This window comes from Manihot esculenta, chromosome 8 (genome assembly GCF_001659605.2).
Source record: "Manihot esculenta cultivar AM560-2 chromosome 8, M.esculenta_v8, whole genome shotgun sequence".
NCBI classification, from domain to species: domain Eukaryota; kingdom Viridiplantae; phylum Streptophyta; class Magnoliopsida; order Malpighiales; family Euphorbiaceae; genus Manihot; species Manihot esculenta.
The window spans coordinates 5,305,351-5,377,439 of record NC_035168.2 but is presented as its reverse complement, the minus strand read 5'-3'; the positions used below and the strand labels follow the sequence as shown (position 1 = coordinate 5,377,439).

Below are 72,089 nucleotides of genomic sequence, written 5' to 3'. Positions count from 1 at the left end.
TTAATGAGTAACACTAAAAATATAAAAGTTGAAAAAAAACATTTTTAATGAAAAAAATTTTAAAGTGGCAATTAATTTCCTTCCTGAGTTTGTCATCAAAGCTTTAAACCATCTTAAATTAATTTGACACCAAATTAAAATTTTTATATTTTATTGCACAAAATAAAAGTTACGAGCTGATTTACTAAGTAAAATCAATTTCCAAGTAATTTATTCCTTGATAACAAGTTTAAATGACAAATTCCTACTTTACCCTTTATTCCATAAAAACTACTAATATTTTGTTTTATTTTTTAAATATTTATTTTATTTAATATAATAAAAATAAAAATTTTTTTCTCACTCTATTTTTTAAAAAACTTACTCATAAAAGCTTATTTACAAAATATACAAAATTTGTTACTTTCTAAAATTAGAAATTTACAAATAGATTTTATAAAAATTAATATAAATAAAAATTTACGTAATATTAACATTTTGTATTAATATCATCAACTGTTATATCTCAATTGACATATGAGATTTAATCATAAAATATTTAAAAGTAAATTGTATTATAGATAGAATAGCTAATCCCGCAGTAATGTCAACTTTTTAGTGAATTAAAATAATTTTTAAATTCATTTAATGCAAAATTAGTAAAATTAATATCGACTAAATTGTATAGAGTATTTCTTAATGTATTCGAATTACTATAGTTTAAAGGTGGTCCATTCTATGTATAAAAAACAAATGATATATTTAAGTTAATATTAATCAATTAGCTATAATTAAATCAATTTTATAAAATTATATTATAATTGACAAAAATTGAACTCATTTGATTTTTAATTATTAGATTTTAAGACAAAACCATAATTAAAATATTAATATAGTACATATGTCAAACTCCACGTCAATAACCCCAATTCTGATTTTAAATTTGCCTATGGATTATAATTAATACAAATATTTTAAATTACACTAAAATTGATAAAATTATAAAGGTGATAAAATTAATATAAATTTTATTTTTTCTATTAAATTTCTGTCTTTTTTTAAGTAAAACTACTAATTGTATTAATAAAATTTTATCAAACAAAAAATGATATCATTCCAAACAGAGGGACAATTATACATAATAAATTCTCTAATTAAAATATGAGCAGTTAAAATAGTATTATGACGAATCCATCTAACAGAAATATCAATTTTAGAGTCTAACAAAAATTTATAATCATTCAAAATCAAATTCCTGTATAAGATAATTTGATAAAAATACTTCTCAAGTGCCCGTCTAAACTCTTGTAAGATAATTTGACAAAGATATTTCTCTTTCTTTTTTATCTCTTGAGTATAAATCATTAAAGTATTCCGAATAAAGCCACGAAAGAGCTTCTACGATATAAAGTTCGAATAAAATTCCAAGATTGACGTCGTCGTTACGATTCTGGAAACCCATAATAACTAGCAAACCTCCATTGAACATTACTTTCCGAAATAACCAAGTCAATAAAATTTTAAAAAAAAGCTAACCACAAAAACAGACACATGACTCTTCCACATTCACGAAAGACCTCCTCCCAATCCTTATCTATTGACTAGAAGCAACTATCAAAATGTAAAAAGTTAAGAAAAAATTTCATACGAGACTAAAAACTTTTATTTTCATCAAAATAAAATGTCCGACTTGTAACTAGTAACCAAGTCTTCAATACATTAACTGTCCGAGAATTGCCAAGTTCTCGACAGTTCTAACACAGGCCGATCATCCCGATCTTTGACGGGATGAACCGCTTCACTGTTACCTATCAAATTAACATTTGCAGAGGTGTTGTTAGAGGCATTCTATTTACGGGAAGGAAAACCCGTAACAACGTTATATTTAGTGTTTCTTGACATTTTTTTTAGTATCATCATTTATTCGGCCTGCAATCTCCTCATCAAGCTTACAAGGGACAACAACATCCCCTCTAAATGATGCCAAAAAACTGTAAAAAAGGTCTGCATATTCTGAAAATTGATTGGATTGTATGTGAGAAATATCCTCACCATACATAAATAATAAGTGACGATCGGAATATATCTGGAACTCTTAATAGGGAGAATAACATTCTCTTTTTCATCGATAGTCAATTGACGTATATCGTTTTTAATGGAAAGAGAAAAGAAAAACTTAGGTTTAAAAAGAACAAAAGGCAATAGTATCAAGTTATAAAGGGACCACAGACGAAAACTTATTCATAAAATATTAAATTTTTTTTTATATTTTTATTTTTATTATATAAAAATTATAAAAAAATAATAAAATTTATAAATTAAATTATAAAAAAAATAGTTAAATCACTGAGCATCTAAAATAACAGCTATCGAATTACAAATTGTTTCTCTGCAAAATTTTATTATTTTTTATTTCTTGTAGTATTTTATAAAGGATTCAACAAATAAAATTATTTAATTAAATAAATATAGACATGTCTATATAATATTAAATAGTACAATAATTATTTAATTATAAAATATGTTGTGTTGTTTATCTTAATTATTTGAAGTTTCCCACTTTTCATTTGTGGTTTGAAAAATATTTTTCATATTTTTAAGAGGTTTAGAAAATTCTAAAAAATAGCTTAATATTTTCAAAAAATAAAAGCTTAATAAAAAAATTTTAACTAGTAAAACAAAAAAATCCAGTTATTTATGAACTTTTTTTTTCAAAAATAAGAAGTATATATCTAAACTTTTGATGAAGTCTCACTCTAAAATTAAGAGGACGAAAATTTAACAGAAGGCTGAAACCTGTTGTGTATATACCTTTCTTTTTATCGGTAAAATTAAATATCATTTAATTCTTATTTTGAATAATTATTGTGTTTTTTATTATTATAATTATAATTTATATTTAATTAAAATTATTTTAAAAAACTAATTAAGAAGATATATTGAGTTGATTTTAATAAAATTATTATTAACAAATAATTTTTAATAATTATTACAGTCTAGTTATATTATAAATTGCAAGTAAAAAAATTATCTGAATATAATAAGAATTTATTATTTAGTAGTTTTTTATTTTTATTTTACTTAAAATTATGAATTTTTCGTGATAAACTATATTTGGTTATTTATAATTTGAAAAAAATATAACTATTTTTTCAGCATATATAATTTTTATGTAAATTATTTTATTTATAATTTTATTTTAATATAAGAAAAATTACTATTTACAAAGCTTTACTTTCATTAGAAAATTTTTCATTTTGATATTTTTATTCCAAAAGTATTAGAATTTTAATAATATTATAAATTAATATATTAAAATTATTTTAAAATAATAAAATTTAAAATGTTTAAATTAACTAAATATATCTTTGCACTTTCAATTTTAATTTGTTTAAATTAAATAAATAAAATTTTAATATTTTCTGTTTTAAATAATAATTTTATTAACAAATTTTAATTAAATTAAATTCTTATAAAATTTTTAATTTCAAAAAAAAAAACAAATTTATTTATAAACACACTCAACGACTCAGTTTGTTAACCTATTTATAAATTTAAAAATAAATCCAACCCATAAATTTTAATAAAGCGAATACTTCAGAGTTCATATTAAGTTTATTTATTTAATAAATCTAAAAATTAATTAAAATTTTTATCTAAAAATATATTTGGTATAACAATAATTAAGCAGGTAATATAATGGAAGTAAAGGTGGCCCACGCCAGGCTGAGCCAGTGCGAACAGGTGGAGACTAACAATTCCCTCTCAGCTCATTTGTGGGGCCCAAAGGTCCGATGTAGTTTGTACTAAAAGTGTGAAGCCAAGTGGCAGTTGTAGCTAAATCAACATCTTCTTATTTTATTTCTTTACTTTTTTTAAAAAATAAATGTATTATTTAATCATACCGTATTTAAAATTTATTAATTTTCATTTCAAAAAAAATTTATTAATTCATTTATCAAATTTAAAAATATATTAAAATATTTTTAGTATTTTAAAAATTATTAATAAATATACTAATCAATTTTAACATTAAGTGTTTATTATTTAATTAATATTATACAGAAAAAATTATTAAATAATTCTTTAATTTTATTAAAAATTTATTAATTAAATTTTTTGAGCATTTTATATTTTATATTAGTAGAGTAGACCTTTTAAAATTTTTAAAAAATTTAAAATATATTTTAAAAATTAAAAAATTAATTAATAACTTTCTTAATATCTCAAAATCAGATAATAATTTTTCAAAAAAATTGCATGTTTTCGCTTTTTGATATGTAATAGTTTTGAAATCAAAATTCAAAATTTACTTAAATTTAATTTATTTCATAAAAAATAATTTTTTATATTTTTTAATGTTTGAAATATTTAAAAAAATTTAATATAAAAAAGAATATCATAATAAAAAAATTAAATTATTTTTAACACATTAAAAAATTTATTAAAATCTCTTTATATATATAAATTTGTTAACATATTTTAATTTTTAAATTAAATTAAATTATATTATTAAAAATATTTTATATAAAAAATATTTCACATCATAAAATATTTTTTATGAAAAATATTTTTTAAATATAATTTATTTTTCGTAAATAAGCCTTAATTTTATAATTATATATTCAAAATTTTAAAATAACCATACACTAAATTGTAATAACAATATAATTATATTCTATGAAAAATATTTTTCAATAGAATGATTTATTTTTTATTATTTAGTATTTCAATTTAAAAAATAAAATATATTAATAAATTTATATGTATAGAAAATGCATGAAATTATTTTTTTTATAAAGTTATTTTTTAAAAATGATTTAATTTTTTTTATTGATATAAAAATATTTTTTGTTCACTAATTTTATTAAGTATTTCATACGTTAAAAAATATAAAAATATTTTTTATAAAATAAATAAATTTAAATCTAAATCTAAATATTATATTTAAAATAAAAATATTTTCTTAAAATAAATTTATTATATTAACTATTTAAATTTATTATATTAAAATTCGATTGGATTATATAGTCAAGTACCCTACCTGTTACCGTTCTAATAGCGAACGCATTCCTCTGTCAGGCTGAGCATTCGATTGGTTTGATTTAAAATTAAACCGAACCGAATAAATCAAAAATTGAAATTTTAATATTTATAAAAATCAAATTGAATTGATTTTAGTCAGAAATAAAATCAAACCAAATCGATCTGATTTGATTTAATTCGATTCGATTCGGTTTGATCAATTTTAATTTTTAATAAATTTTTTATTTTTTAAACTTTATTTTTAGTTTTAATATAATTTAATTTTTCTATATTATTAAAAATAACATATTATTATCACTAATTGAGTTCAGTTTAATTTTTTTAATTTTTTCTGATCAAAACTGAACTGAACCGAAATAACCGAAATTTTTAAAATTAAAAATTAATCAAATTAAATTTTAAAATTAATTTAATTTAATTAATTTTTTTAATTTAAACCGAATAGTACTTGCTTTGTTGGTCTGCACTTGATCTAAGTTCCCTATCGTTTTATTAGCTTTTAACATGTGTAGCTAGGGATGGAAAAATTTGAATTTCTATGGCCATTTATTGTAGAATAAAATGCATTTGCTTAATAAATTAAAATTTAAAGAAATATATATTTTTATTATAAATTTACTTAAAGAGATGCATATCTTTACAAAATAATAATTTCATAAAAAAATAAATTAATGAAAATTGATATTTTAAATATATATATATATTTTTATACAAATCAATACAATACAATAAAATTAATAATATTGTTATTAATTAGAAAAAATATTTTACTATTTATAAAAATATATTATTATCTTTATCTTTTGAAATATTATTATTATTTCTTTAAAAAGGAGTCTAACTCAATTTTTATATTTTTTCTTAAGAGTTAAATAAGTCCAATTTAATTTTTTTTACTAAATAAATTCTTGTATTTTTGCTAAAAGTTAAATAAATTTTAATTTAATATAATATTTTTTAATAATAAATATTATTTTTTAAATATTTTATAATAAAATTTCATTTTTATAATATAAAAAATTATTTACTACTTCTATGAAATGCTAAATTTTTTATATTTCAAATTATAAAAAATAATATTATATTAAACCATAACTTATTTAAATTTGAGCAAAACTACATGAATTCTTTTATTATTATTTTATAAAATATATATTATTAATATAAATCTATAAAATTTTTAATTTTTTTTTAAAAATATCATGTTTATATATTTTTTAAATTATTATCATTTTCGTTTAATATTATATACTTTGTATAATATTATTGACTATAAAAAAAATCATATAAAAGTAAAAAATACTAATAGGGTTTGGCTTGATGATCTGAGATCCAATAGAATAGGGTTTTCTCAGGGTTTTGTGTTACAGAATAAGGCTTAAAACTTTCTGAGGAGGGGACTCCTCTTTTATACATTGTCTTGCTTGCTGGTGACGTGTAAAGGTCTCTCCAGGATTGGGCCACGCGTCTCTGCCATACAGATTCGGGTGTACTAGGGTATCAGCTGCCTGTTACATGCGTAACGGCCTCTGATTCTCCTCATGCGTACGTTCGAGCGGATCTGCCAAGCTGTCTGGCGAGTACTGTTCTGGACCCCGGGCTGGGCCGAGAGTTGGGTTGGACGTTGGGCCTGAGTGGGGTCTGCTGGTCAGGGATCAGGCTGGACTGAGTGAGGAGGCTTGGTTGAGCCCGGCCCGGAAGCTGGAATGAGCCAGGCTTGTTGGGGGGTATCAAGTACGTGGGCCTCTGTGTCATGGGCCTTTGGCTGTGGTCAAGCCCCTGTTCTGGGGTGAAGAAATCCAGCGGTCATCAATTGCCCCTTCACCTTCTCGGGAGTTATTGCTCCAACTGCCGAGGGGGTGAATATCAAGAACCATCATGGCCGCGCCTGTTCGTGTCCAGGTGTCTTTATAATACTCTTTCATTTTTTTATCTTTGCGCAGTTTCTGAATCCTATCTGCTCTTTCCTCTTTCGGACTTTGCTTTATTCTCCGCGTTCCCGGTTATTTTTGCTTTCCTGTCATTGTTATCTGGACATGTCTTTCCTTTCCTTTCTCATGAATATCTTTGAAGGATTCTGACAGCATTAATTGAGAATTCGGCTCTACCTTGTCCTGCAAAACATAAACTTTTGGATATATATATCAACCTCGCCTCTTTATTATTCCCAGGCACTTTGTTGGAACAGAGAGATTTTCTTGTTTTATCTGTGAAGGATCCATTTGGTGCCTTCTTCAAGCGGGCGAAGGCGAGCTTGATATTACATTGCTGTGTTGCCCCAGGAATTTGTCTTAATCTTACTTTTATCATCCCGACGGAGAATTGCGCTAACTTATCTCTGTTTTGGGACTCTTTCGTGGTACCTGAGACGAAGATGAGTCAATTCAAAATTTCAGAGGAGTGGGTATTACCTCTAAGGAGTTTGAGTGTTGCTTTGGGGATCCGTCTGGTAGGGCGGTTGATGGGTGGGACCATTCGGCAAGTTGCTGAAATTATTTTGCCCAGATCTTCTGGCCGACCTCCCCCGTTGTTGCCTTCTTTGGATATAAATGGAAGGGGCTCAAGTGCTCGGCTTGTTGTTTTCTTTGATGTGAAGCTCCAGTATTATTAGTCTCTTTGATGTGAAGTACCAGTATTACGCGAAACTGAGATCTGCTACACTCAGCCAAGCTTCTGCTGGTACCTTCACATGTTAGCCCGGCGATCCTTCTGAGGTCGTAATCTGAAGCCCATGTTTTTTTATGCGTGATATACACACAGCATATGACATGTGAGTTTGTCACGCGTATCACACTTGGGCAACCGAATGCCGACCTACAGAGGATCCATGGGAAACGCTTATGAGGATTAACTTCTTGGCTTTCTGCAGCTCTTTCTGCCAAACTCACATATCGAGCTGCGAGAGTTTCTCCGAACCGAAGGCCGAAGTAGTAGGATAGGTGATAACGATGTAATTGTTGATGATGATGCATGTGGCTATGTAAATCCTTTAAGGATAGTCTTTCGTCCCGTAGTGTAGGCCTTTGTAACGTGCTGTAATGTGCTTTTCTTTTAATGAAGTTCTCGTTTTCGTTCATACTTGAGTTGTTCTTTCTCTACCATGGATGGAGTACTGAAACTGCTTTTCTTCGTAGCTTTAACTGAAATTTGTTTTTTCCGAGCTGAACTAACTGTACTCGTGAGCCGGACTTCGGATCCATTTAGCCAACTGGGCTCTCGTATTTCCAAACTGGGTTGCCTGACCGATCTATGAGCTTGGTCTCTACTTAGATGAATTGAGCTTTGAGTCTCCTTCATCCGGGCTCTCAGGTGCGTTGTCCGAGCTAGACTAGCCGACCTGAGAGCTCTGTCTTTCGCTTAGTAAAATGAGCTCTGGGTTTCCTTTAGCTGGCCGGGCTCTCAGGTCATGTTGTCCGAGCTGGACTGTTCCGACCTATGAGCTCGGCTTCTGATGAGTTGAACTCTAAGCTCTCAGCTCAGCATAGATCCGAGGTACCCTTGTTTTAACAAGTCAAATCTTATATATTCTATGTGATGAGTAGGTCTAACCTTGGTGAAGTGATGAATCTTGTGGGTTAAGTTGTCTCGGCTGGAGATCAGGTCTGAACAAGTTGGGCTTGCCTGGGCCTTTAAGTGATGGGCTATCATTGTGGACCTGGCCCTTGATAGATGTAGACAAGCCCAATCGATCATTCTTTTGCCCCTTTACCTTCTCTCCGGTTATTGCTTAACCGTTGAGAGGGTAAACTTCGAGAGCAATTAATGATCGCGCCGCTCCAAGACAAAACTGTTCAGATCAACGTTCCGTCTCATCATTGCCTTTCATTTCGAATTCCTTCTGTCTTCTGAAGAAATTAGCTCTCTTCTGCTCTCTGCCTTCCTGCGACTCCCTTTGCGTTTTTCACCTTATTGTGTTCTCAGGTACGCTCCCTTGTTCTCCAATGGCAAGTTCAAAGCTTCCTGATGTTGTTAACCTTGAGTCGCGTATTACGTCTTCCAATATAACTGATTACATCTCCCGGAGGCTTCTAGACACTCCGTTGTATTTTATTCGAGCACCTCGTCCAAATGAGAGGATAGTTCTTCCCTACCCTCCCCCTCCTGGTTTAGTGGATCCTCAAGAGGGTCGTAGCATAGTGTTTTTCCTAAAGCAGAGAGAATTTGGTCTACCGTTTCCTTTTTCCCCTTTCTTTGTTGAGGTCTTTGAATACTTTGGGGTAACTCCTCGAATGTTATCCCCAAATTCTATTTTATTCATGTCCTGTTTCGAGTCTATCTGTCTGTGTTGGGGCTTCACACCTACGGCCTGTCTGTTTGTTACTTTTTTCCGCCTGGTTAGGGCAAAGCAGAACTTCTATTATTTTTCCCCCCGCAATGGGCTATCTCTTCTTACGGGCTACAAGGATTCTATAAAGGGGTGGATAGAGAATTTCCTTGTGGCGGAGCTGAAACTAGGGTCCTGCCGATCATGGGATGTGGACCTAAGTTGGGGGGAGATCTTTCCGGGCTGTAACGATCTGCCCGAATTGAGTCTTATTGAGCAGGTTGGGCTGCTTCGACTGACTTCCGTTGAGAGGAAGTATGATGTCGAGAAGTGTATGTTTGCGTCCAACCTTAGGGATATCCAGGACACGGGTATAGTGCTTTGTCCGGCTATTCTATTTCTTCGTTGCGACTTTGTATATTTATTTTAAATAAACTGATTTGGGCTTCTGATTATAGCCTCAGTATCCTCCTAAGGATTTATGAGTTCTTCTATGGAGGGAGCTCGGCCTTTGTTTTTGGCTTTCGTATCTTGATCTTTTGAAGAAATGAATCTATCCGAGCTAGGAGCTCGGTTTTGGGCTTATTGGTCCGAGCTGGGAGCTCGACCTCTTTTTTTTTTTTTTTTTTTTTTTTTTTGGGGGCCCTGAAGTCCTTCACCAACTATTCTTACCGTCAGGAGGTCTTACGAGATCCTGGCTGTGCCGGGGTGACCTTGGGGCCTCACCGGCTATCCTTTATTTTGTTTTTCTGGGAGTTCTACGGGATCCCGGTCTTCTTCTTTACTGAGGTCTCTATGTCTTAGGGAGGTTTTCTTTTGCCAGGAGATCTTGGGGACCCTGGTCTTGTAATTCCGGGACGACCTATCCTGGTCTTGTAATTCCGGGACGACCTTGGGGATCCTGGTCTTCTGCCTCACCGAGGTCTCTATGTCTCAGTAAGGTTTTCTAGTGCCAGGAGATCTTGGGGATCCCGGTCTTCTACCTCCAGGAGGTCTCTATGTCTCAAGGAGGTCTTCTTTTGCCAGGAGATCTTGGGGATCCTGGTCTTCTACCTCCAGGAGGTCTCTATGTCTCAAGGAGGTCTTCTTTTGCCAGGAGATCTTGGGGATCCTGGTCTTCTACCTCCAGGAGGTCTCTATGTCTCAAGGAGGTCTTCTTTTGCCAAGAGATCTTGGGGATCCTGGTCTTGTGTCCAGGAGATCTTGGGGATCCCGGTCTTCTACCTCCAGGAGGTCTCTATGTCTCAAGGAGGTCTTCTTTTGCCAGGAGATCTTGGGGATCCTGGTCTTCTACCTCCAGGAGGTCTCTATGTCTCAAGGAGGTCTTCTTTTGCCAGGAGATCTTGGGGATCCTGGTCTTCTACCTCCAGGAGGTCTCTATGTCTCAAGGAGGTCTTCTTTTGCCAGGAGATCTTGGGGATCCTGGTCTTCTACCTCCAGGAGGTCTCTATGTCTCAAGGAGGTCTTCTTTTGCCAGGAGATCTTGGGGATCCTGGTCTTCTACCTCCAGGAGGTCTCTATGTCTCAAGGAGGTCTTCTTTTGCCAGGAGATCTTGGGGATCCTGGTCTTCTACCTCCAGGAGGTCTCTATGTCTCAAGGAGGTCTTCTTTTGCCAGGAGATCTTGGGGATCCTGGTCTTGTGTCCGGGAGATCTTGGGGATCCCGGTCTCTAGTTTTGTTCTTTCTTTTTCAAAGAGAAGTAACACTCTTAATGAAGATAACATCATTTCGTAAAGAATGGCGTTATTTTATTTATTTGTGCCTTTCAGAGTACAATATTTTTCTTTACATATATTTCAAGGGAAGTACCTTTTTAAGTGCTGGATGTTCCAGGCGTGGGGCTCGGGGTTTCCTTGCATATCTTCAATTCGGTATACCCCGGGCTTAACCACTTTTGTCACCTTGAATGGACCTTCCCAGGTCGGTGCTAGCTTGCCTGCGGCTGCTCTTTTTCCTGTAGCTTCCAAGTTTCTTAAAGTCAGGTCTCCCACCTTTAAGCTTCTTTCTCTGACCTTTTGATTATAATATCTTGCCGCTCGTTGTTGATAAGCAGCAGTTCGGACTTGTGCTTCTTCCCTAACTTCTTCAAGAGCATCCAGGTTGCTTCTTAACTTGTCCCCATTGGTGTCCTCACTGAGAAATTGAACTCGATGAGTGGGGATCTGTAATTCAACTGGAACTACGGCCTCTGTACCGTAAGCGAGTGCGAACGGTGTTTCCTTAGTGGGTGCTCTGGGAGTAGTTCGGAGTGCCCATAGGATACTATTGAGTTCTTCTGCCCAGTTTTCCTTTGCACCGTCCAGCCGCTTTTTTAATCCTTGGAGGATTGCTCTGTTAGTGACTTCCGTTTGACCATTGGTCTGAGGATGGGCCACGGAGGAGAACTTATGCCATATGCCCATGTTCGTCGTGAAGGTTTTGAAGGTGCTGCAGTCAAATTGTCTGCCGTTGTCTGAGATAAGCACTCTAGGTATGCCAAATCTGCAGATGACATGCCCCCATACAAAATCTATCATTTTTCTGGCTGTGATTGTTGCTATTGCTTCTGCCTCTGGCCGTTTCGAGAAGTATTCCACAGCCACTACTACAAATTTCCTTTGCCCCGTAGTCTTGGGGAAAGGTCCCAGGATGTCAATTCCCCATTGTGAGAAAGGCCATGGACTGGATATGCTTGCTTGAGGAGTGGCAGGGGTCCTGATGGCATTAGCAAATCTCTGACATACGTCGCACCTTCGAACAAACTCTTCTGCTTCTTTCTTAACAGTAGGCCAGTAGTATCCTTGCCTGAATATTTTGTTAGCTAATGTCCCTGCTCCCTCGTGAGCCCCGCATAGGCCTCTATGTATTTCCTCCATTACCCTTGCAGCTTCTTCCGGACTTACACACCGGAGCCATGGGCTGGACTTCCCCTTTCTGTACAAAGTTCCCCTTATTACTTGGTAATTGGCAGCTCGAGCTGCTATCTTTCTGGCTTCGTCTCTATCTTCAGGGAGTTCGCCCTTCTCCAAATATTTCAGATAGGGGCTCATCCAAGTTGGGCTCTGGTCCACCTGCAGTACCGTGTTTGTCTTCTTGAAAGCAGGTGTGCGGATATGCTGTATGTATACTTCGTCAGGGAGCTGCTCTAATTCTTCTTTGGTCAATCGACTAAGCAGGTCTGCCTCCTCATTTTCATCCCGAGGTATTCTTTGAAATCTGACAATAACTCCCCGTTCTGCGAGCTCGGCTTCTATGGCTTTTACTTTATCAAGATAATTTTGCATGATGGGGTCTCTGGCTTGATATACCCCCGTTACCTGGTTGATCACCAGTTGAGAGTCACTATTTACTTCGAGGTCGGTTACCCCTACTTCCGAGGCTACCAACATCCCATTCACCAAGGCCTCGTACTCGGCCATATTGTTAGAAGCCTTGAATTCTAACCGTAAAGCATAACACACTTTGAAACCCTCCGGCCCCTTAAGCATTATCCCTGCGCCGCTGCCCTCAGATCCTGATGCTCCGTCTACATATAGCTTCCAGCTAAATTCTTGGGAAAGCTCTCGCTCTCCTTCCTTTCTAGGCATCTCCGAGGATGATTCTTCCTTCTCCTCGTTGAATGAGCATTCTGCTATGAAGTCAGCCAGCGCTTGAGATTTTATTGCTGTCCGAGGTCGGTATTCCAGACAGTAGGGGCTGATTTCCACGGACCATGCTAACATCCGTCCTGAAGTTTCCGGCCTACGTAGGATCTTCTTTAAGGGTTGGTTCGTCATCACAACTCCTTGGTGGCCTTCCAGATAAACTTTGAATTTCCGGACTGCTAACAACAAGGCATAAGCCAATTTTTCAATGTTCGAGTACCTGACCTCAGTGTCTCTAAGTACCTTGCTGATGTAGAAAACAGGTTTCTGCTCTCCTCCTTCTACCCTTACTAGTACCGCGCTGATTGCCTGTTCTGAGGCTGCCAAATATATCAGAAGCTCTTCCCCCTTTTATGGGACTGCTGAGCACGTGAGGCGAGCTAAGATATTTCTTAAGTTCCGCGAAAGCTTTTTGGCAGTCTTCCGTCCATTCGAAGTTTGGTACCTTTCTCAACTTTTTGAAGAATGGTAAACACTTTTCTGCTGACTTTGACATAAATCGGTTAAGCGCCACCACTCTCCCGGTTAATCTCTGGACGTCCCTTACGCAGGTCGGCTCTGGCATATTCAATATGGCTTCTACTTTCTCCGGATTAGGCTCAATGCCTCTTCCACTCACCATGTATCCCAAGAACTTTCCTCCCCTGATGAAAAAAGCACATTTTGCTGGGTTTAGCTTCATTATGTATTGATCTAACACCCCAAATATCTCCCTTAGATCTGCTATGTGTTGTTGAAAAGTTGAACTTTTAACCACCATGTCATCCACATACACTTCTACATTCCTGCCAATCTGGTTCTTAAAGATTTTATTCATTAATCGTTGGTAAGTTGCCCCGGCGTTTCTTAATCCGAAAGGCATAGCTTTGTAGCAGTAAGTCCCGTCTTCAGTTATAAATGAGGTTTTCTCCTCATCCGACTTCTCCATTGGGATTTGGTGATAACCAGACATAGCATCCAAAGAAGACATATAATCAAATCCGGCCGTTGAATCGACCATTTTATTAATATCAGGGAGGGGGTAACAATCTTTGGGGCAGGCTTTATTTAGGTCGGTAAAATCTATGCACATCCTGTATTTGCCATTGGCTTTTTTGACTAACACAGGATTTGCCAACCATTGTGGGTACATTACTTCCCTAATAAAGCCTGCTTCTTCTAACTTCTGCACTTCCTCCCGGGTGGCTTGCTGTTTTTCTCTTCCTACTACTCTCTTCTTTTGCTTCACTGGTCTGGCCTCGGGGAGGACATTCAATCGGTGTGTCATCACTTTGGGGTCAATTCCTGGTATGTCTGAGGGCTTCCATGCGAAGGTCGACACGTGACCTCGGATCAGAGTCATGACTTCACCTTTTTGTTCTTTGGTGAGGTTGGCGTTAAGACTGAAAACCTTGCTTGCATCTGCTTCTGATAAGGGGAAGGTCTCCAATTCTCCGACTGGCTCTGTCCGGGCTTCTTTTGTTTCATCTCTGACCTCCAGAACTTCCGAGTCGAGTGCTTCTCCAGTTGAGCTCGGTTCTGTTACTGTGGCCAAGTATACCGCCCTTGCTTCTTCCTGGCTGCCCCGAACCATTCCCACTCCTTCTTCCGTTGGAAACTTGAGTGCCAAATACCTGATGCTGGTGACAGCTTCAAAGCTAAACAACGCCGGCCTCCCTAAAATCGCATTGTAACTCAGTGGGAGTTTAACCACCAAAAACACCTCATGATGGGTGCGAGCTCTGGGTGCTTCTCCCAAGGTAAGGGCCAGCTTCACCTTCCCTTCTACAAATACCGGTGCTCCTCCTATCCCTTTGATGGGTGACTGGTCCCGAACCAGCTGTTCCTCCGGGATTCCCATCTGTTGGAAAACCCGATATGGCAATAAATTGACCTTACTCCCATCATCCACCAGAACCTTCTTCACCCGAAAATTATGAATGACTGCTTCAATAACAAGCGCGTCATCATGGGGCATCTGAATGCCCTGTGCATCTTCTGAAGAGAAAACGATGGCCATGGGTGAGTGTTCAACGATCTGCATGACCTCGCCATTGCTGATCTCTCCTTCCCGGTTTCTCTTCTTTCCTCGACGGCTCATCCGTCCTCCAGTTCCTCCAACAATCATATTAATAGTCCCACTAGACCCATCATTCACTGGTCCAGCTCCGGTTCTCCTGGGCATCTGGGTTGCCGGACTGGGCGGAGGCCTCTGCCCCTCCGGTTTCTTCACAAAATTTTTGAGATGCCCCCTTTTTATCAATCTTTCAATCTCCGCGATTAACTGAAAACAGTTATTTGTATCGTGGCCATGTGTCCGGTGATACTGACAATACTTGTCAGGATTCCTCTGATCTGCTTCCGTCCTCATGGGTGTAGGCCACTGGAGGAACTCCTTATCCTGGACTGCCATGAGCACTTCGGCTCTGGAAGCGTTAAGGGGAGTAGGCTTCTCAGGAACCCAAGGGGGGAGCACTCGTGGTTCATGAGCCCTGGGAGGAGGGGGGGGCCTTTGATCCCTTCTTTCCCAGGCCTGCTTATATGGCTGAGGCCTCTTCCCACGCTTCTTCTCGTGTTTCTCCAGCCTTCCTTCCTCCGGGGCTTTCTCTTTTCCTGCCACCCCTTTGGCAAATCTACTCGTTACTAAGGCGTCATCCTGCCTTATGTACTTTTCCGCCCTCTTCATCAACTCGGCCAGTGAGGTCGGAGGTTTCCTGCTCAAAGAACCAAAGAACTCGGCAGAGGTTGTTCCCTTTTGCATGGCCTCTACCGCCCTTCCTTCGTCGAGCTCGGAAATCTGCAGGGCCTCCGTATTGAAACGGGCGACATACTCTCTGAGAGATTCACCAGCTTTTTGCCTAACTGTTTCCAGATAGCTCGTCTTCCTATCTGCTGGCACCCCGGCTACGAACCGGCTGATGAAGCGGAGGGCAAGATCTCCAAAACTTTTAATGCTTCCGGCCTCCAGGCTGTTGAACCATGCCCTCGCTGGTCCCGAGAGCGTTGTTGGGAACACCTTGCATATCAGGGCATCTGACAGAGTTTGCAACTCCATGAAGGTCTTATAGTTCATGACATGTTCTCTCGGGTTTCCAGCCCCATTATAGGCCGCCATCGGTGGCATCATAAACTTTTTGGGAACGGTCTCCTGCTGCATTACCTTCGAGAAGGGAGAAGAAGTAGGCAAGGAGGTTTGACTCTGACCTTTCTTACCTAGCTCGGCTAGGAGCTGCTCCTTCAACCTTTTCAGTTTTTGGTTCATTTTCTCGTCTTCTGGGTTGGATCTTTTGCCCAAACTACATTCTTCCTCCTCTGTTTCAGTTCCCGTTTCCCTGGTTGTTTCAGCAGAATAGTCGTCCACCTCTTCATTTTCTATCATCTCTCTTGCCCTTCTCCCATGGATTCGGGCCTCCGGTTCTTCCTCTTCTCCGGCATCGTGGTTGTTAGTTTGGAGGCGGATAGAGGTAGGTCGGGGTTCATCGGTTCTAGGCTCCTCCACTACTGGGAGTACGTTTACTGGGGTGCTAAGCCCCCTCTGTTGCATTATCTGCCCCAACCAGTGAGCAGTGGTTTGCAGCTGGAGAGCCATGGTTTGAATGTCTTGGTTAGATAGGGTCATGGTGGGAGTATTCCCTGCCAGGCCTGGCGAGGGATTAAGAGAGATGGGTGTTTGGTTATTCAACGTCATAGGACTAGAAAAAGAGAACTGCTGCCCCTCTTGGGCGGAGCTTAAGTCATTTGGAATATTAAGGTTACTTTCTTGGTGGTTTGCCATTGTGGATCTCAGTGGGTTTTGAAAGTGAAAACTCCGGTGATGAAAAGATCTCCTTCGTTTCCCACAGACGGCGCCAATTGATGATCTGAGATCCAATAGAATAGGGTTTTCTCAGGGTTTTGTGTTACAGAATAAGGCTTAAAACTTTCTGAGGAGGGGACTCCTCTTTTATACATTGTCTTGCTTGCTGGTGACGTGTAAAGGTCTCTCCAGGATTGGGCCACGCGTCTCTGCCATACAGATTCGGGTGTACTAGGGTATCAGCTGCCTGTTACATGCGTAACGGCCTCTGATTCTCCTCATGCGTACGTTCGAGCGGATCTGCCAGGCTGTCTGGCGAGTACTGTTCTGGACCCCGGGCTGGGCCGAGAGTTGGGTTGGACGCTGGGCCTGAGTGGGGTCTGCTGGTCAGGGATCAGGCTGGACTGAGTGAGGAGGCTTGGTTGAGCCCGGCCCGGAAGCTGGAATGAGCCAGGCTTGTTGGGGGGTATCAAGTACGTGGGCCTCTGTGTCATGGGCCTTTGGCTGTGGTCAAGCCCCTGTTCTGGGGTGAAGAAATCCAGCGGTCATCATGGCTCATGAATAATGTAGTTAATATAATACCATGAGATCTTGAGTTTCTGATGGAAATATAAAAATTAAAAAAAAAATTCAAAATAAGTATAATTTTTTCTTACGTTGTTGTTGGAAGTAGTGGGCCCATTTTTTTGTCTGATAGTGGGCCCATCTCAAACATCAGTCTTGTAAAGATAAAGGAAGAAGTGGGGTTGGCAGTTCAAGTAAAATTGACCCAACATTCCCAACAATTGAAAACTTTAGGGCTAAGAATATTTTGTTAATATATGTGTTTTTTAATTTTAACGTTGAAAATATTTCTAATGTTGGGTATACTTTTAATTAACGTGAAATATTTTTAATGCAAATAAGCAAATTAATACTTATCATTATTAATTGGAAAAATAATAATTACATTTAAAATTTTAGGGGATAAATAATTAAAATTTTAATAATTTGTATATCTTTTATAAGAAAAATTAGATAGAGATTTGAAGGATTGAGAGTGATGGGATGATAAAGCTACACCAAAAGTAAAATTTAGGAAAAACAAAGAAGCCAGCTCATGCAAGGCAATGAGAAAGAAGAACAACCCATAACAAAAATTATTTAGTCATTTTCATGTGATGCATTAGATTTGCTTTGTCTGCTATTCTAATTGAGAACTTTCTTTCTCTTTCTTTTAAGAGAGAATTTTTCTCTTTTGAAGGTTTTAGTTATGGAAGAACCAGGCCCTTTTTAATTAATTTTATAGGCCTACGGTAGTCAATTGAACTTAGTAGATGTAAGAATTATTATAATAATCGAGTCGATAATAATATATATTGAAATAAAATAAGTAGTCTATTCATAAATTCCCATGTTTAGTTCTTATTTATCGATTCTATGGTGAGACTTCTGATTGAATGTGCTCTGTTGGCTGTATTGTTCGCTTATATAACCTTTGACTCATTAAGTTGTTTATATTCACAGAATATCGGGTGATGCTGAAATCTAACTTGACTTGAAAATGTTTAAATCAAGTATCGCATGTTTTCGGGCAAGCATTAAAATCTGAAACCATAACAATGGTCATTCAGGGGAACTCCTTTTCTTTTTCTATTTGGAGAGTGATTTTTCCACTCCACCTTCGAATAGCTTTGTTTATTTTTTTTTTTGTGTTTATATTTTCTTTATTTTTCTGATTTTTGAAAGTAAATTTACGAAATACAGTGATAGATATTTTTATCTGCGATTTTTTCTTGCTTCTATTGTTTTTTTTATTTTGTTTTTTGTGTGCAGGTGATGTACTAAATGAACTCTCCTTCTTCGAGTTAATTTAGAGTGGCTTGCATGCAAAAATCTAATGATATGCTTGAAAGATTTGTTCTTTTCTCAGAAATTCTCTTTGATTTTCGTCCTTGGTGCTTCAGTATACCTCTATTGCAGTTCTACCTTGTAGCGAATTTCATTTATAAGTAGAGGCTAGGCAACTCTGAGGCTATAAGCCGCTTCCTCTTATTTGGAATGAATTGGAAGACTACTCTTAAGATTCGAGATATGGAGGTCGTTGAATTCTACACAACCTTTTCTCCCTCCGCTCGGATAATGTATTCCGATTATATTTGTAATTGCTTTCTACATGTTAGAATCTCTCTAATTGGTCTAAATTATTATTGTTATTATTATTATTATTAAACTGATATACATGAATATAAAAATTTCTTTTTTTTCCAATTTTCTAAGAAAATAATTTTAAAAAATAAGTTTTTATCAGTAAACAAATTCTTAATCTGAGTTTGAAATAAAAGATTTCATAAAAATTAAATTTAATTAATTTTATTATTTGAAATAGAATAATTTAATTTTTTTAATTAAAAAAGAAAGGAGAAATAGTTTTCAATTTCTTAATACGAAACTTGCTTTTTGTTAAAGAAAAAGAAAAATAGTTTTCACTTTCTCAATACGAAACTCGCTTTTTATTTATTTGTAGATAAAATATATCAATATTAATAACTTAAGGGTGTAATAGTAATTTTCAAATTTCTTTTGAAAAAATTATGCCTAATTTTCTAAATAAACATTTTAAAAAAATTATTATAACTTGAGATAATGTCCGCAAAATCCAAAACAATATATGCATTTTTTTTACTATTATACTCTTAATGGTTTTTTGTAAAAATATTTATGTATCACCTATTTATATTTTCATTAAAAATTAACGGTAAAATCTATTTATAATATAAAATTTTTTTAATTAATAACAAATTTTTAATTAAAATAATATTTAAATTTAAAAATAAATGTAAAAATAAAAAAAAAGTCTAGTGATTAAATCTACAACATTCAATTCTAGACAAATAATATAAATGCTACTGAAATGAAATTACGGTACAATTATTTATTGTGCAAAAAAAATAAAGTGATGTAGTGATTGACGTCTATCATAAATACTTAAATATTTAAATTAATAAATTAAAAAAATAAATAAATATAAAAAATTATAAAAATATATTTTTTAATTTCTGTGATAATTAATTTTTATATTATAAATAGATAATTAATTATTATATATTTTAAAAATTCAATTGATATCGACTAATTAATTCTTTAACGGTAACTTGTCATCAAATCTGACTTTATAATTGAGAAGATAAATTTTTTAAAAAAAATATAAGTTTTCTTTCTTCTCATTGAAATTCACATCACTCTGAGAATTATTATATCATATCAACTTATATCAACAACATAAGGATGCATTTGTAACCGTTCAAATTTTTTATTGAAAAAATTAATTCGTAGTTGCTAAGAAAATATACGAAAATTTTAAATTAACTTTTAGAAATAAATTATACTTTATATTTTTATAAAATACTTGCTCATTAGAAAAGAAAAATAATTTTCCAACATGAAACTCGCTTTTTCTTATATGACACTCTTTTTTTTTTTTTTTTTTAAAAAATTAAGATGTATTTTATTTGCAAATAAATTGTATCAACAACTTAAGGATCTATTTTTAATCTTTTAAATTTCTTTTTGAAAAATTTAAGTCTAATTTTCTAAGGAACATTTTCAAAAGGTTAATTAACAATTGTCATATCAACTTATATTATTCAAATCTTATATTTATAATAGAGTCTAATTAAGATATTAAAAGAATATATTTACTTGTGAAAATTGTTATAACATTTTAGCCTCTATATTTAAAAAATATTTTATATAAAAAATAAAATAATTTATTTTTATTTTTAGTTTCATTTTTAAAAAATAAAATATATTAATAAATTTATATATAAATATTTTAATAAAAATTTTAAAATATAAAAATGACTTTCTCATTGAAAATAAATTATTTTTTTAAATAGTTTAATTTTTCTTTAACCACTAAAATATTACGAGATGCGGTTTTTTCACGTGAAAAAAATGAAAGATAAAGTATTCAGTTTTCTAAGGGAACCCATTTTTTTAGAAAATTTCAATAGGGATCTAATTAATAATTGAAGATGAATCACAATTTAATCTTTTATTTAACAAAATTTGCAGATTAAGTTTTATTTATATATATATATATATTTTTTAAAAGCCAATTAGTCATTATTTTTTAAAAAATTAATAAATTAATTAATGTCTATAATGAGAAACATATTTAGCAATAAATTAATTTTTTATTTAACAATTTAATGTTAAAAATATTTCTACTTTTGACATAAGTTTCTCTGGTTCCTTTGTGACTGGATGTTTTTGTATTTTCCTTCTTTTTAAATTTAACTTTTTCTTTTGCATTCCCTATAAAATACGATCTGCATTAATTGACTATAAATGAAAAATAAGTTGTTGTTGTCCCCGTTAAGAGTTTCAGAGATATTCCGATCGTCACTTATGATTTTTGTATGATGGGGATATTTCTTACATACAATCCAATCAATTTTCAAAATATATAGATCTCTTTGATAGATTTATGATGTTATTGTATTGAAAGATTTGATTTCTAATTACAAGTCGGATATTTTATTTTTGATGAAAATAAAAACTCGTAGTTCTCATATGAAATCTTTTTATAGTTTTTTACATTTTGATGGTTGCTTCTCAATCAATCAATAGATAAGGATTAGGAGGAGACCTTTCGTTAATGTGGAATAGTCATGAGTCTGTTTCCGTGGTTTGCTTTTTTTCAAATTTTATTGATTAGGTTTTTTGGAAGGTAATGTTGAACGGAGGTTTAGTGGTTATTATGGGTTTTCAGAATTGCAATCAGTCTTAGAACTTTATTTGAGATTTATCTCATAGAAGCTCTCTTTCGTGGCTTTGTTCGAAAAACTTTAATGATTTATGCTCGAGAGATGAGAAAGAAAAAGGAGTATCTTTGCCAAATTATCTTATATAGAGTTTAGACAGGGAGCATTTTTGCCAAATTATTTTATATAGGGATTTAATTTTGAATGATTGTAAATTTTTGCTAGACTCTAAAACTGATATTTTGTTAAATGGTTCGTCGTAATGCTATTCTACCTACTCATATTTTGGCTAGAGAATCTATTAGACATAATCGTCTATCTGTTTGGGATAATATTTTTCTCTGTTGGATAAAATTTTATTAATACAATCGATAATTTTGCTTAAAAAAAATGTTAAAAATTTTTCTAATGCAGGCCATACTTTTTAATTAATGTTTGAAATATTTTTAAGTTGCTGAAACTTTTATATTAAAATCGGTGAAAAAAAGTCTCAATAAATTTCTTTTATTGTAATTAGAAAAGCATGTATTGAATTAAAATTATATATGATTAGTTCAAGAAAAGTTAATTAAATTTAATTGTACTAATTAAAAATTTAATAAGAATATATATGATTATGCGATATCAACATAATAAGATGATCTAATAATTAGGCGTGAGCAATCGGTTAGTTTGATTTAAAATCGAACCGAATTGAATAAATCAAAAATTGAAAATTTTGATATTTATGAAAATCAAACCGAATTGATTTTGATCAGAAATCCAATTGAATTGAATCAGTCTGATTCGGTTCGATTTGATCAGTTTAAATTTTTAATAAATTTTTTATTTTTTATATTTTATTTTTAATATTTTAAAATTTAATTAAAATATTTTAACTTTAATATAATCTAATATCTTCATATTATTGAAAATAATATACTATTATCACTAATCAATTCGATTTTATTTTTTTAATTTTTTCTGATTAAAATCGAACAGAATCAAAATAATCGAAATTTTTAAAATTAAAAATCAAATCAAACCGAAATTAATAAAAAAACAAATTGAAGTTTTAAATTAACAATTGACAAGACCTAAAAATAATCTAATTGAATTCTATCAATTTTTTTCAATTTGAATCGAATACGGTTGAACTAATAATTGACATGAACTAAAAATAATAAGATTAGATAAGATGCAAATAGAAAACTATAAATGCAAGCAATTAAAAGAGAAAAAGGTTTTGGGTATGTTCAATTAATGTCTAAATTTAAGACATTCAACAGATTTATAGAAAGTTCTTTTCAACAAGAAAAAGATGAGTATGCTGAAAATCAAATTGACTTGGACACTTGAACAACCAGTGTTTTGAAAATTAGTTAGTGTCCAATTGGCCAAGTTACCTCAACTTGAATTAGCCACCAAGAAAAGTTACTTCCTTTTTTTTTTTTTTTTTTTTTTTTTTTTTTTTAAATTTGATGTAGATTTATGTTTTTTTCTATTGCTTTTTAATACTCTAATATAATATATTCAAATCTTAATAATTTTTATTTTTGTAAAGTAATTATTAAAAAAAATATTAAATTGGTAAAAAATAGTTTTCAGAATATTAATTTTAAAAATTACTACAATAAACTTACATGAAATTAATTAAATCTAATAGCAAAAAAGTAGCAACACTATTTTTAATTAAAAAAATAATATTTTATTATTCTATTGATGAAAATATATTATTAGCTTCACAATATTTTTGAGATTTAAAAATATAGGGTTTATAATGATTGTGTAAATTTAAATAAAAAATTAGATCCATATGTACGGATGTGTAATTTTTTCAGCGCACATGCGGACATGACTGCAAAATAACTGGATCAACTTTTCTATCTCTTGTGACCGATTCGCTTGAGTGTCTAATAGATCTTGAGCCAGCGTTTTTCTTTAAGGTCTGATCACGAAAACTCAGCAACTTTATATTTTTTATATTTATAAAAATATCACTATATTTTATTAATTTAATTTTTTTATAAACTAATTACTTTATAAAAATATCTATTATTTTGTATAAATTTATAAAAAAAATAATATTTTTTAGTTTTTTAAACGTTTAGAAAAAATATCACGTTTATATTTTTTTTTTTATTGTAGTATTATAATCTTTGTTAATATAATATATTTTTAAAATTTTTTATATCATGTATATATAAAAAAAATAACATTTTACAATAGCAATGGCCTTATTTTAATTTTTGAACTTAACACATTTTCAATTTTTGTCTAAATTAATTTATAATTCAAAATTTGGGACTAAATTTCTTAATTTATTTAATTTTTTGATTTTACGTTGGGTTTAGCTTAAATTAAATTTTCTAAATTAATTTAGATAAAATTAAAAATAAAGTAAATTAAAGATCTCCAATAAACACATAGAAAGCTTGAACAAAAATAGTTTAATTAAAATATTTTGAATAATAAGCATTAAAATTCAATAACTAAAATTATTTTTAAATTTAAAATCTTTAATTTGAAATTAATTATTTAATTTCATTGGGCCCATATTGTGTGGGTTTGTCTTTAAGGCAAGAGTAATAACAGACCAAATTCTAAAAAGGCCCATGAAATTATTTTAAAAATTAGCTATAATTATAAAAAAATTAAAAAATATTAAAAATTTTGATTATAATTATAATTAAATGTAAAATTTCAATTTATTTTTACATTGAATTTTTTTTTAATATGGATTCTGTCTGAAATTGAATATTTTTCTTTTTTAACATGGATTCTGCTATTTTATAACTTAAAAATCACTATTTTCAGAGCTTTAAGGCATGTTATAATTTAATATATTTCTCAAAATTCAATCATAATTTTTTTTTTAATAAAAAAAACCGCCTGAGATGAGCCAAAGCAAATATGGATGAAAAAGGAAGTGGATCTTCCTTTCTTATAGAATTTCTTCCAGTAGAAAAATGTATATAGCTCTTCTGCGCCTAGAATATTTTCTTTTCTGTTTCTTTTGTCTTTCTAATTGAACGATTACTAGTTCACTTCTGTAATTCTCAGATGTCAAAATCTGGGGCACTGGATCTGGCTTCTGGAGTTGGCGGTAAGATTGGGAAGAAGGAAGTGAAATCTGCTGTGCAAAAGCAAGTCTCTACTTTATAGCAGTTTCCGTTTCCAGTCATTCCATATGTGTAGTTGAGATGTTTTTGAATTAATTTTCTTGTTTTCAAGAAGTAATTGCTTTCATTTTGGTTATGATCATAGGCAGTAAAAGGGTTCCATATTAGTGGTTTGAAAGTTTTAGTAACATAATGCCTAGATTAAAAAGCTTTTTCAGAACAATCAATGAACTTTGGCAGAAGTCTTATCTAGGACTGCCAGGTTACTGTTTGAACTTTGAACCCAGAAGCCCAGTAAGAAAACGTCCTTAGAAAAATGTTTTCTGGGTTTCTTTTTCACTGATTGTGGTGTAAAATGTAGGTATGAGAAGTATCATTTTGGTGATGATGAGGAGAGAAAAGCTAACTATACTGATATGGTAAGGCATTCCCACCAACGCTTCTTGCGGCTTTCCCTTCTATGTGTTAATTGACGTTAATTATTTTAGTTTATCTGACTTTTGGTCCTATTAGTATTTGTAGCAAGGATGATTTTGGATATTTCATATTTGTATGTGTCTATCAAGCAAATATATTGCAGTAAAGGATAATTAGGAAATCATATGTCCTTCAAGGTGATGAAAATGGAAGTATTCTATTGGGTAATACTTCCTGTTCCACATTTTCTGTTCTTTGAGAGGAAGTTCCATTTGAAACCATTTATTAAATGGTTCTTCTTCTGTTTCTAGCAGCATGATTTTGAAAGATTTTGAAATCAGGCTTTCTACATCATAGCCCATTTCTGAAGGTGTAGGGCTTTGAGGCCTTGCATACACAGGATTAGCCACTTGTTCTTCAGATCTTTGAAGCCCAATTACAGAGTTACTTCTCAGGGCTGGAATTGATACCGATGTCCTGGGAGGTAATGGTTCTGACATTAAAGAGACTTCTGGCATTGATCTTTTGTCAGAAACACTTCTGCTTCGGCTAAAGGTAATAGCAACTGTTCCTTCATTTGACTGCATAATGGATTGAATAGCAGTTGATTCCTCTTTTCTTGGAGGTACTGCTTCTTCCAAAATCCAGTTATCAGGCAAATTAACCTGATCCCATTGAATTGGTTTTGGAACTATTAAATTCCCTTTTGACATATTAGTCAAAAATAAGGTAGTCGTTCCTTTTGGAGAGACTATTTTTGTAGCACTGTCCCTTAAATTAGGGACCACTGTATTCATTGCCTTATAATGAATTCGGTAGATCAGAATCAAATTTTCTGATCCTGGTGCCATATCGTATCCCATTGTTTTTATGTCCAAGATGAGAGTTCTCATTATATGTGGATCGGACAGAGACAAAGTAAGATTTGGAAAACATTGAAAGAATATTGGTCCTTCACATAAAGAGGATTCCACTACTCCTAATAAGGAGTCACTGAATTTATTGTGTCTTTTATCTCTGACACAAAGCATAGCGGCTGTATTTAGCCCTAGCCTTGTTGCTGGTTTTACCGCAACCTGTATCATTCCTATATGCAGGAATAAATACTTTTCTTGATGCCTTCGAATGAGTTCTTCAGACAATAAACTCATCGATTGTAGTTCTCCATGGACTGGAGTGGCCTGTTCTACTGTCTTAACTATATAGTCAGATCGAAGTCTAAAGGGATTCTTATAGATGAGATCAGAGGAAACAGGAGGTAATTTCCAGTTCTGTAAACTAGTATCTACATCAGATGCTAACAATATTTCTTTATTTTTGTTTTTGTTTTTTGAGATAATAGAGCTAGATGAGCTAGATCTCCTAGAATTACCAGAGATTGAGTTAAATAACCTTTCCATTTTTCTTAGATCACTGTCAACGATTTACTCCACCACGCCTAACAACTATGGTTTTCTGGCAACAGGATACGCGACTTAGGTTTCACTAAGAGGTAAACTGGATTGGGTTCCACTAGGCTCTGATACCAATAGGGGAAGCAAGCGCAACAACTTTCAACTTTCCACAGCTTTTCACAACACAGAATCACAAAATTTATAAAAGTACAAAACAACCAGTACAAAACAACCAGAGGTGTTCAACAAGTAGTCTTAAAAATTATTATTTCTAAGCAATTGATTTAAATAATTTAATAGAACATTAAACAAAGCCAAAGTCCGTTGATATTCTCGGCAATCACAGTGTTCATTATGATTAATAGTATGATAGGTGAACAATTCACTACCTTCAGCTATAATATCATTTTTAAATTGTAAAACTTCATTTCGATTTGTTAAGTCTATGAAGAGCAAGTGTTCTATAGCTTTTGCAATATGATAAGACATAAGATACTTACTTGATCGTCGGTGTCTGAGAAGTCTTTTCCCCACCCGGTAGGTTTGATAGCAGAGAAAGGTGTTTCGGCCGATTCTGGTTTAGTGTACCAGACTAAGTAGTTGAATTTGCCAGTAGGTTCTCCGAGAGTATCTTGCACACCTGCTAGATCGTTGACAGGAAGATTGCGTTTTCTGCAAATTTTTGCAGTTTCAGATTTTAAAGATAACTGAGACAACTTCTTTCCGATAGATCGCGACTCAAATTTAGAGAAACTGGATTTCATTCAAGTAAGAAGCTTTACATTCAAGAAGACTCACAAAAGCTTTTTAATTCTAAAAACTTGCACACCACACTCTTACTTCTCTCACTCTTTTATACTAAAACTGAGATATTCGATCTTATCTTTAGCAATCTAGCTATACTACCCTTTACACGACACGTGGATAACAAAAGATGAAAGATTCCTTTAGGATAAGATGTAGTGCGGGTGCGCTGTGGGCCCCATCGTCCACTACTTTCTTTTCCTTTACAGCTGAAATTCTTAGTACAATAATTACATATAGACAAAATAGTTTTACGTCATTGCGGACGTAAGACACTTCTTTATGGCCAAGTGGCCTCTTCTGGATCCTCTGGATTCTGACTGTCTTGAAAAAGAGAGTCTGACAGCATATCTTCATCCGATGAGTCACTGCTTTTAGTGCGCTTGAATTTTGTTTTAGAACACTCTCCCTTTTCTTTAGGCTTTCCACTAGAGGCTTCATTATCACTTAGTTCCTCTAGTGCTGATGACAGTCGTTTCTTCAGTTCTTCTTTTGGAAGGGAGTGAAAAAACTCCTTCAGTAGTTGAGTCAATTTAGACTTATCAGATGATTTTTCAGGTTGTTTAACCAGTTGAATGAGGCCTCTGTGGTAGTGTACAGATGAAGTTCCAAAGAAGTCAAACTTATCCCACCATTTAGTCATTACTCTCCGAGTTAACCACTTCACATTATTAATGGTAAATTCTTCGAATTTTTTGGATCGTTTGGTGGTCAGGATATAATCCCATTTAGCTATCCATGGAACCTTATACTGAATCGTAAAGTCCAGTCTGGGATTTTCAAGAGATTTATTAACCTCTGTAAACTGCTTATAAACAGTTCGTACCTTATCAGGTAACATTATCGGGAAAATTCCCCAGTTAAAAAACCATTCATGAAATCAGGGAGGAAATTCTTTAATTTCCTTTTCAAGTTGAAATTGGATGAACCAACTAAACTTCTTTTGCCTGTTTTCATATAAGAGAGCTCCTGTCCAAGCCTGGATATAGTCAAAGTAACTATACCATTTTGGTCTTCCATATTGCAATTCTTTCTGTCGTAATAGAGAATCACCCCATTGCTCACTAGTAATAATATTTTTTATAAGGAATTTACTGTAAGCCCACTGATGGCCAGTCCGTTCTGTGGGGATGATTTCTACTGACCTGGTTTCAGATAGTATAGCCTGATAATATTCAAAAGTTTTTGGGAGGAATGGTGCTCCCGAATGATGTTCTGTATAATAATCGGCTATTTCCCAGGGATTCAGATTTTCATATCTTTTTTTAATAGGATTCATATGATAATAACTGATAGGAATATAAGGGTAATTTACCTCCTTTTCATTTACTGGTTTGATACTTATTTTGTAGGCATCTTCTCTGACCCGATCCGATTCTTTAATCGGTGGGGGTACCATGTCATCAAACGATCTTTTCATCGGAGTGTTTGAACTCATTTCCTGTAAGAAATTCTCTTGTTAGAAAATCAGGTAATGAATTAGATTCTCCTTTGATGAACTCAATTTCAAAATCAAAAACAGATAAAATAGCTTGCCATCTAGCAAAGATCTGTTTAGATGCAATATTTTTAACATCTTTAAGGAGTATTTCCTTAGCACTTTTACTAAAGGGGACATTATGCCAATAAATGTCGAGTTAAACAGCAAATACAGGCATTAACAATAGATGAAGATTTAAAAGAAGCCTTAGCAAACATTTTGCTAAATGAAACAGACTCTGAGCAAGAAACCATGGAAATCAATGCAGTAGATTATACCATCGAAGAAGAAAGTAGTACTGAAGAAGAAAAGGAGCAAAAGGAAGACTGTGATGGAGAATGTGATTACTATAAATCACTATGCGCAATGAATGGTTTGATGGTGTTAACAAAAGAGGATAATCTCATCCTCGATTTAATTGACAACATTGAAGATCCAGAAAAGAAGAGAGAAAAGTTAGAAACCTACATTGGTCTCTACAAGACTACAGGGGTAACTACCTCAGTACAAAATCAGAAATTTGAAGGAAACCAGTCCCCATACGACCTCAAAGAGATACTAGAAAGAATTAAAAATTCAAAAAGCCAAAAAGAGCCAACAGTAGCAGAATTACGTGCAGAACTCAACTCAGTAAAGACTGAGATAAAAGAGTTAAAAGAAAGAATAGGTGTTCTCGAGCTGTTAAATGAACAGCAGCAGTTAGCCGTAGAAGAACCAGAAGGAGAAGCAAAAGATTTAAACAATCTCCATTATATTAATATGGCGGATAGGGTAATAACCCATAAATGGCATACAAGGGTGACTATAGTAGTACACAAGGAGTGGGTATTCGAAACTAATGCCTTAATTGACTCTGGAGCTGATCTCAACTGTATCAACGAAGGACTAGTTCCTTCAAAGTACTTTTCAAAGACCCTCGAAGAGTTGCATACTGCGGATGGAAGCAAAATGTCGGTAAGATACAAATTAAACAATACTGCCATCTGCAACCAAGGTATATGCTTCGAAATCCCTTTCCTAATGGTAAAAGGATTATCTCATCCTGTTATCTTAGGAAATCCCTTTTTACATATGCTATACCCTATTAGGCAGATAACTAAAGAAGGAATAAGTACAGAAATAAATGGAAAAGTAATTACTTTTCATTTTAATTCTCAGCCAAAATTAAAGGAAATAGATGTGTTAAAGAATACAATGGAAAATAAGACTAAGTTTATTAACTCTTTAAGACAAGAAGTAGTCTATAAAGGTATAGATGAAAGGTTAAAAGAACCTAGAATGCAACAAAGGATTAAAGAAGTCCAGGAAGAGTTAATAAGAAGCATTTGTGCTGAAAGCCCAGATGCTTTCTGGTCTAGGAAAAGGCATGTGGTAACTTTGCCATATGATCCTGAGTTCTCGGAAAAGGCCATTCCTACAAAGGCCAGGCCCATAGCAATGGGACCAAGGCATCTAGAAATTTGTAAAAAGGAAATTGCTGAGTTAGAGGCTAAAGGACTCATAAGGAAGAGTAGTAGTCCCTAGAAGTATTCTACGGTTAAAAAGGAAATTTTATCAATTGTTTTATGTGTGCAAAAGTTTGAATCTGATTTATTGAATCAGAAATTCCTAATTAGGATTGATTGTAAAAGTGCTAAGGAAATACTCCTTAAAGATGTTAAAAATATTGCATCTAAACAGATCTTTGCTAGATGGCAAGCTATTTTATCTGTTTTTGATTTTGAAATTGAGTTCATCAAAGGAGAATCTAATTCATTACCTGATTTTCTAACAAGAGAATTTCTTATAGGAAATGAGTTCAAACACTCCGATGAAAAGATCGTTTGATGACATGGTACCCCCACCGATTAAAGAATCGGATCGGGTCAGAGAAGATGCCTACAAAATAAGCATCAAACCAGTAAATGAAAAGGAGGTAAATTACCCTTATATTCCTATCAGCTATTATCATATGAATCCTATTGAAAAAAGATATGAAAATCTGAATCCCTGGGAAATAGCCGATTATTATACAGAACATCATTCGGGAGCACCATTCCTCCCAAAAACTTTTGAATATTATCAGGCTATACTATCTGAAACCAGGTCAGTAGAAATCATCCCCACAGAACGGACTGGCCATCAGTGAGCTTACAGTAAATTCCTTATAAAAAATATTATTACTAGTGAGCAATGGGGTGATTCTCTATTACGACAGAAAGAATTGCAATATGGAAGACCAAAATGGTATAGTTACTTTGACTATATCCAGGCTTGGACAGGAGCTCTCTTATATGAAAACAGGCAAAAGAAGTTTAGTTGGTTCATCCAATTTCAACTTGAAAAGGAAATTAAAGAATTTCCTCCCTGGTTTCATGAATGGTTTTTTAACTGGGGAATTTTCCCGATAATGTTACCTGATAAGGTACGAACTGTTTATAAGCAGTTTACAGAGGTTAATAAATCTCTTGAAAATCCCAGACTGGACTTTACGATTCAGTATAAGGTTCCATGGATAGCTAAATGGGATTATATCCTGACCACCAAACGATCCAAAAAATTCGAAGAATTTACCATTAATAATGTGAAGTGGTTAACTCGGAGAGTAATGACTAAATGGTGGGATAAGTTTGACTTCTTTGGAACTTTATCTGTACACTACCACAGAGGCCTCATTCAACTGGTTAAACAACCTGAAAAATCATCTGATAAGTCTAAATTGACTCAACTACTGAAGGAGTTTTTTCACTCCCTTCCAAAAGAAGAACTGAAGAAACGACTGTCATCAGCACTAGAGGAACTAAGTGATAATGAAGCCTCTAGTGGAAAGCCTAAAGAAAAGGGAGAGTGTTCTAAAACAAAATTCAAGCGCACTAAAAGCAGTGACTCATCGGATGAAGATATGCTGTCAGACTCTCTTTTTCAAGACGGTCAGAATCCAGAGGATCCAGAAGAGGCCACCTGGCCATAAAGAAGTGTCTTACGTCCGCAATGACGTAAAACTATTTTGTCTATATGTAATTATTGTACTAAGAATTCCAGCTGTAAAGGAAAAGAAAGTAGTGGACGATGGGGCCCACAGCGCACCCGCACTACATCTTATCCTAAAGGAATCTTTCATCTTTTGTTATCCACGTGTCATGTAAAGGGTAGTATAGCTAGATTGCTAAAGATAAGATCGAATATCTCAGTTTTAGTATAAAAGAGTGAGAGAAGTAAGAGTGTGGTGTGCAAGTTTTTAGAATTAAAAAGCTTTTGTGAGTCTTCTTGAATGTAAAACTTCTTACTTGAATGAAATCCAGTTTCTCTAAATTTGAGTCGCGATCTATCGGAAAGAAGTTGTCTCAGTTATCTTTAAAATCTGAAACTGCAAAAATTTGCAGAAAACGCAATCTTCCTGTCAACGATCTAGTAGGTGTGCAAGATACTCTTGGAGAACCTACTGGCAAATTCAACTACTTAGTCTGGTACACTAAACCAGAATCGGCCGAAACACTTTTCTCTGCTATCAAACCTACCGGGTGGGGAAAAGACTTCTCAGACACCGACGATCAAGTAAGTATCTTATGTCTTATCATATTGCAAAAGCTATAGAACACTTGCTCTTCATAGACTTAACAAATCGAAATGAAGTTTTACAATTTAAAAATGATATTATAGCTGAAGGTAGTGAATTGTTCACCTATCATACTATTAATCATAATGAACACTGTGATTGCCGAGAATATCAACGGACTTTGGCTTTGTTTAATGTTCTATTAAATTATTTAAATCAATTACTTAGAAATAATAATTTTTAAGACTACTTGTTGAACACCTCTGGTTGTTTTGTACTTTTATAAATTTTGTGATTCTGTGTTGTGAAAAGCTGTGGAAAGTTGAAAGTTGTTGCGCTTGCTTCCCCTATTGGTATCAGAGCCAAGTGGAACCCAATCCAGTTTACCTCTTAGTGAAACCTAAGTCGCGTATCCTGTTGCCAGAAAACCATAGTTGTTAGGCGTGGTGGAGTAAATCGTTGACAGTGATCTAAGAAAAATGGAAAGGTTATTTAACTCAATCTCTGGTAATTCTAGGAGATCTAGCTCATCTAGCTCTATTATCTCAAAAAACAAAAACAAAAATAAAGAAATATTGTTAGCATCTGATGTAGATACTAGTTTACAGAACTGGAAATTACCTCCTGTTTCCTCTGATCTCATCTATAAGAATCCCTTTAGACTTCGATCTGACTATATAGTTAAGACAGTAGAATAGGCCACTCCAGTCTATGGAGAACTACAATCGATGAGTTTATTGTCTGAAGAACTCATTCGAAGGCATCAAGAAAAGTATTTATTCCTGCATATAGGAATGATACAGGTTGCTGTAAAACCAGCAACAAGGCTAGGGCTAAATACAGCCGCTATGCTTTGTGTCAGAGATAAAAGACACAATAAATTCAGTGACTCCTTATTAGGAGTAGTGGAATCCTCTTTATGTGAAGGACCAATATTCTTTCAATGTTTTCCAAATCTTACTTTGTCTCTGTCCGATCCACATATAATGAGAACTCTCATCTTGGACATAAAAACAATGGGATACGATATGGCACCAGGATCAGAAAATTTGATTCTGATCTACCGAATTCATTATAAGGCAATGAATACAGTGGTCCCTAATTTAAGGGACAGTGCTACAAAAATAGTCTCTCCAAAAGGAACGACTACCTTATTTTTGACTAATATGTCAAAAGAGAATTTAATAGTTCCAAAACCAATTCAATGGGATCAGGTTAATTTGCCTGATAACTGGATTTTGGAAGAAGCAGTACCTCCAAGAAAAGAGGAATCAACTGCTATTCAATCCATTATGCAGTCAAATGAAGGAACAGTTGCTATTACCTTTAGCCGAAGCAGAAGTGTTTCTGACAAAAGATCAATGCCAAAAGTCTCTTTAATGTCAGAACCATTACCTCCCAGGACATCGGTATCAATTCCAGCCCTGAGAAGTAACTCTGTAATTGGGCTTCAAAGATCTGAAGAACAAGTGGCTAATCATGTGTATGCAAGGCCTCAAAGCCCTACACCTTCAGATATGGGCTATGATGCAGAAAGCCTGATTTCAAAATCTTTCAAAATCATGCTGCTAGAAACAGAAGAAGAACCATTTAATAAATGGTTTCAAATGGAACTTCCTCTCAAAGAACAGAAAATGTGGAACAGGAAGTATGAACTATACAAAACCCAAAAACAGGGAAGTAAAGACTTTCCTGGGTTCATTAAACACTGTTTTTCCATACCCAAACTTAGAAGACCCTTCTTTTTTATCTACTCTTGAATCTCATTATAAAACCTTCATGACCCCTCAAAGGAACATCTTGAAAGAAATGCATCCACCTTTGACCGATATAACATACCAACCCACAGAAAACACCAAAGTAGAATGCATCCCTTTCTCCCATGATCCTTCAGAAAACCCAGCAGCCAAACAACAGAACTATACCAATCTTAGCCTCCATACCATTGGACAACAGCTGAACAGGGTTGAGAATCAAGTTTCAAAAATAGTAGCTCAGCCAAGAACAATAGATATTCTTCCAAGAAAGGATGTTGCAGAATCTTCAGGAACTAAAGTTGAAGAGAAAGTGCTATTTAAACCAATGGATAGTAAACCCATTGGCATCAAGCTGACTAAAAATGAAGAAATGCTGGAAGAACTCTCAAAAAGGCTGGCTAAGCTAGGACTAAAAGAAGATGGAAAGATGAAGGCGATTGCTCCATTAACAATGGAGTCCGAAGGAGAAGAAAAGTCAAACACTGACCACGAGTTAATACAACTCGAAAATATGCTAAGAGAAACTGAACCAGCAGAAGTTAACAGGATAAAATATCCTAAGGCCAGAGCAACTATGGAGCTAAAACCATATTATCCAAGGCCTTCGCCAATAAATCTGCAGTTTGAAGATACTAGTTACAACTACATGCAGTATGATGGGACCTCAATAGTAGAATGGAATATTGATGGACTATCCGATTATCAAATCAAGAATGTCCTTCAATATATGACTATGTACGCTACTGCAAGTAGAGCTAAGGGTAATGATGACCCTAGTACAGCAAAAGCCCTAATAGCAGGGTTCGGTGGCCAACTTAAAGGTTGGTGGGACTTCGCAGTCTCTAGCGAAGGAAAGGAGATAATCTTCAAAATGGTTAAACAAGAAGGCACTCAGCAAGTACCAGATGTGGTTAACACCCTATTATATACTATAGGGTTACACTTTATAGGATCAGTAAATATGCTGATTGATAGAGCACAGGAGCAGTTAATTAATCTACGATGCCCAGATCTATCTCATTTTAAATGGTATAAAGATACCTTCTTCTCTTTAGTATTTATTAGAGAAGACAGTAATAATAGTGTCTGGAAAGAAAAATTCTTAGCAGGGTTACCAGCACTATTTGCAGAAAGAGTAAAAGATCAAATACGAAGTAAGCATAACGGTAATATACCGTATCATCAATATACATATGGCGAATTAGCCTCTAAAATAGTATCCACAGGAATCACCCTCTGCAATGAATTAAAAATTCATAAACAGATGCAGAAAGAGCGCTTTCATGGCAGACAAATTCTTGGAAGCTTCTGCGAGCAATATGGCTTACAACCTCTTAAATTTCCCCCCACGAAATTTACAGGGGGGAGGGAGGAGAAGCAGCACAAAAAACCCAAGTACTACAAGAAAACGAGGCGCTTCTATAAATACAAGCGACCCTTTAAAGAAAAGGGAAAGAATGAAAGGGTTAAAAACCCAGAAAAGGAAAGGAAAAGGCACGATCAGAGCAAAGCAGAGAAAACTATAGTCTGCTATAGATGCGGAAAAAGGGGACATTATGCCAATAAATGTCGAGTTAAACAGCAAATACAGGCATTAACAATAGATGAAGATTTAAAAGAAGCCTTAGCAAACATTTTGCTAAATGAAACAGACTCTGAGCAAGAAACCATGGAAATCAATGCAGTAGATTATACCACCGAAGAAGAAAGTAGTACTGAAGAAGAAAAGGAGCAAAAGGAAGATTGTGATGGAGAATGTGATTACTATAAATCACTATGCGCAATGAATGGTTTGATGGTGTTAACAAAAGAGGATAATCTCATCCTCGATTTAATTGACAACATTGAAGATCCAGAAAAGAAGAGAGAAAAGTTAGAAACCTACATTGGTCTCTACAAGACTACAGGGGTAACTACCTCAGTACAAAATCAGAAATTTGAAGGAAACCAGTCCCCATACGACCTCAAAGAGATACTAGAAAGAATTAAAAATTCAAAAAGCCAAAAAGAGCCAACAGTAGCAGAATTACGTGCAGAACTCAACTCAGTAAAGACTGAGATAAAAGAGTTAAAAGAAAGAATAGGTGTTCTCGAGCTGTTAAATGAACAGCAGCAGTTAGCCGTAGAAGAACCAGAAGGAGAAGCAAAAGATTTAAACAATCTCCATTATATTAATATGGCGGATAGGGTAATAACCCATAAATGGCATACAAGGGTGACTATAGTAGTACACAAGGAGTGGGTATTCGAAACTAATGCCTTAATTGACTCTGGAGCTGATCTCAACTGTATCAATGAAGGACTAGTTCCTTCAAAGTACTTTTCAAAGACCCTCGAAGAGTTGCATACTGCGGATGGAAGCAAAATGTCAGTAAGATACAAATTAAACAATACTGCCATCTGCAACCAAGGTATATGCTTCGAAATCCCTTTCCTAATGGTAAAAGGATTATCTCATCCTGTTATCTTAGGAAATCCCTTTTTACATATGCTATACCCTATTAGGCAGATAACTAAAGAAGGAATAAGTACAGAAATAAATGGAAAAGTAATTACTTTTCATTTTAATTCTCAGCCAAAATTAAAAGAAATAGATGTGTTAAAGAACACAATGGAAAATAAGACTAAGTTTATTAACTCTTTAAGACAAGAAGTAGTCTATAAAGGTATAGATGAAAGGTTAAAAGAACCTAGAATGCAACAAAGGATTAAAGAAGTCCAGGAAGAGTTAATAAGAAGCATTTGTGCTGAAAGCCCAGATGCTTTCTGGTCTAAGAAAAGGCATGTGGTAACTTTGCCATATGATCCTAGTTCTCGGAAAAGGCCATTCCTACAAAGGCCAGGCCCATAGCAATGGGACCAAGGCATCTAGAAATTTGTAAAAAGGAAATTGCTGAGTTAGAGGCTAAAGGACTCATAAGGAAGAGTAGTAGTCCCTGGAGTTGCCCGGCTTTCTATGTAGAAAATGCAGCTGAATTAGAAAGAGGAGTGCCTAGGCTAGTGATAAACTATAAGCCCTTAAATAAGGCGTTTAGATGGATAAGATATCCTCTGCCTAATAAGAGAGATTTATTAAACAGGCTTTATGAAGCCACAATTTTCTCTAAGTTTGATATGAAATCTGGATACTGGCAAATCCAGATAGCAGAAGAGGATAAATACAAAACAGCCTTTACAGTTCCCTTTGGGCATTATGAATGGAATGTCATGCCCTTTGGATTAAAAAACGCCCCTTCTGAATTTCAGAAAATCATGAATGAAATTTTTAACGTTTATTCAGCGTTTTCAATTGTTTATATTGATGATGTCCTAATCTTTTCCAGGACAATAGATCAGCATTTCAAGCATTTAAAAATGTTTGAGAAAATCGTTAAAATAAACGGTTTGGTAGTCTCTGCAAAGAAGATTAAAATCTTCCAAACAGAAGTACGGTTTTTGGGTCATAATATTTCTAAAGGAACCATTATCCCTATTAATCGAGCTATAGAATTTGCAAGCAAATTTCCTGATGAAATAAGAGAGAAAACCCAACTGCAAAGATTCTTAGGAAGTCTAAATTATGTCTCAGATTTTTATAAACATCTAGCCCAGGATGCTAAACCATTGTTTCAAAGACTTAGAAAGAATCCTCCTGAATGGACCGAAGAATGCACTCTAGCTGTAAAGAAAATTAAGGATAGGGTAAAGACCCTACCTTGCTTAGCTATTCCTCACCCAAAATCTTTTAAGATTGTAGAAACTGATGCATCTGAGAAAGGTTATGGTGGAATCCTTAAACAAAGGGTTAATGACAAAGAAACCTTAGTCAGATTTACTAGTGAAATTTGGGTTGGACCTAGAGTAAATTACTCTACGGTTAAAAAGGAAATTTTATCAATTGTTTTATGTGTGCAAAAGTTTGAATATGATTTATTGAATCAGAAATTCTTATGTTGTTAATGTCTATAAGTCTATCTTTAAAATGAATCATTTAAATGATTTTGTATCTTGTAATATTTTATTTTATTGTAATTTATATTTAAAGAACAATACTCTTTTTTTTTGAATTCATACTTGTGTAATGCCTTTCTTCAAAATATTGTGGGATTGAGCAAGGTATGACTAAAATGCACATTTGTCGGTTCTTAATCACTTTTAATTATCAATAAGAAATATCAAGTGATGCTGTTTTTGTTATGAAATATGTATCTTTTTGCCTTTATATTGGTTTTTGTGAGGTTGATTTACTTTATATGATGGAAAATTTTGTTGATAAATTTTAGTGCCACAGTTCTTCTACACTGATAATTTATAGTAGGTGTAAATTATGAAATATATCAATGCTTCCATATCAGGATAATTGTGCTGGTAAAAGAGATTGGGACATATAGTATTTTTCTAGTATGAAGTTAGCTTTCAGTTTATGCTCCATTAAGCATCACCTTTGGCCCCATAAGTTAAAATTTTGGTTTTGCCCCTTCTGCTCTCACTTATTGATTCCTTGCACAGCAACTGTTGGCTTCAATTGTTAAAATGTTACTACGTGTAATTACTTTTCAATGTCAAGAGAAGTACTATTTGGTTTACATGCAGTTAAAGCAGGATTTATTGAATGATAATTATTGTTTCCTTGAAAGTGAATGTCTTGTGGATTTCAGGTTAACAAGTACTACGATCTTGTGACAAGCTTTTATGAGTATGGTTGGGGTGAGTCTTTCCATTTTGCACCTAGGTAAGGAAGGATTGCCACAGTGAACTGTTTGAATTTCTGTCAGAGTAGCATTTTGTGTAATTTTTCTGGTAGATTGATGAGCAGTATTAATACTATAGATGGAAAGGGGAGTCTCTTCGTGAGAGCATCAAGCGACATGAGCATTTTCTCGCTTTGCAATTGGGTTTGAAGAAAGGACATAAGGTTCTTTAATAATTTTATTTTCACAATATGAAGTACAGCCATGTACATTTTTCCTTCCTGGCCCAATTTGTTAATCAAACTTTTATTTTTAAAGGCAGGTGCTAGATGTTGGTTGTGGAATTGGAGGCCCACTAAGAGAAATTGCTAAATTCAGGTAATTGACAATTATTTCATGAAAACATTTTTCATTCTGAAAATCATCTTTATCTTCTTGAGCATGCTTCTATAATTACTTGTAGTTTATTTAGACATTTTGTTGTATAATTTGTGATAGTTTGCTTTTGCTGCCATCAACAAATTTGGCTCTAAGTGGATAAAGAAGCTCATAACATTTTAGTCTTTTCTCCTAAACTATGCAACATTAGAAACTTCTCTTAATATCTGTCCTGGCTCTGATCATTAAATTTCAATGTCCGTATGTATTTTTGATATGTAATGTCCATTTTAGTATAGTGGTTAAAAAATCTATTGTTGAGTCATTTGTAGTCTCCCTCCTCTTCCTGTTATATAAACTGAAAGACTGAGTTCAATTTGTTTATATTTGATTAATTTATGTGATGATCCTGATTTTAATGATCTCCTGTAGTGAAGCATCGGTAACAGGTGTAAACAACAATGAATATCAAATAACAAGAGGAGAGGTATGTGATTTTGTTACATGCTAGAATACATACAAATAATCCTTTCACATTCATGGTTCTTTCATTTCATTATTCTCTAAAATACTAAACTTAGGAGATCCTTTTTTTTTCTTCCATGAACCATAGAAATGATTTGATTTATTTTGTCAAAGACTCAAATGTATGCTTAGAAGTGTTGGTTTCCATTCAGGAGCTGAACCGCATTGCAGGAGTAGACAAGACTTGCAACTATGTGAAGGTTTGATATCTCGCATATTTAGATTGTAGATCTGATTTACTGTGAAACTGAACAACTTGAATGTTAAATCTTAATTCTATTATTTGTTAATGATTGATCCTTCAATTTCCTTGTATTCCTCCCATGTGCAATTGGAAATGTCAGCAGTGGTTATTTCTGATAATGCAGACTGACTTCATGCAAATGCCATTCCCCGACAACACTTTTGATGCAATATTTGGAATAGAAGCTACCTGCCACGCACCAGATGTGGTATGCCAGACTGCATACATGGAATTAATCAACTTTTTCTACATTTTGATGCAATTTATTTAGATCTATGTTGTGCATAAACCAGCGTGCTTGCTACAAGGAGATATACAGAGTGCTAAAACCTGGCCAGTGTTTCGCTGCTTATGAATGGTGCATAACTGATTGCTTTGACCCTGCAAACCTAGAACATCAGAGGATTAAGGTTGCTTGCAACACCAACAGTAGATATCTTCCATGTCTTTTATAAAATTCTTTTGATTCGGTGTAATGAATTTATGTTCCTGGATACAGGGAGAAGTTGAGCTTGGTAATGGACTTCCTGACATCAGGTCCATGGAGGAATGTCTTGAGGCACTAAAACTTGCAGGTTTTGAGGTGAGTGGCATGAATGTTGAACTAGCCATTTTTCATATTTAGAAGTTACGAGTATTTAAAAAAAAACTTCCTTTTCATATTTGTCATAACAATTTCTCTTGTTTAAGGTTATGTGGGAGAAGGATGTTGCTGTGGATTCACCTCTACCTTGGTATTTGCCACTTGATAAAAGTCAGATATCGCTTTCCAACTTCCGTGTAACTGCTGTTGGACGATTCTTCACTAGGAATATGGTAATATTTTAAACTTTTCTAACCTTTGGTAATTGCCTTTCAACAATGATTTTTGTAGAAAGATAATATTTTGCTGTATTTTCACAATAGAGATTACAACCTATTTATACATGAGAGACGGTATCTAAACAGGAAGGAAAATCAAACCTATGATTATACAATCCCTAAGATTAAGCAACTGACCCATCTATCAATATTTACTTCCTATATTAACATATTTACTTTCTATAACTTATAACACTCCCCCTCAAGTTGGATCATAAATGTTAATCATGCCCAACTTGTTACATATATAATCAACTCGAGTCCCATTCAGAGCTTTAGTGAAAATATCTCCTAATTGTTCTCCAGTTCGGATATGTCCTGTTGATATTATCTTTTGTTGGACCTTTTCACGAACAAAATGACAATCAATCTCGATGTGTTTAGTCCTCTCGTGACATACTGGATTGGAGGCAATGTGGATAGCTGCTTGATTATCACACCACAAGTTGACGTACCCACAAGATTTCACAAACAGCTTGTGCCATGGCTCGATATTCAAATTCAGCACTAGAACGGGAGACCACATTTTGCTTTTTACTTTTCCATGAGACCAAGTTACCTTCCACAAAAACACAATACCCAGTAGTTGACCTCCTATCAACTTTCGAGCCTGCCCAATCAGTATCAGAAAAGCATTCAATATTTGAGTGCCATGGTTACCATAAAATAGGCCACGCCCTGGGCCCCTTTAAGGTAACAAAGAATCTGTTCCAGAGCATCCTACTGGGCAACAGTAGGAGAAGATATAAACTGACTTACCACACTTACTGAATATGCAATATCAGGACGAGTCACCGTCAAATAATTCAACTTGCCAACTAATCTTCTATACTTTCCAGGATCTGCAAATAGCTCACTGTCTTCTGTGGTAAGTTGAAGGTTAGGGGTCATTGGGGCACTACAAGGCTTAGCACCCAATTTTCCTGTTTCTACCAACAAATCAAGAACATATTTTCTTTGAGATAAGAAGATGCCTTTCTTACACCGCATAACTTCGATTCCCAAGAAATATTTCAAGGAACCCAAATCCTTTGTATGTAATTGTGTTTTAAGAAATTCTTTTAGGGATGTGATGCCAACAATGTCACTTCCTGTAATAACGATATCATCCACATATACTACAAGCAGAATTACTCCACTATCAGAATTTCTATAAAACACTGAGTGATCACACTTACTCATTTTCATTCCAAACTGTTGGACCACCTCACTAAACTTGCCAAACCATGCCCGAGGACTCTGTTTCAAGCCGTAAAGGGATTTTCGAAGTCTACAAACCTTACCTGAATCCCCCTGAGCAACAAAACCAGGTGGTTGCTCAATATAAACCTCCTCCTGAAGATCACCATGAAGAAAAGCATTTTTAATATCCAGTTGATGCAAAGGCCAATCATGAGTAGCCGTCAAGGAAATAAACAATCGCACAGCTGTGAGCTTGGCAACTGGGGAGAATGTATCAGAATAGTCAACTCCATAAGTTTGTGCATAACCTTTGGCCACTAAACGGGCCTTGAGGCGAGCAATAGATCCATCAGGATTTACTTTCACTGCAAACACTCATTTGCACCCAATAGCCCGCTTTCCTGGGGGCAAGGACATCAACTCCCAAGTACCATTAGTGTCAAGGGCCATCATTTCCTCTTCCATTGCAGCACGCCAACTAGGATGGGACAAAGCCTCAATAACAGTTTTGGGAATTGAAATAGAATCTAAAGCATTGACAAAACAACGAGAAGAGGAGGATGATTGATCATAAGAGACACAAGATGAAATAGGATAAGTGCAAGTACGTTTACCTTTGCGAAGAGCAATGAGCAAATCCAAATCAGACAGTGAAGGATCAGTGGGAGCAGGATCGGTCGACGAAGAAGCGGGTAGCGGAACGGAGTCAGAGTCCTCTAAGCGTCTGGAATACACATGAAAGATGGGAGGGCGACCTGGCACATGAGCGAAAGGTGTAGGAGCAGTCTGAGGAGACAGAGAGCGAACAATGTATAACAAGAGGTCATCTTCCTCCTCTTGGGTGTTATAAACAGATGATGGCAAAAAAAACGGAGTGGACTCAAAGAATGTTACGTCCGCAGACACAAGATACCGATTCAGATCAGGAGAACAACAACGATACCCTTTCTGACGTCGAGAGTAGCCAAGGAAGACACATTTGAGTGATTTGGGATCCAATTTAGTAATCTGTGGACGAACATCACGAACAAAACAAGTACAACCAAAGATACGTGGCTCAATAGGAAACAAAGATTTAGTGGGAAACAAAATGTTATAAGGGATATCACCATGAAGGATGGAGGAAGGCATGCGATTGATCAAAAAACAAGCAGTGGATACAACATTAGCCCAAAAACATTTAGGTACCTTCATTTGGAATAAGAGGGCTCTGGCTACTTCAAGAAGATGTCGATTTTTTCTTTTAGCAACTCCATTTTGTGAAGGAGTGGCAACACAAGAGGACTGATGAAGAATTCCTTTTTGTAACAAATAAGATTGAAATTCCCCAGAAAGATACTCTTTAGCATTATCACTTTGCAATATACGGATGGAAATATTGAATTGGGTTTGGATTTCAGCATAAAATGCACAAAAAATAGAAAATAATTCTGAACGACTCTTCATTAAAAATAACCAAGTAGTACGAGAGAAATCATCAACAAAAATAACAAAATACTTAAAGCCAGACTTAGACACAACAGGACAAGGACCCCAAACATCTGAATGGACTAACTCAAAGGGGGACGAAGCTCGTTTATTGACTCGAGACAGTGTAGGTAAACGATGATGTTTGGCAAATTGACAAGACTCACAATCTAGAATAGACAAAGAATGAAACTGTGGGTATAATTTCTTCAAAGCCGAGAGAGAAGGATGCCCCAAACGACAATGAACATCAAAAGGTGTTAAACGCGTGGAGCATACCAGAGATCGAGGAGATCGAGGTAGTTGCTGATCCAAGACGTAAAGACCCTTTGACTCACTCCCTCTACCAATAATCTGCTTCGTCGAAAGATCCTGAAAAACAGAGTGATTAGGAAAGAATGAGACACAACAATTCAATGCACGAGTGAGTTTACTCACGGAAAGCAAATTAAATGCGAACTTAGGGAGACATAACACAGAGGATACAGAAAAAGAAGGGGTTAAGTTGATATGACCAGAACCCATGACAGAAGATTTAGTGCCATCAGCAAGAGTAACATAAGAAGCAAGAGTAACATAAGAAGGCGATGTATAAGACTCAAGATTGGACAAAAGAGTAGAATTACCTGACATATGATCGGTAGCACCAGAATCAATAACCCATTTGGAGGATGAAGACACAAGACATGCAGTAGAGTTACCTGACTCGGCAATTGTAGTGATAGAGGAGGAATTAGAGGATTTTAGAGATGCCTGGTATTGGATGAATTGTGCATACTCATCTGCAGATATCAAAATTCCCTGATCGGAAGATCCATTCAATTTGTGTTCCGTGATTTTAGTCATCATAGGAATCACATCAGTTACGGCGGTGGTTTTAACTTCAGCCATAAGGACAACCAACCCAAAATGATAGCAACAAAAGAAATACAGAATCAGAAAACAGTACCCGGCGTGAACAGTACCACGTGAACAGTACCGTGAACAGTGCCAATGAACAGTACCCGAATATGAATAGTACCTAAAACACCTCCACCCAACACCCGAACGGAAAACAAACTTCAGATCTGACAAGGGGACGGTGTGGCGACTCTAACGACGATGAGATCCAAATGTTACCCTTTATGGATAGCCCAAATGAACAGAGCCCTAAGTCTCAAAAAAAAAAATTAAAATTTGACGAGAGAGAAAAAAAATTAAATCTCTGCGAGAAAGGCTCTGATACCATGTAGAAAGATAATATTTTGCTGTATTCTCACAATAGAGATTACAACCTATTTATACATGAGAGACGGTATCTAAACAGGAAGGAAAATCAAACCTATGATTATACAATCCCTAAGATTAAGTAACTGACTCATCTATCAATATTTACTTCCTATATTAACATATTTACTTTCTATATTAACATATTTACTTTCTATAACTTATAACAATTTTGTTATATATATATGGCTTCTGTTTGTTTGCTATTGAAGTGATAGGATAACACGAAATCTGTACCTCTGATAATGCATGGAAGTACCCAATTTCATTTATGCTTTAACTGTAATCAAATTCAAATGCACTTCTCATGTCAACTCCTTCAGAGCAATCTGCAAGTGATAGGTTAATTTCTCTGTAGGTCAAAACCTTGGAGTTTTTGGGCCTTGCACCAGAGGGTAGCCAAAGAGTTCAAGCCTTCTTGGAACAAGCAGCAGATGCACTCGTTGAAGGTGGCAAGTAAGTTCTTTTTTATCGTTTATTTATGCCCATTGAATAGCAACTCCAAATGTCCTCATCATATTTTTCCGGTAAAAGCATACTCTACAGCAGCATATGCACATCCAATCAGGAAAGTGTGATCTTTTATAGGGGTGAATTTGCTCATCTTTTCAGATCTCCTGTCTCATTGCTGTCTTGGTCATTGAAAGTCTTTCTCTTGAGCTTGCATAAGCTGACTTTTGCATGGGAATAGAAACTTGGAAATTGTGTGAGGGAACCTAGTGGTTTTCTTAATTAAGTTTCCTATTCAAAGCACAAAAAACTGATTTCTTTCTTCTTGGTTCTTTCTGCAATTCATAATAACCTGCTGAAGCAAAATGAGAAGAATCCTAAGTATGGGAAGTATTAAAAGGAAGAACTTACTAAAGGAAATAAATTCAAACCCGCCTCTATACTTATCGTCAAAGGTCAAATAAGCCAATTTTAATCTTTTAGGCCAAATATGTCCTAGCATGCTAAAATATTAATTTTTAAAGGATTTTTTGACTGCAATTTTTTATTTTAATTAAAAATAGTGTATGAGTTTTAATATTTAAAAAATTAAAGAAATAATGTTTTATTATCAAAAATTAATGTTTTAGTATGTTAGAACATGTTTGGCCTTAAATCTAAAGTTATGGGTCTATTTAGCCAAAAATATTAAATGGGCTTATTTTACCCTCGATGAAAAGTATAAGGGCGGTTTTGGACTTATTTCCACTAATGAAATGTTAAATGAGAAGGGTACTTGTGATTTTGGATTTTGGGTAGGAGTGTCTCATTTATCATTTCAGTCCTTCGGTGTGATTTTTATACCAATAGAACATGGGCAGCATGGTCGAATAGAAAGCAGCTATTAGAGAAGGGAGGAAAACTCTTTACTTTCAGTAAATGATAAAATTTTTGATTGATGAAGTACAAGGAGAAATAAAAGGAAAGATGCTTTACTTTTTATGGACTAAAGACTTTCCTGTAAGACGATTGATGGTGGTGAAATAGTTTGTTAACCACAATATTTAGTTCCTTCAACTCTTTGGCTCGGCTCTTTTCAAAGTGTTGACGAACAAAGAAGCCAACCATACCTTGGTTGTTAGAAAGCAACAACAAACTGTTTACTTGGCTTTCTCAATCTGGGTTGAATACATTTTCTGTTTTCATCTTTGGAGTGTGATTTATCTTGTTTTCTTGATCAAGAATCTCTGCATGAACACCTGAGTAGCTGGTTTTGATTATTATTATTCTTGGATTTTGCAGGAAGGGAATTTTTACACCAATGTACTTCTTCCTGGCCAGGAAGCCTCTTTTGTAGGCCAAAATCTAATATTACAGCAGAAGATTTAGCCCTTGTTTGGAATAAACATTTCTTAAGAATTCAATTTAATTCATTTCTTTTCTATTAAATTTCTTGTTTGGAGTATAGAAATTTATTTCTTTTTCCTAAATTATCAGAATCTATCTCAAAATCTGTTTATTACTCTGAATAATGTCTAAACCTGTTTAATTTTTTATTTGCTAATCAATAATCTATATAAAATCTACATTTCATTAATAATTTTTATTTTAAAATGCTAGTAGTCTTATTATTCTATTTTTTAAAATTAGAATTAAAAAATTTTCATTAAAAAATATTTTATATATAATTAATTATTTATATAAAGAGATTTGTACAATGAATATTCAATATGTAAAACTCAAACTCATTATTAATATTAACTATTAAATTTAACTTATTCTAAATTCGATTACGTACTTTTAAAATCCATCTTGATTGTCATCTAGCTTTGCCATACTGGTTAGAATTAGAAATAACGAAAGTATTTAGAAATCATCAATTAATGTCTATTGACCATGAATCGGCAACTCTTCCAATTTCTCAATTCCTTTAATAGTCTCCTTAAAATTTCAATACAATTATTAAGAAACAGAAGTTATGTAATGGGAAAATAATGGAAAATATTAGATGCAAAACAATTAATTTTGATGGATTTGCGACTAAATGATGGGTACTTGGTGTATTGGACAATCCAAATAGCATGATAAGCAATTTATAAAGTCCATCCTTCGTTTTAAATGTTGTTTTTCACTTATCTTCAAACTTTATTTGGATTTGATGGTAACCATTCTTCAAGTTAAACTTTATAAATCATTTAACAGCTTGTAGTTATTTCAACATGTCGTCTAATCTATAAATTGAAAATTAAAATTTGTAGCATACTGTAATTTTAGTAATGATGCAACTATCTAAATACACCTCCAACTCCGATCCTTTGTAGGTGCTAGTAATGCAAGAACAATACATGGACTCATGCTCTCTTTGATTAGTCTATTTCGCGGGAGCTCCTCCACTTTCTCTTTAGGTATCTCATTCTCCTTTGAACTCATGCAATAATATGGCAAGTTTAGCATTAGGATAAAATCAATTTAATGTTGAACATCTTGCACGGAAGGTAGTCCATTCGATATGTCTTTCGGTATCAAACTCTTCAAATTATTTTAACAATGGTCGAACAAGCTCGGGAGGCTTCTCCACTTGTGGCTTTGGCTCCTCCAATAGTACTTATTTCACCACCAGCACATGGACTTGCTTTGTCTCTTTGACCTTCATTTCAAATTCTTTAGTGATTGTTAAGAAAGTATGGGCATCCTTCTTTTGCATCTTGCTCTTTTGTGGTTGCAAGGTATATTTCACCCCTTACTTCTCAATGCAATAAGTATTAGTTCTCTTAAAGTATTGTGCATTAACATCATATTGCCATGACCTTCTAAATAATAAATGGCATGCATCCATGTCTACCACATCACAATAGACCTTGTCTTTGTATTGGCCTATGAAAAGAGGTACTTTGCATCTTTCATTCACATAAATGGAATCTACTATTGTTTTAATCTATCCCAAAGTGTATAGATTGTGATATTTTTCTATTGCTAGTCCTAAACTTTTCACGGCCTCCCTTCCTACAATATTTTCATAACTTCCACTATCAATAATAACACCAAAAATTATATATTTAATTGTGCAATTGGTGCAGAATAGTTGGCGACATTGTGTTTAATCATCTATTTTCGGGACTAGTATCATTCTCCTCACTATATAATTATGCCTTTCATTAAGCTCCTCATCATAATCATCTTTCTCTCCTTAAGCTTCACAGCAAATTTCAACATCATCTTCTTCCCTAGCAACAACATTCACCATCTTCTTTAAAGGACGATCACTAGAACGATGCCCTTGTTGATTGCATTTGAAAACACTTATCAAGGATCAGTTTAGCATAGGGATTGACGGACTTTGATGTCTCTTTCTCCTTTCCTTCATTCATGGGATGCTTTCAGCAGCTTTATCTTCTTGGACATGTTCTTTAGTATTTGGGTTGTAACTATATCTCTAATTGGACCCACCATGGTTAATTGTTTTGGCTCTATTTGCTATTTTATAAGGATCAAAGCTTCTTCTTTACATCAACTCGGCTTTCAAAACGACATTTTTAGTCTCGAATAAGGTTCTTAATATTTGAACTCTAATTCTATCCCCTAGAAGCTGGTTTTAATCCATCCAAGTACCCTGCAGCTTGTTGCCCTTCAGATTCATGGAGGTTATTCTTCTCAGCCAACCTTAGACACTCTGTCGTATATTCATGCATTGTCTGCCCTCCTTGTTGGCATATTTGATATTGCTGAAAAAGGATTTGCTCATAATTTGAAGGAAAAAAACTCTTGTTGTAGTAAGTGTTTCATTCGGTACCATATTCGCACTAATCCTTTCCCTTCACGTTTCCTCCTAGATTGCAACCTCTCCCACCAAGCAAAGGCTCCACCCTTCAATCGATAAGCCACGGTCTTTACTTTTCTTTCCGAAACTATTTTTAAATAGCCAAAGAATCTTTCTAAATCAACAATCTAATCCAGAAATTTTTCAATATTAAAACCCTCAATGAACTTGGGAATATTAACTTTGAGGCGAAAATCTCTGTTATCCACCAACACCTCCTCTTCCATAGTCTTCTAGGCATTGATAACTAGGAAAATCGTATGGTTTAAAGTCCTCTTCCTCTGAATCCTTCTCATAGGCATAATGCCTATGTGTAAGAATTCATTGGTCAATATAAGTCACCACGACTGCACCTTCACTTGGCCGAATATTGTTTGCACGATTCTTGTTTCCTTCAATTCCTTAAGCATCAAAATGGTCCGCAGTTCCTTTGATATGTTGTTCTATGCACTTGAACCTGAGGTCCATTCTTTGCTCAAGATGTTGCTCTAATCATTGCAATGTACCGTCCTTTTATTAAAGACTCTAGCTCTCCGATTACTACCTAATGCAGTATAGCTAAATATCACTCACACACATACTTATGAGAGAAATTCATTGTTGTTTTATTGAAATCAAATTATCTACTCCTATAATATAAGATAATAGGGTATTTATAGAGTTTTAATTCCCCTAATTATGATAGGAATAGAACTTTATGATTTAGAAAGACAACTTCTACCAAAATAGGAATAAACTAATTCTAACTAATGTAAGTTTTATAAAAATAACTTCCTATACAAAATAAAAGACTCTTAAGCCTAATTTAAAAATAGCAGGAAATAATAAGAAACTTAAATAAGAATTCTAAATAACATAGAAATAAAAAAAGAAGAAGTTCCACTTGATTTCTCTGCATTACCGAATAGAGCTATGTATGTGTTTTACACCTTGATTTAATTCGAACAACAGAAATTAAAATGATATGAATTTATAATACAGTGAAATGGATATTGTTTTTTTATTTTTACCTGATATTCAATTTAGTTAATTTTAAAATTTTCTTAATTGAGCCTAAAAAAGTTTAATTTGAGCTCATTTTAGTTTAAAGATTAACATTTTTAGCACTTTTTTTTTAACTTCTCGATTTAGCTCTAAAATGAAGAAGCTCCATTTCTTGATTTGGCTGATGTAATGGAGCAAAACAAAACTGCAATTGATGCCTCATAACTATTACAAGCTGTGATGGAAGTTGAAATTAGAGAGTTTTTTAGCCCATTTATTTGGATGTCTAATTGTGAAGAGGGGTAAAGAGAAATCGGAGAAGAGAAATGTAGAAATATAATATTTGATGTTGTATTTCATAATAAAGATTAAAACCTATTTATATATAAAAGACGGTATCTAAACAGGAAAGAAAATCAAGTCTATAATTATACAATCCCTAAGATTAAGCAACTAACCCATTTATCAATATTTACTTCCTATATTAATATATTTACTTCCTATAATCTATAACACTCCCCCTCAAGTTGGAGCATAAATGTTAATCATGTCCAACTTGTTACATATATAATCAACTCGTCCCATACAACTTAACAGACACCGAATTTGTAAACCCAACTTCTTCCAATAATTGACGTACCCACAAAACTTCACAAACGGTTTTTGCCATGACTCGACATTTAGATTCAGCACTAAAACGGGAGACCACATTTTCTCAGCTTGGTAAAACGCCTTACTATGAATAGAATTTCGAATCCGTGAACAGTACTCGTGACTCGTGAACAGTACCCGAGGAACAGTACTCGTGAACAGTACCCGATGAACAGTACTCGTGAACAGTACCCCCGAGAAACAGTACTCGTGAACAGTACCCGATGAATAATTCCCGTGAACAATACTTGATGAATAATTCCCGTGAACAATATCTGATGAATAATTCCCGTGAACAATATCTGATGAACAGAGCCCTAAGTCTCCAAGTGTTATCCTTTATGGATAACCCAAATAAACATAAACCTAAGTCTCCAAATGTTACCCTTTATGAGTAACCCAAATGAATAGAGCCCTAAGTCTCCAAATGTTACCCTTTATGAGTAACCCAAAATAAACAGAGCCCTAAGTCTCTAAATGTTACCCTTTGTGAATAACTCAAATGAACAGAACCCTAAGTCTCCAGATGTTACTCTTTATGAGTAACCCAAATGAACAGATCCAAATGTTACTCTTTATGAGTAACCCAAATGAACAGAGCGCTACGTCTCCAAATGTTATCCTTTATGAGTAACCCAAATGAACAGAGCCCTAAGTCTCCAAATGTTACTCTTTTATAGGTAACCCAAATAAACAGAGCCCTAAGTCTCCAAAAGTTACTCCAAAAGTTACTCTTTATGGGTAACCCAAATTAATAGTATCAAAAAGACGCCCAACACCCAAACGGCAAACGAACCACAAATCTGACAAGGGAGCTGCAAGTCGACTTTGGCATCCTCTCTAGGTGAACGGTGAGAGACAAATATTATCCTAGATGGATAACACAAAAGAACAGGAGTCCTGAGTCTCCAAAAATTTAAAACTTGACGAGAGAGAAAATAAATCTCTACAAACCTGGCTCTGATACCATGTAGAAATATAATATTTGATGTTGTATTTCATAATAAAGATTACAACCTATTTATATATAAAAGACGGTATCTAAACAGGAAAGAAAATCAAGTCTATAATTATACAATCCCTAAGATTAAGCAACTAACCCATTTATCAATATTTACTTCCTATATTAATATATTTACTTCCTATAATCTATAACAAGAAATAAAGAGAAACTAAAAGATTAAAAAAATTTAATTTGCTTTATTTTGTTTGGATATACTTAATAGCATTGGGGAGAAAGATAATATTTCTTCTGAATAAATAACTATTATGTTCTTACAAACTAAGAAATAGAGGTTTTAGAATATGAGGGTATTAAGCTAAGACGTCATCAGACAATGCTTCGAAAAACATCGACTGAAAATTAGTACGGGCTGTTTAGAGATACTAGAAGGAGCAGGAGGAGGACTATGGCCTGTACAATGCCTTGCCCTTATCAGAAGAGATTTTAGCAGGAACTTTTCCAACCAAGTTCAAGCTATTAAGCTTGGGTAAATATGATGGAACAAAAGATCTTAGGAGTTGCCTAGCGATCTTCAGGACAATCATCCAACTTCAAAATATTAACAACTTTGTGTTGTGCTAAGTGCTTTCATCAACACTCACAAGTTTAGCTCAGAAATGGTACTAACATCTGAATCCAGGTTTAATTCAGAACTTTACACAATTCACTACGTTATTTAAATTCAGGTTTATTATTTGTATACCTCCTAAAAAACTCTCCTCTGACTTGCAGAAGATCCGCTAGGGAGAGGCCAACATCTGAATCCAGGTTTAATTCAGAACTTTACACAATTCACTACGTTATTTAAATCTAGGTTTATTATTTGTATACCTCCTAAAAAACTCTCATCTGACTTGCGAAAGATCCGCTAGGGAGAGGCCAACATTTGAATCCAGGTTTAATTCAGAACTTTACACAATTCACTACGTTATTTAAATCTATATTTATTACTTGTATACCTCCTAAAAAACTCTCATCTGACTTGCGGAATATCCGCTAGAGAGATGTCAAGTCTTTAAAGAGTTTTATCTCATGGTTTAATGCAAAAGTAATACAGGTAGAGGAATTAAATCTTGAGATAACGTGTAAAGCGTTGAAAAAAGGAACATGCAACGTCAAATTCATGAATTTCCTAATCAAGAACCCAACCGCTATGTACTAACTGCTAATGGACAAATCTAAGAAATACACCAGGCTGGATGACGGAGTCTAAGTATTGAAAGAGGGTAAAAAGAAGAGTCAAAAGCAAAACCAAAAGGTGGAAAGGCGAGGATATGAAGAAGACCAGATGACCAAAGTAAATGTAAGAACTATACTCCATTGAATGACTCACAAATAAGTATAAGAACTATACTCCATTGAATGGCTCAAAAACACATATTCTAATGTGGAATAGAAAAAACGACAAGGAGGTCAGGTGGCCTCCCAAACTCAACCCTGAGAGAGCCAAAAGACGAGATAGGACCAAGTACTGTTTGCTTTCACAAAGACCACAAACATACAATGCAGGAGTGCCGACAACTGAAAGACAAGATTGAGAAGTTAATAAGGGACATCACAATTTAAAAGTTTGCCAGAAAAAATATAGAAGAGAGGAGGCCCGAACTCGAGGTAATAGCTCCTAAAACTATCCCTAATCGCGAACCTGTAACGATTATACGTGTAATTGCAAGAGGACCCAGCGAGGATAAGAAAAAAATAAACGAATCGTAAAAGATAACTTGAAGGTTTAACAATAGAGTCAGATCATGTGCCTTTAATATAGGAGGCTTAGTCTTTAAAAGAACATATGTAACAAGAGATAATGTCGGGCCTAGTAAGTTGGATAAAAACTGGAAAGGACCATTTAGGGTCTCGAAGGTTATTCGTTTAGGGTTTTATAAATTGGCCAAACTAGATGGCCGAGTCATTCTCCACTCTTAAAATATCTATAATATGAGAAAATTTTATCAATAGCAGTCAACAATGTATTTTTCATATGTTGTTTTATTCAGTGATGAGGAACGATGGGGTTGTTTTCTTCAAAAAGGATTAAAGAGCATTCATCACAGGCCATAACGCGGATTCCGCTAGGCCATAATCTGGGTGTTAGTCCCGCTACTCAAGGCATCCTATGCCAGGCCACAAGGCGGGTTCCGCCAGACTATAACTTGGGTGTTAGTCCTATTACTCAAGGCATCCTATACCGGGCCATAAGGCAGATTCCGCTAGGCCATAAACTGGGTGTTAGTCCCGCTACTCAAGGCATCCTATGCCAGGCCACAAGGCGGGTTCTACCAGGCCATAATCCGGGTGTTACTCCCGCTACTCAAGACATCCTATACCAGGCCACAAGGCAGTTTTCTGCTAGGTCATAATTCGGGTATTAGTCTCGCTAATGAAGACATTCTATGCCAGGCCACAAGGTGGATTTTTGCCTAGGCCATAATTCGGGTGTTAGTCCCACTAACCAATGCATTCTAAGCTAAGCCACAAGGTGAATTCCATCAGCCCATAATCTGGGTGTTAGTCCTGCTAAATAAGGTATTTTATGCCAGACCACAAGGCGAATTCCATCAGGTCATAATATAAGTGTCAATCTCGCTAATCATGACGTTCTATTATGGCCATAAGGCGGGATTCATCAGGGCACCTAATTTGAGTATTAGTCCCACTAAATAAGGTATCTTATGCCAAGTCACAAGGTGAGTTCTGCCAAACCATAATCCGAGTGTTAGTTTTGCTAATCAAGGCACTCCATGTTAGGTCACAATTCGGGTATTAGTCCCATTAATAAAAGTATTTTGTGACAAGCTACAAGGTGGGTATCCGTCAGGTTCAATGACCGGGCAATAATCTCATTTTCATAAAAAATATTTCAAAAGCATTTTATGTCCAGATCGCAAGGCGGACATCCGCCAGGCATCACGTCCGATATTGACCCCATTTTGTAAAATTTTTAAGTTATTTATTTTATGACCATTAGTTAGACCAGTAATCAGGTGTTATAATCGGATATTGACCCATTAGCAATTTTTTCAAGAAGTTATTCAAGTCTGATTTGACAAAGGTTGGATGAGGTTTCGAATGAGCGTAGAGCATATAAAAACTTAGTGAAAATAACAATAAGATATGAGAAAATATTTTCACAAAAGATTACATGAGAGGAAGGATGTAATACCCGGCTAGATTCCGGCATCGGAATCCCTACCTTCCGGCGGAATCTCCATTGGAATCTGGAATTCTGAAGATGCCAGAGTCCTCTAGAGGGGTAAAATGTGTTTCTAAAATGTTTTCACATGATTTTATGGTTTTAAATGGAAAAGAAATGGAGTTTTGAAAAGAATAGGCCAAGGAGGAAGGACCCAGGTTCGGCCGCCGAACATGGGGCTGCTTCGGGAGTGCTTTAGGCCTCCGAAGGCTTTGAGGGCAGAAACCAGGTTCGGCCGCCGAACCTCAAGTTCGGCCGCCGAACATGGGATAGTTTAAGAGGCATGTTAGGCTGCCGAAGGTGGTGGAGTTGTGGAGACAGCTTAGGCCGCCGAAGGTGGTTGACCGGCCACCTATAAAAGGCCCTCAGACCGAAAATGGGCGAGTTTTCTCCCCATTCTCGAGCTCAGGTGTGTTCATGTCCTCCTTTGGTTGATTTCATGTTTTTTCTTCAAAACCTTCAAGTTTTAAACAAGTTTTAGTTTGGGTTTTGAAGTTTTGAGCTCAAAGATCAAGTTTTGGAGCTTGGAGACCCAAGGAGTTTGTTTCCTCCCATCTCCAAGTTTGGAATCGCACCAACCCTCAATCTTCAAGAGGTAAGTGTAGATCTTTGCTTTTCTTTATGTTTGAATGAAGTTTTAAGAAGTTTTGATGCTTGTGTGAGGGTAGATGTACATGTTTAGGTTTATGTGGGTTTTATGCTCAATGTATGTTTATGTGATGTTATGTTGGAGGTTTAAGCTAGTTTATGCATGTGGGAGTGTGTATGCATGTTTGGGAAAGATCATGTGAGGTTTTGGGTGGTTTTGGAAAGTTTGGAATGCTGGTTGTGCATGAAGGCTGAGTTCTGCCTTTTTGGAAGAACTCAGGTTCGGCCGCCGAACCTGCCTGTGGTGGCTTATTTTGGCTGCCGAACCCTGCCTCTGAAAGTTGGACTTTCGGCTCTAGAGGAGAGATTCAGCCTCCGAAGATGCCGCCGAACTTGCATGAGTTTCGTCTCTGGAAGGGACTTTCGGCCGCCGAAGGTGCCGCCGAAAGTGGCTGAGTTTCGGCTCTGGAGAGACTTTCGGCCGCCGAACCTGCCGCCAAAAATGCCCTGTCCAGCCTTCCTTTGCATGATTTCTTTGATGGTTTTATGACGTTTTAGGGGGTTTTTGGGGAGTTGTTTATGAGTTTTTTAGAGTGTTTGGCACCTCATTCGAGTCCACCTGTGTAGGATCGGACCTGAGGGACCGAGGAGGCCAGCAGTGTTAGCTGTTGTAGAGTCGGTCCAGCGTCTGCCAAAGGTGAGTAGAACTAACTCAAATGTTTTAAGCATGTTCACGCATCATGAATACCATGTATATGTATTAGGCTGTTGCATTAGATTTCACGAAGATGTTGCATTGCATAATATTGCTGTTGATGTGGATGGACCAAGGCGACCCCAATAGCCCTAGATATGTTATGTATGTTTAATAAAGTCCTGATGAGCCCCACCGAGGGCCGGGCATAATGAATTCCTGAGGAGCTCCTTCGAGGGCCGGGCACAGACAGAGGGAGTTTTGGTGGTCATGTCCATCCGTGATGTGAAATGTTTGTGCTGTGACGCATTCCATGAAAGCATATGATTATTTTTATTATTGTTTCTCTATTCTGCTCACTGGGCTTTTTAGCTCACCCCTCTCCCCTAACCCCAGGTTTGCAGGTCAGAGGTAGTCCAGGAAGACGTCAAGGGTAATGTTATGCTTATGTAATAGATTAGTGTTTTAGAGTGGACATGTAATGTAAATTGACATAATGTATTGCAAGATAATGTAATGTAATGTAACGTAAAGTAGAGTTATGTTTATGAATTAATATTGTGCTTGGCCTTAAGGCTCGGTTAATCCTTTTTAGTACATGATGTATGTAATGTTTTAATATTGAGTTGTGTATGAATCAAACTTGTGGCATGTGATATTTACCACGCTAGAGCATTTGATGAGGATTCTAGTGGAGGTCTTATGCTTATGGTTTTGATGCATGCACAGGTTAGGTTTTGGTTCGTCGGATGTGATCCAAGCTTGATGTATATAATGTTGACCCAGCTAGAGCTTTTGATGAGGGCTCTAGCATGGGAGTTTATATGTTTATAGTTATGTAGCATACGAATCAAGCTTGGTATATGAAAGGTTTTAAAGTTTTTGTGTATGTTTGATCATGTGGGGGATTATACCAGTTGTACAGGATGTATGTTAGGCTTGCTACGGGTCCCGGCGGCCTTAAGCCGACCTAGATCCTAGCGCCGGTAGCGGTCCGGTATCCGGGTCGTTACAAAGGAAGTCATCAATTTCCCCTCTGAGTCTTATTATATCAATGTTTCTTACATCGATTACATTATCTGCAGAGACACGATTGTTGGAATTTTCCTCAGCTTGTCCCTTTTCTTTTAGCTCGTCCTCTCGCCCTCCTCCTCCTCTAAGAAGATATCGTTTATCTAGGTAAAATTTTCATAAGGGAACCGCTTCTCTAACTACCTTCCTAGAATCAATCTTGCATAATCCAACCCACTCCCCAAAAGTCTCAGCACTGGGAATCGCTAAAGAGGCCAATACCATGGCCAACATAAGACCCTTTCATAAGTTTAATATAGTCAGGCTGATTGCAGTTCTCAGTCAATACACTAAGCTGGACAACATGTTTCTCGATCACTTATGCACCTTCATAAAGACCCGTCTTCAGCTGCTTTTCATAAACCATAATGGTATTCTCTGCATGGATCTGGTTATCAACAGGAAAAAAGAGAAAAAGAAGAAATACTCCTATTTATTTTTAAAAGAAAAAGCAAGCAGAAATTATCTTAAAAATAAGGAAGTGTAAAAGAAAAAAAACAATGACAATTGACTTTTCTAAAAAAAGATGCCAGTGATATTTGGAGGAGAAGAAATGATTATTATATGGCGGCTTCGCCGACAAGTCTTGAATGAGACTCAAGAAACAAGACAGTTATCATCTGATAAGCTGATACGCGATCTCACCCGTGGAAGGGAAGACTCGGACATCGTTATACCCAATTCTTCATCTAGACTCACTCTCTCCTGAAAAGGTCGAGTCTTCACATAAAGTTATCGTTAGCATGCACAATCCAGCAGAACCCCATTATGCCTGTAATCATAGGATCATGACTGATTATCGGATCTCTAGGAAATGCTACAATGAAGTCTATCTTCTTACAGTATAAAAATTAATAATCACAGAGATAAAATTACGTAATTTTTACACAATTACTCTTAAATTATAAGCAATATTTTACATTCACCATTTCTCTCTAATTTATTCGTTTGAGTATCCCTTTCTCTCTAATTTATTCGTTTGAACATCGAAGTGATTGCTGTAAGTGCCAATCACCCTTACGTTCTCTTTTTTGTAGATTGACCAATTGCGGTACAATTTTGTTTCGGTCACATAATGCCTAAACTTTTTTTTTTACGATTATAACGAACACTTAAAATAATCTTGATAAAATTTAAATTAGTCTATATATGTTATTTATTTACCTTGTTAAATATAAATTAAGGGATTAACCATACATATTAGGGTCAAGCACAATTCTAAACCTCAATGACATCATTACATTACATCACTTTTCTATACTTTACATTACATATCAATTCATCATGTCCACTACTATTCTATTACATAAACTCATAACTTTACTCTTGCTGACCTCCTGTTCTATCCCATACCTGCAAACCTGGGGGTTAAGGGAATGGGGTGAGCTACTAGAGCCCAGTGAGCAGAATAGTAAAAATATTATATTAAAATTTCATGCTATCATGAAATGCATCACATCACAAACAAATCACATCACAAACAAATCACATCAAGGATGGTATTGTCACCAATAGTCCTCTACACATCCAATAGTACCAAGGGCGTAGAATGGGCCTCGACTTGGTCTTTCTCTTAACATAGCATAACATAACATAACATTCCAATAGTGCCAGGGGCGTAGAATGGGCCTCGACCTGGTCTTTCTCTTAACATAGTGCCAGGGGCGTAGAATGGGCCTCGACTTGGACTTCCATACATACCATATCATCATCATATCATATTATACGAGGACTAAAGGATCATTCAATATCCATCCACATCATCATCAAATTATGCAATGCAACATATTCGTGAATTCTAATGCAAACAACCTAGAATATCACATGGTATTCGTAATGCATGAACATGATCAAAATTTATATTTATTTACTTTAAAACATAAAGATTTATTCTACTTACCTCGGCTGACTCTGAAGCAGCTATCTCACTGCTGGGGTCCTCGGTTCCTCGGGTCCGAACCTACACAGGTGGACTCAAGTGAGAGACCAAACATAGACTAACATAACTCTAACCAACTCCCCAAAAACCCCCTAAAACATCACAAAACAATCATAGAAATCATGCAAAGGAAGGCTGAACATGGCACTTTCAGCGGTAGATTCGGAGGCCGAAAGTCCCTCCAGAGCCGAAACTCAGTTACTTTCAGCGGCACCTTCGGCGGCCGAAAGTCCCCTTCCAGAGACGAAACTCATGCATGTTCAGCGGCACCTTCGGCGGTCGAAACTCCCCTTCAGAGCCGAAAGTCCAACTTTCGGGGGTAGGGTTCGGCAGCCAAAAGCTTGCCTCCATAAGCAGGTTCGACGGCTGAAAGTGCCTTCGGTTGCCGAACCTGAGTTCTTCCAGAAATGGCAGAACTCAGCTCTCACATGCACATAAGCCTCCCAAACTTCTCAACTCAACCAAAATATACGTACACACTTCCATAAGCATATATGAGTCTCAAACTAACCTAAACCCCAACAAAAACACAAAGCATAAACACATACAACATACATAACATACATTACCCACAAATCTAGCATAAATCCTAACATAAAACATATATCCTAAAACATGGATTTACCCTCTTAAAACCCCTCAAAACTTTCATAAAACATTCAAGAAAGGTAGGATCTAAGCTTACCTCTTGAAGATCGAGAGGAGAAGCGATCCAAACTCGGAGATTGGAGAAATCTAGCTTCTAGGGTCTCTAAGCTCCAAAACTTGTTCTTTGCTCAAAAATCTTCAAAACCAAGTTGAAAACTCATAAAAATCAGGAGAGACTTAAAGGAAGAACACAAGATCGGCAAAGGAATGACGGAAAATCACCTTGGCCGAAAATGGGGAGAAAAAGTTCGCCCATTTTGGACAGGGGACCCCTTTATAGGTGGCTGGCCAGGCCACTTTCGGGGGCCTAACGTGCCTCCGCATGCATGCCATGTTCGGCGGCCGAACCTGGGTTTTTCCTTCATTCTCTTTCTTTCTTTTCTTTAAAACTTTAACTCAAAAATAATTTTTAAAAACATGAAAAACATTTGTAAAAATATGATTTTACCCTTCTAGAGGTTTTCGACATCCGAGATTCCACCGAATGGTAGGAATTCCGATACCGGAGTCTAGCCGGGTATTACATTCTCCCCCCCTTAAGAACATTCATCCCCGAATGTTCCTTAAACTAGCACATGCATAACATAACATAAAACATAAACACATAGCACTCACCTTAGAAGAGATAAGGGTACTGCTGGAGCATGGACTCCCGTGTCTCCCAGGTACATTCTTCGATGTTGTTGTGATTCCAAAGGACTTTCACCATCGGGATTTCTTTGTTCCTCAACTTTCTGATCTGTGTGTCAAGAATCCGTACTGGCTGCTCAACATCAGGCTCACTAAGAACCTTGCCCGGATCTGACACGAATTTTCGTAACATGGAAATATGGAAAACCGAATGGATTCTCTCCATAGAAGCAGGTAAGTCTAACTTGTACGATACACTCCCAATCTTTTGCAAGATCTCAAAGGGTCCGATGTACCGTGGAGCTAGCTTACCTTTCTTCCCAAACCGAATCACCCCTTTCATAGGAGACACCTTGAGCAATACCAGATCTCCCTCCTGAAACTCTACATGCTCCCTGCGGACATCTGCATAACTCTTCTGCCGACTCATAGCAGTTCTGATCCTCTCTTTGATAATGGGCACAACTCTGCTGGTGATCTCTACTAACTCAGGCCCTGCTAAGGACCTCTCTCCAACTTCTTCCCAACAGACAGGTGACCTGCACTTCCTTCCATACAAAGCTTCATATGGAGCCATCCCGATGCTAGCATGATAGCTGTTATTGTAGGCAAACTCCACCAAGGGTAGATGTTGCCTCCAAGAACCGCCAAAATCTAGCACACACATTCTGAGCATATCTCTATAGTCTGGATGGTCCTCTCTGACTGTCCATCAGTCTGAGGATGGAAAGCAGTGCTAAAGTCTAGCCTGGTGCCCATAGCATTCGACAGACTCCGCCAAAACCTGGAGGTGAACTGGGGTCCTCTATCAGACACTATTGAAACAGGAGCCCCATGCAACCTGACAACTTCTTCCACATAGACCTGCGCCAACTTGTCCACAGAATAGCCACTCCTGACAAGGATGAAATGAGCAGATTTGGTCAGTCTGTCCACAATCACCCATATGGAGTCTAATCTGTTGGACGTTGCCGATAACCCCACCACGAAATCCATAGCGATATTCTCCCATTTCCACTCTGGAATCGGCAGTGGGTTAAGCATTCCAGCCAGCTTCTGATGTTTCAGCTTCACCCTCTGGCATACTTCGCAGGCGGACACGAACTGTGCCACTTCTCTCTTCATAGCTAGCCACCAATAGACTCTTTTCAGATCTTGGTACATTTTGGTGGCTCCAGGGTGAACACTGTATCTGGCATTATGAGCTTCCCTCATAATGTCCCCCTTCAGACCCACGTCATCTGGTACACACAATCTGTTCCCATAGCGGAGGATCCCTTTGCTGTCAAATCTAAACTCTTCATTCTTGCCTGACTGAACAGTCCTGGCAATCTTCATTAACTCTGAGTCCTCGTTCTGTTTCTGAGCCACCTGCTCCAGAAACACAGGTGTCACTCTCATCTGGGCTATTAAAGCACCTGTACCAGACAACTCTAACTGTAGACCTTCATTAATGAGCTTATGGAACTCCTTCACCATCAGTCTCCTCTCTGTTGTGATGTGAGATAGACTGCCTAGTGATTTCCGGCTTAGGGCGTCTGCCATAACATTTGCCTTACCCAGATGGTACTGAATCTTGCAATCATAATCACTAAGCAGCTCTACCCATCTTCTCTGTCTCAGGTTTAACTCTCTTTGACTCAGGATGTACTGTAGGCTTTTATGATATGTGAAGATCTCACATTTAAACCGTATAGATAATGCCTCCACATCTTGAGTGCAAAGATCACAGCTGCCATCTCTAGGTCATGTGTGGGGTAATTCAACTCATGCCTCTTCAGCTGCCTAGAAGCATAAGCAATTACCCTTCCATTCTGTATCAACACACAACCCAATCCCACATGGGACGCATCACAAAACACTGTGAAATCCTCGTTACTATTAGGCAGAGCTAACACCGGTGCTGACGTCAACCTCTTCTTTAGCTCTTCAAAACTTTCTTCACACTGGTCAGTCCACATGAACTTCTGATTCTTCTTAGTTAATCTGGTCATAGGAGCAGCAATCTTAGAGAAGTCCTGAACGAACCTCCTGTAGTAACCTGCCAAACTCAAAAAGCTCTTGATCTCTATCACTGTAGTGGGTCTAGGCCAGTTAGCCACAGCTTCTACCTTCTTGGGGTCCACCTCTATTCCCCGTTCCGATACAACATGCCCCAAGAATGAGATGCTCCTCAACCAAAACTCACACTTGGAGAACTTGGCATACAAGCCGTGTTCCCTCAAGGTCTGCAACACTGTCCTCAGATGATGGGCATGCTCCTCTGCATTTCTGGAATACACTAGGATATCATCTATGAAGACAATAACAAAGTGATCCGGATACTGTCTAAACACTCTGTTCATGAGATCCATGAATGCTGCAGGTGCATTAGTTAACCCGAACGGCATAACAAAGAACTCATAATGCCCATATCTGGTCCTGAATGCCGTCTTCGGCACATCCTCTTCTCTTATCCTCAGCTGGTGATACCCGGACCTCAGATCTATTTTGGAGAAACAACCTGCTCCTACTAGCTGGTCAAATAGATCATCAATCCTAGGCAACGGATACTTGTTCTTGGTAGTGACTTTGTTCAACTGCCTGTAGTAAATACAAAGTCTGAGGGATCCATCCTTCTTTCTCACAAACAGCACTGGAGCACCTCAAGGTGAGGTACTCGGTCGAATGAAACCCTTGTCTACCAGCTCTTGCAACTATTCCTTCAACTCTTTTAACTCAGCTGGTGCCATCCTGTAGGGAGGGATAGAGATCGGTCTGGTTCCAGGCATCAACTCTATTTCGAACTCTATCTCCCTAGCAGGTAGTAAACCTGGCAGCTCGTCTGGGAAGACATCTAAAAACTCTTTGACCACAGGCACTGAGGCGGGCTCTCTAACCTGACTGTTAAGCTCTCTCACATGAGCCAAATACCCCTGACATCCCCTCTTAAGCAACCTACGAGCCTGAAGAGCTAATATCAGACCTCTAGGTGTACCCCTCCTGTCTCCCTTGAAGACAACTTCTGACCCATCCTGACCTCTGAACCTGACTACCTTGTCCCTGCAGTCCAAGGTAGCACCATGGATAGATAACCAGTTCATCCCTTGAATGACGTCAAAATCTGTCAAGTCTAGAACCACTAGGTCGGCTGGAAGGCATCTCCCCTCAACAAAAATTAGACTACACTGGCAGACTGACTCTGCCACTGATGGATCACACTTGGGTCCACTGACCCAGAGGGGACACTCTAACCCAGAGACCATCAACCCCAACCTCTCAACGGCTCTCGGAGCAACAAAAGAATGAGATGCACCAGGGTCCATTAAGGCATACACATCTGAACAACCAATGATGAGATTACCTGACACCACGGTGTTGGATGCATTTGCCTCCTGCTGTGTCATCGTGAAGATTCATGCTGGAGCTGATGGACCTTCACCCCTGAAACCCGCTGAAGAAGAGGCTGCCCCTCTCCCTCTCCCTCTGCCACTGGCCTAAGTCGTGGCTGGAGCTACTGGCTGAGCTACACTACCAAAAGCTGTCTGCTGGGACGGTGCCATAGGAACTGCTCTAGGACACTCCCGAGCCATGTGCCCCTCCTGTCCACATCTAAAACAGGCTGTTGTCCCAAACCGACATACTCCTTTGTGTGGCTTACCACACCTCATACATACTGCATTGTCTGCACCTGAGCTTGAGCCACTTCCTAATCCCAGACCTGACTTTATCTTGTTCCAGAACTTGCTCTTCTTAGACTTGGCTTTACCCCACCTTTTACTGCCTGAGGCAGCTGCACTCAGAGAAGAAGAGTCTAACCTTCCCCCTCCTAGGGTCTTGGAACCAGAAGACTATGCAACAGACTGCTTTATCTTCCCTTCAATAATTGCACTAGCCTCCATTCTCTGGGCCATATCCATTATGGCATGAAAGCTCTCCCTCTCTGCCGATTGGATCAAGGAGGAATACTTGGAATGAAGCCTCATGATATACCTCCTAGCCTTCTTCTGATCTGTGTCATAGCCTTGCCCTACAAACGGCAACAACTCCAAGAACTTGTCAGTGTACTCATCTACACTCATCTCTTCTGTCTGCCTTAACTGCTCAAACTCAACCATCTTCATCTCTCTGGAGCTTTCAGGGAAAGCCCATCCTACAAACTCATTTGCAAATTCTTTCCAGGACATACTATCCACCCTCGGGTTCACATAATTTTTAAACCACTCTCAGGCCTTCTTGAACTTCAGTGTGAACCCAGCCATCTGAATGGCTCTACTGTCATCAGCCCCTAACTCATCTGTTATCATCTTGACCGTCTTGAGAGACTCTAACGGATCATCACCTGTTTCATACTTGGGAGCATCCAACTTCAGATAGTCTGTCATCTTGACCTTACTCCCTCCAGATGAGCTAGGTTTAGGTACTTGGGCTTCTGGGACTGTAGGTTCTGCTGGGGGTGGAGGAGGTGCCACATCCCTTGGGTTAGGGTTTGCCGTACCTGGATAAAAAGATGGGGATGGGTACATTGGGTACTGTGGGTATGGTGGGTATGGCATGTATGAGGGATAAGGGTTGAAACTGGGGTAATCCGATGTACCTCCCATCGAATACCTGAGATTTTGTGAAAAGGGTGGGTATTGGGGTGGTTGGACAAACCCCGAGGCCTGAGTGCCTCCTTGTGACTCTCCCATGCCCTCTTCAGACATGCTCACACCAAGACTGCCATCCCTCCTCTGATCCATATCCATATCATCCCCCACATCTACTGACATTCCACCTTGAACTGTTCCTCTTCTGCTCCCATCAAAAGACCTTCTAGGGTCCCTTGACACTCTTTCTCTACTTGTCCTGCAAGACATTGCCCTAGGCAATGCAGGAGGACGTGCATCCGTGCCCTCATCTTGAGGTGGTACTCCAGTCAATCGTGCAGATCGACGAGTTCCTCTCATCCTGTCTTCTGAAAAATAGCACACAACGCACAAACATTAGCATCATATGGTTCATGTGGAAACACATGAACCGGCATCGCGTACATAGCATACATAGCATATCATTAAATGCACATGCATAAAATCATGGCATTTCACATCATCATACAAGACAGGACTCTATATCCTATCCTAGTGGACATGATCTTTCCTATTGTGCTTGCCCTTCTATAACATCTATGAGCCCGACACACTATAGGTCGGACCATATGAACCTAGGGCTCTGATACCACTCTGTAACAGCCCGAAAAACCAGACCGCTACCGGCGCTAGGATCCAGATCGACTTAAGGTCGCCGGGACCCGTAGTAAGCCTAACATATAACCTGTATACCTGTTAAATCCCATACATGATCATACATATACATAAAACTGTAAACTTTTTCTTTCTTTTACCAAGCTTAACCTGTGCATGCGCATACTCATAACCATAAACCTCACACTGGAGCTCTCATCAAATGCTCCAATGGGGTAACATAACATACATTAAGCTTGGTTACATAAACATCATATAACATTACATGGATCATGTATACAAAAGGGATTAACCATACATATTAGGGTCAAGCACAATTCTAAACCTCAATGACATCATTACATTGCATCACTTTTCTATACTTTACATTACATATCAATTCATCATGTCCATTACTATTATAATACATAAACTCATAACTTTACTCTTGCTGACCTCCTAATCTATCCCGTACCTACAAACCTGGGGGTTAAGGGAATGGGGTGAGCTACTAGAGCCCAGTGAGAAGAATAGTAAAAATATTATATTAAAATTTCATGCTATCATGAAATGCATCACATCACAAACAAATCACATCAAGGATGGTATTGTCACCAATAGTCCTCTACATATCCAATAGTGCCAGGGGCGTAGAATGGGCCTCAACCTGGTCTTTCTCTTAACATAGCATAACATAACATAACATTCCAATAGTGCCAGGGGCGTAGAATGGGCCTCGACCTGAACTTCTATACATACCATATCATCATCATATCATCATCATATCATATCATACGAGGACTAAAGGATCATTCAATATCCATCCACATCATCATCAAATTATGCAACGCAACATATTCGTGAATTCTAATGCAAACAACCTAGAATATCACATGGCATTCGTGATGCATGAACATGCTCAAAATTTATATTTATTTACTTTAAAACATAAAGATTTATTCTACTCACCTCGGGCTGACTCTGAAGCAGCTATCTCACTGCTGGGGTCCTCGGTTCCTCGGGTCCGAACCTACACAGGTGGACTCAAGTGAGGGACCAAACATAGACTAACATAACTCTAACCAACTCCCCAAAAACCCCCTAAAACATCACAAAAAAATCATAGAAATCATGCAAACGAAGGCTGAACAGGGCACTTTCGGCGGCCGAAAGTCCCTCCAAAGCCGAAACTCAGTTACTTTCGGCGGCACCTTCGGCAGCCGAAAGTCCCCTTCCAGAGACGAAACTCATGCATGTTCGGCGGCACCTTCGGCGGCCGAAACTCCCCTCCAGAGCCGAAAGTCCAACTTTCGGGGGCAGGGTTCGGCAGCCAAAAGCTTGCCTCCATAAGTAGGTTCGGCGGCTGAAAGTGCCTTCGGTTGCCGAACCTGAGTTCTTCCAGAAATGGCAGAACTCAGCTCTCACATGCACATAAGCCTCCCAAACTTCTCAACTCAACTAAAACATGCATACACACTTCCATAAGCATATATGGGTCTCAAACTAACCTAAACCCCAACAAAAACACAAAGCATAAACACATACAACATACACAACATACATTACCCACAAATCTAGCATAAATCCTAACATAAAACATATATCCTAAAACATGGATTTACCCTCTTAAAACCCCTCAAAACTTTCATAAAACATTCAAGAAAGGTAGGATCTAAGCTTACCTCTTAAAGATCGAACGGAGAAGCGATCCAAACTCGGAGATGGGAGAAATCTAGCTCCTGGGGTCTCCAAGCTCCAAAACTTGTTCTTTGCTCAAAAATCTTCAAAACCAAGTTGAAAACTCATAAAAATCAGGAGAGACTTGAAGGAAGAACACAAGATCGGCAAGGGAATGTCGAAGACTCACCTTGGCTGGAAATGGGGAGAAAAAGCTCGCCCATTTCGGACAGGGGACCCCTTTATAGGTGGCTGGCCAGGCCACTTTCGGGGGCCTAACGTGCCTCTGCATGCATGACATGTTCGGCGGTCGAACATGAGGTTCGGCGGCCGAACCTGGTTTTTCCTTCATTCTCTTTCTTTCTTTTCTTTAAAACTTTAACTCAAAAATAATTTTTAAAAACATGAAAAACATTTGTAAAAACATGATTTTACCCTTCTAGAGGTTTTCGACATCCGAGATTTCATCGGACGGTAGGAATTCCGATACCGGAGTCTAGCCGGGTATTATAGCCCATTCTATGCATCCTGGCATAATGATAGAAGTCCTGAGGAACTCTTTCGAGGGCCGGGCATAGAGTAGAGGGAGTTTTGGGTCAGTCCATCCGTGATGTGAATTGTTTGTGATGTGACGCATTTCATGGAAGCATATGTTTAAATATAATGTTTTTACTATTCTGCTCACTAGGCTCTTGTAGCTTACCCCTCTCCCCTAACCCCCAGGTTTGCAGGTCTGGGATAGCATGTAATACCCGGCTAGACTCTGGTATCGAAATTCCTACCGTCCGGTGGAATTTCGGATGTTGGAAACCTCTAGAAGGGTAAAATCATGTTTTTACAAATGTTTTTCATGTTTTTAAAGATTATTTTTGAGTTACAGTTTTAAAGAAAAGAAAGAAAGGGAATGAAGGAAAAACCTAGGTTCGGCCGCCGAACCTCATGTTCGGCCGCCGAACATGGCATGCATGCGGAGGTACGTTAGGCCCCCGAAAGTGGCCTGGCCAGCCACCTATAAAGGGGTCCCCTGTCTGAAACGGGCGAGCTTTTTCTCCCCATTTCCGGCCAAGGTGAGTCTCCATCATCCCCTTGCCGATCTTGTGTTCTTCCTTCAAATCTCTTCTGATTTTTATGAGTTTTCAACTTGGTTTGAAGATTTTTGAGCAAAGAACGAGTTTTGGGAACTTGGAGACCAAAGAGTTGATTTCTCCCCATCTCTGAGCTAGGATCGTCTCTCCTCTCGATTTTCAAGAGGTAAGCTTAGATCCTACCCTTCTTGTATGTTTTAAGCAAGTTTTAAGATGATTCATGGGATAGAAATGCATGTGTTAGAGTTTATGCATGTTGATAGGGTTTGTGTGAGTTTATGGACAATGTGAGTTGTATGTATTATGCTTTGTGTTTTTGTTGGGGTTTAGGTTAGTTTGAGACCCCTATGTGCTTATAGAAGTGTAAATGCATGTTTTGGTTGAGTTGAGAAGTTTGGGAGGCATTTGTACATGTTGGAGCCGAGTTCTGCCACTTCTAGAAGAACTCAGGTTCGGCAGCCGAAGGGACTTTCGGCCGCCGAACCTGCTTGTGGAGGCAAGCTTTTGGCTTCCGAACCCTGCCCCCGAAAGTGGACTTTCGTCTCTGGAGGGGAGTTTCAGCCGCCAAACATGCATGGGTTTTGTCTTTGGAAGGGGACTTTCGGCTGCCAAAGGTGCCGCCGAAAGTCACTGAGTTTCGGCTCTAGAGGGACTTTCGGCCGCCGAACCTGCCACTGAAAGTGCCCTGTTCAGTCTTCCTTTGCATGATTTCTATGATTGTTTTAAGGTGTTTTTGGGGGGTTTTTGGGGGTTTATTTAGAGTCATGTTAGTTTATGTTTGGTCCCTCATTTGAGTCCACTTGTGTAGGTTCGGACCCGAGGAACCGAGGACCCCAGCAGTGAGCTAGCCTCTTCAGAGTCAGCCAGAGGTGAGTAGAATAAACCTTTATGTTTTAAATTAATGAAAGTTTTAGCATGACTCATGCATCACGAATGCCATGTGATATTCTAGGTTGTTTGCATTAGAATTCACGAATATGTTGCATTGCATTATTTGATGTTGATGTGAATGGATGTTGGATGATCCTTTAGTCCTCGTATGATATGATATGACGATGATACGGTATGGAAGACCAGTGAGGCCCATTCTACGCCCCTGGCACTATGTAAGAGAAAGACCAGTGAGGCCCATTCTATGCCCCTGGCACAGTTGGACTGTTATGTTATGTTATGATATGTTAAGAGAAAGACCAGTGAGGCCCATTCTACGCCCCTGGCACAGTTGGACTATGTTGAGGGCTATTGGTGACAAGTCCATCCTTGATGTAATTTGTCTATGATGTGATGCATTACATTATAGCATATGTTTTAAATGTTTTATTATTCTGCTCACTGGGCTCTAGTAGCTCACCCCATTTTCCTAATCCCCCAGGTATGCAGGTACGGGATAGGCTAGGAGGTCAAGAAGAGTAAAGTTATGTTTATGTAATAGTTAGATGTGGACATGATGAATTGTAAAGTATTGAATAGTTATGTAATAATGATATTGAGGATTAGAATTGTGCTTGACCCTATGTGTATGGTTATCCCCTTTGATACATGATCTATAAAATGTTTTTATGATGTTTATGTTTAACCAAGCTTAATGTATGTTATGATACCCCATTGGAGCATTTGATGAGGGCTCCAGTGTGTGGTTTATGTTTATGGTTATGTGCATGCACAGGTTAAGCTTGGTAAAGGAAAGAAAAAGTTTACAGTTTTATGTATATGTATGATCATGTATGGGATTTAACAGGTACACAGGTTATATGTTAGGCTTGCTACAGGTTCCGGCGACCTTAAGTCGATATGGATCCTAGCGGTCCGATTTTCGGGTCGTTACAGAGCACAGGAGGTCAGTAAGAGTAATGCCTATGGTTATGTAATAGTTTAGTTGTAGTGGACATGTAAAACATTGTAAAATGATGTAATGTATTGTAATATGACGTAATGGATAGAGTTGTGCTTTGCCCCAATTATGTGTGGTTAATCCCTTTTGATACATGATTTTTATGTAATGTTTTTATTAATGGCATGATGAACTAAGCTTGGTGTATGATATGTTGACCCAACTGGAGCATTTGTTGAGGGCTCCAGTAAGGGGTTTTTATGTTTACAGTTATAGTGCGTGCACAGGTCAAGCTTGGTATGAGAAAAGTTAAAGTTTTTATGAAAATGTTTGATCATGTATGGGATTATACCAGATGTACAGGATGTATGTTAGGCTTGCTATGGGTCCCGGCGATCTTAAGTCGATCTGGATCCTAGCGCCGGTAGCGGTCCGATTTTCGGATCGTTACAGAGTGGTATCAGAGCCCTAGGTTCATATGGTCGGACCTAGAGTGTGTCGGGCTCATAGATGTCATAGAAGGGCAAGCACAATAGGAAAAATCATGTCCACTAGGATAGGATGTCAAGTCCTGTCTTGAATAATGATGTGAAATGCCATGATGATATGCATGTGCATTAATGTTATGCTATGTATGAAATGGGTTCATGTGTAACCGCATGAGCCATCTGATGTTTGATGTTTTTGTGTGTGTGCTCTTTTCCTAGCAGGCAGGATGCGGGGCACTCGTCGATCTGTGGGATCGACTGGAGTTCCACCTGAGAGGGAAGGTGTGGATACCTTTCCCCCTGCTCTGCCGAGAGCGCAGTCGTGTAGAGTTAGGGGTGTAAATGAACCAAACCGTTCGTGAGCTATTCGAGGTTTGATTCGATAAAAGCTCGACCGAGCTCGACTCGATTTCTAAACGAGCCAAGCTCGAGCTTAATTTTTAGGCTCGTTTGGTAAACGAGCCAAACTTGAGCTCCATAGTATTCGGCTCGTTAAGACTCGTGAGCTCGGCTCGTTTTTGAGTTCATGAGCAGGCTCGCGAATAGGCTCGTGAACAATCTCGTTAAGTAAACTGAAATTACTATCATAAGAGAAATAAACTCAAACCTTACATATACTTTCATGAGCCAAATCTAAATTTTCTAAAATTCAGCTCTATATAGTTTAGTTACACTCTTAAACTTGCATATATTTGGATTATTAAGATTTAAAAGCTCATCTTTATAAGTTTACGTGCTAATTTGTAGATATACTTATTTAACTAAAATTATTTTAGTTTTAAACTTATTAGTTTTAAACTAAAACTCATTATACATGTTGTAACGACCCGAAAATCGGACTGCTACCGGCGCTAGGATCCGGGTCGACTTAAGGCCGCCGGGACCCGTAGCCAGCCTAACATGCATCCTGTGAACCTACTTAATCCCATACATGATTAACAATATATATAAAAATTTAAAACTTTTCTTTTCATGAACATCGACCAAACTCAACATGTGCATAAACATTAACGTAACATTGATCCCTCTGTGGGATCTCATCAGTGTCCCCAATGGGTGACACAACATATGCTGAGTTGGTTTACATAAAAGGCATAAAATAACCAAGATCATGTATTAAAAGGGATTTCAGCATCTATGGTCAAGCACATCTCTAAACATCAATAAACATCATTACATAACTATACTGTACTTTTACATTACAATTTGATCATGTCCATTGCTAGCTATTACATAAACATGACTTCTTTACTCTATCCGAACTCCCGCACTATACTGTACCTGCAAGCCTGGGGGTAAAGGGAGAGGGGTGAGCTAAAAGCCCAGTGAGCTGAACTATAAAACGTATCAACACTATGCTTTAATGAAATGCATCATAACACAGACAATTCACATAAGGGTTGGGTGAACTTGTCACCAATTAGTCCAAGCTAACATAGTGCCAGGCCGTAGCATGGGGTCCTGGTCTTCCTGTCATACATACATTACTTACCATTATCCCAGGGCCTCCTCTGGGCTCCTGGTCTTCGAGTCCACAATCGTGCCAGGCCGTAGAATGGGGTCCTGGTCTTTCATTTCCGTGCCAGGCCGTAGAATGGGGTCCTGGTCTTCCTGTCATGGACTAATTGGGTCATCCAACATTCACC

The 72,089-nt window shown here is 36.7% G+C and overlaps 1 protein-coding gene across 3 annotated transcripts; it reads left to right on the top strand.

Annotated features, from left to right (window-relative positions):
* Positions 1–24,232: 24,232 nt before the first annotated feature.
* LOC110620358 (cycloartenol-C-24-methyltransferase) lies at positions 24,233–46,395 on the top strand. Of its 3 annotated transcripts, none has more exons than XM_021764062.2 (14): positions 24,233–24,386; positions 24,479–24,561; positions 24,899–24,956; positions 38,562–38,635; positions 38,734–38,818; positions 38,917–38,972; positions 39,405–39,459; positions 39,650–39,697; positions 39,845–39,949; positions 40,035–40,151; positions 40,241–40,324; positions 40,432–40,557; positions 44,876–44,973; positions 46,249–46,395. In XM_021764062.2, the coding sequence occupies exons 2-14, from the start codon at positions 24,479–24,481 to the stop codon at positions 46,301–46,303; spliced, it is 1,044 nt and encodes a 347-aa protein (XP_021619754.1). In that variant the 5' UTR covers positions 24,233–24,386; the 3' UTR covers positions 46,304–46,395. The 3 variants fall into 3 exon arrangements, with proteins under 3 accessions (XP_021619754.1, XP_021619756.1, XP_021619755.1); XM_021764064.2 differs by having other exon boundaries at positions 24,234–24,386; positions 39,866–39,949; XM_021764063.2 differs by lacking the exon at positions 24,233–24,386 and having other exon boundaries at positions 24,393–24,561.
* The last annotated feature ends 25,694 nt before the right edge of the window (positions 46,396–72,089 follow it).

Coding starts and splice junctions, on each gene's coding strand:
- LOC110620358 (XM_021764062.2), top strand. CDS start 24,479: ATGTCAAAATCTGGGGCACTGGATCTGGCTTCTGGAGTTGGCGGTAAG. Junction 24,957..38,561: donor AAGCTAACTATACTGATATG/GTAAGGCATTCC, acceptor TGTGGATTTCAG/GTTAACAAGTACTACGATCT. Junction 40,325..40,431: donor TAAAACTTGCAGGTTTTGAG/GTGAGTGGCATG, acceptor CTCTTGTTTAAG/GTTATGTGGGAGAAGGATGT.